Source organism: Arachis stenosperma, chromosome 3 (genome assembly GCF_014773155.1).
Source record: "Arachis stenosperma cultivar V10309 chromosome 3, arast.V10309.gnm1.PFL2, whole genome shotgun sequence".
NCBI lineage: Eukaryota > Viridiplantae > Streptophyta > Magnoliopsida > Fabales > Fabaceae > Arachis > Arachis stenosperma.
This window is the reverse complement of record NC_080379.1, coordinates 156351934-156424022: the sequence shown is the minus strand read 5'-3', so window position 1 is coordinate 156424022 and position 72089 is coordinate 156351934. Positions and strand designations below refer to the sequence as shown.

The following is a 72089-nucleotide window of genomic DNA, read 5'->3' as shown; positions in this document are numbered from 1 at the left end:
TTTCTCTACTATTTTTACAGGGTATTCATATGTACCAAGACAAATTTATCCAGTATCTTTCCCGTTTTTAAGGCTGCGGTTTAAAAGGAGACCGAGATTAATTGACAGAAACTAAGAAATTAAAGTCCCAATATTATATTTGGTGTAAAACCTACATGATTGAATTATATTATAATATTTTGTTTAGTCTAAAATAAATATAAAGATAAATTAAAAATATTTATTAAAATATATTTAGTTATTAAAAAAATTTTTGTTAAAGTTTTAATTTGTCTCTAAAAATTTCAGTATTTTATGTTTTTGTTTTCAAAGTTTTTTGGTAAATGTAATGGAATTCAACTAACGGCACTGAATTCTATTTTTAAACGGTATATCATGATTGAAATCCAAAACACTCGTTTAAACCGTCCATCTAATTATGCTAGTAACGACTTTCATTTGCATTTTGCATTATCTAGTAGCTGACTAGCTCCATATGAAGAGCATGCATAAAATTGATCAATATGTCTTCGGTACATTTCGATATTTGAAAAAATAAAAAATAAAACCACATTTGTAATGAAAAAAACAAACCGTAGTGTTTTACCACACACAAACACAAACTGACGGACAAACTTACCATAGCCACCGATGTGACATGAATGGCCACTGAATGCAACTTAGTAACATATTTATGTGAAGATTTACGAAACCTGTTGTGTATCAAAATACCCTCTACCTGTGGTTTTTCTTTACTGTCTTATTTACAAACTAAGATCAGCCCCCTTCGGCTTATAATATGAGGAAGGCACTTACTAGATAAATGTTGAAAACTATCTATGATTTCTCCGTGTTCCGTATAATTATATGTTTGTGCACTTAGCAAAGAATGGTTCAGATGACTGTTCATCATTCAGTTCGAGCGAACTGAATTCTACAACTTCCTCTTATAAGCCATGAGCTGTGGGAGAGAAGAATAGCAATGTAACAGTGGTAAGAATAAAATGTTGGAATAAAAAGGTTTATTACCCATGGAACATAGTCACTTTAGAGAATTTACCAGATAACCACGGATGAGGTTACAACTTTTCAGTTCAGCCAACGTTTCTTGTTCTCCTAGAGCACGTACCTTATCTTTTTTTGGATCAACTGTTCTTTCACCTCTTATAATATTGACTTGCGGCTCTCCCGGCTCTTCTACCAAGCATAACTCAACATCATCTGGCTGCTGTGCAGTCTTAACTGCAACATACTGCAGAAAAAAACAGTGAGTGACGATATGTGATACAAAACATTTGAGTATCACTTGATCTGAAAAAAGATATAACCTTGCTCAGTGAACTGACTGACAATGTAGGCTTGCACTGAAGGTATGGCTCCTGCAAATTTGGTCCTCTTTGTTTATCCATAGAGACAACCACAAGAAAGATATCCGACTGAAACAATATAGGCCAAATGTCGGATCTTATCATATAGTTGCAGTATCAAGTGCCCACACAAAGAATGATTATAAGAAGGAAAAGAAAAATAATTATAAAACATGAACTTAGCAGCCTTAACATGAATCTGAATCTGAGCCCTGGTTTAAAAGCTGTCAGAGTGAAACCTCAAACAGGTGACCATGTGACCATGAAGCTAAGCATATAGTCTGGTACTAGAAACAATCAATACTAAAAGAATAAATTACCCTGTCATCATTTTCTTCAGAGCTGTGAAGACGATCAACCAACTTGGAGATGCGACTGTTTTTGGAATTTTTCCCATTGGCAGAATTCTTGCCATTTCCTCGGGTGTGACTCCGCTGTCCATTCTTCCCCCAGGCAAGTGTACTACCAGATGAAGTTATGACATCTCTATCCCCTTCAGGAGTATTTTCCTCTCCGGCTACATCCGCGTCAGTAGAGGCAGAATGCTGAGGAAACTGTGTTTCTCCGCCTCTTTTGCATCTTTTTGGTCTGTTTTCAGTCTGCTCATCACAGGAAGATGAGCCCTTCCCCCCTTCATTATCATTCACACCCTCATTGTCATCGGATACTTCTTGTTCACCTGCATTTCTGAAGCGTTTTCTTCTCCTCATATTTGAGGTTCGATAGTTACCTTGTGACCTCCTTACGAAAGCCACTGCTGCTGATTTAGCATTCCGTTTCTTACCCAATGCTTCTGTCTGTCGTCTAAGAGTCTGAGCAATGGAAGCTTGAATCTTCTTAAAAAAGATAAACACTTGAATTATTAATAATACAAGCTGGTGTAAAAAAAAATAAAAAATAAAAACTTGCAAACAAAACATAACACAGATGAGCAACTTTAATTTCTTGATCTTGCTAACAAACTCGACAATGCCAAAGCACAACTGCTGCTAGAATAAAAAAATGTACAGTTGCCATAAAATTTATAAACATCCATATTTTAAGAAAAGGCGAGTCAAATCCCACCTGTTTATTGTGAGTCACCTCGTCTTCGTGTAATGCCAATTCCTAGTACATAACCTTGTTAGTGAGTTATTCTTTCAGAGACATTTTTCAATCATAGATACAGTATGTCGACATTACCTCCTCCTCATACTTATCAATATCTGGATAGAGAGCAGCAATCAAGGCATCATAATTTGGATCATCCCTGAGTGAGCGTCGGCTAGCACAATGTGTACGGCAAGCGGGGCATTCATTGTTACTGTAGCAAATTCAATCCAGACATACTCAAAAGATGAAATATAAAACTTTTGCTGCAAAATCAACGTAGACCATTCCATATATGTGTGTTGTGTGTGTATGGGTGTGAAATAATAAAGTAATGGTGGCAGTTTGAGGACTAACCCAAGACGCATAGATTTGTCTATGCACTCTCTGCAAAAGCGATGCAGGCATTCCATTACAGTTCTTGTTTTCCGAATGATGCCTACACATAAAATAAAAATCAATAATCAAATTCAAAAAGTTTAGGATTCTGCATCCAGGATATCTTGTTAAAAGTTAAAACTCAGTCTTAAAGCAAATTGTGCATGCAAAAGTATAAAAAGGCAAAATCTATCATTTTTCTAAATAAAAGAACCTTTTCATTTTGGTAAATGAATTAAAGATGTAGTTAATCCAATATTACTACATGAATAACTTATTTAAGCACATACTATAAAATTATGAATAAGTCAAATATCTAATGTCCATACATCATTATTTGCAGAATACATACGTATGTCCACTGTAAGCACATTTTTAACGTCTCATACAATTCCGTCGTGCTGGATAACTGTCCTAGTTAAAGATCCAATTGAATGCAACAAACTTTCTACAGATGTAATGAATAAAATCACAACTATAATGGAACAAATATCTATCCCAACTTCCTAAGATAATCTAACGGTTAATTGTCCAATTATATTATGTACTAAGCATAAGCCCTCCTTCTGATTTATCCTTTCTTTATCTCCTGTCAGTTCATCTACATTAGCATCTGAGCTCGGTGTTACCACATTAAAACTTAAAGCATCAAAATGTTGAAGGAAAACCGAGGAAACAGAACAATTACCTCTTTCCATTGCTGGAATTATAACAAATATCTTGCCAAGTAAGCATGCTAGACTAATTGATGCCTTACATTACCAAAAAACTATCCGGCGAAGAAGGTTCATACCGACATCCAATTCTAGAAGAACATCAATCATATATAATTACGCAGTCTAGCATCTGTTAAAAATTACAAACCTAGGCAGATGGGGCACTGAACTTCCTTGCGTACATCTGCCAATTTTATAACCACATATCTGTAAATAAAAGCCAATACAGAGGTATTAGTATGTCTCTTTTTTTTCAATGATAGAAGAATATTATTACGAGATAGGAGGATAAGATTCCCTCCATACAAAAACAAAACACAAATAAAAGATCAATGAAATGTCGTTTTCCGATATCTCAACATGAAGAAGAATCGTTCTTACAGACCAAAATCTCATGTCTTTACTCTAGGAAGGATCATTTGTATGATAACAGGAAACACAAGTAGTTAGCTTCATCTTAATTCTTGTCAGTTAGAAGGGCATGTTATCTGATGCATGCATGCAAGCGTTTCACACCATTGGCTTAGCAAAGTAGCATGACCATGAAAATATCATTACATTCTGATTTCAAATGAGTAAGATAGAAATCCTAGGTGCCAATGAAAACTAGGATTCAGTTTTTAATTGCAGAAGACTCTACATAGATTTAAGTATTGCCTCTCATGGCACCATGATACAGTCACATACAACCAAACCAAGAATAATTGAAACGTTCAAATTATTCTTGTCTAATCTGAAATCTAATACTCGAACGATCTATCTCTACTACCAAACTCAATCGAACTTTAACCACGTAAACAAGTGGGAAAATGTAACAACAATTCGAAACAGAATAAACACACATAAAATCATATTAAAAGTCACCAAAGTAATCAAACGATTCAACGTCGAACTTGGGAGCAACCAAACCATCCAACGCCAGAGAAGCAAGACCGAAAAGCATCACTAACAAATCAGCTAAACTATGGTAGCACACTCAGAGAGACGAGACACGGGAACCGTAAAACAAAGGCAACAGAGAATCAAATCCACATTGAAAATTCAAGCTGCAGCAAAATCGATCGAGAAAACAGAAAAAGCAAACGAAAAGAAAGCAATGAAAGACAAATCGATAAGTAAAGCGACGGAATAAATGAGAAACAAAAAAATCAGCTCAACATACTCCTCCTTGTCGCCGTTGCTCAAAGAGTTGCTTCGATCGGATTCTAGAGATGAAAACAAGGAAGCAGAAGAGACAAAAGAAAATGATAAGCAACAGCACGAGTTATGCAAATCCGGATGAGAATGAATTTAGGGAATCGAAGCGCAAAAATCGAGATGAAAACGACACGTACCGACTTCATCTTCTTGCTTCTCGACGCTGTTGGCGCGCAGAGCATCCTCGTGCTCCTCCAGAGACCCATGCAACCGCTTCTGTGCTGGCATTGTTTACTGTTGCGACCACAGCCTATCGACGAATGAAAGACCGTAACGCTTCGCCGCCGGAGGAAGCTGCTGCGGCAGCGGTGGGAAACGGAGAAAAGAGACGGAGACAAAGTGTGACTTCAACGCCTTGACCAGAGAGAGAAAGAGAGAGGGTGGTGGGGGCAGAGGGTGAAGGATGAAGCTCGTGATTTGTGTCATTCAGAAGTAGCGTTATATAGTTGACACTGGCAACGGAGTATTGGAGTAACTTCCAATAAGAGTTAGCCACGTAGGTGTGTAGGGTAATATCTTATTTGACAAAATTGGGAGATGGACGTAAAAGATCGTGGTGTTATCCTGGTCCATTTGTTGTTATTATGAGCCATGATGCAGCTGATCATTACTCTCTATTTTTTACTTTTTAAGATTATTTGGTTGGGCAGGCCTTGGGGCTTGGTGTATGAAATTTCATCCCGGGTGAACCTTATTCCTCCAGGAATAAATTTCTTCCCGGCGAATACTAATGCGGCATGAAAAAAAAAAATTGTTATTTAAAGTATCAAAAATGAAAATAAAATATTTTAAATTCTAATTTTTAAATTTTAAATTTGAATTGTTAATATAAAATATAATAAATAGTGACAAACGAAGATATGGACACGCTAAAACAAATAAATAGAACAATTACAAACGACGAGACAATTGAGTAGAGAGAGAGAGAGAAAAATAGGTACACAGTATAACTGAGGGAGGCAATTGAGCCATGCGAGGAGCGACGACGGATAACACACAAGCAGCCACGACCAACAATAATTAAAGTAGAAAAATGTATAGATTAATGTTCTGAAAACCGGACCGGACCAGCCGGTTCAACCGGGTTAACCAGAAACCGGTCACCTAACCAGTCTGGTCCACCAATAGAACTGTCCTGTAAAAAATCGGTTAAAAAACCGGCCGAATCGGTAGTTAACCGGCGAACCGGACGAACCGGCCCGGTTTCTGTAGGTACCGGTTTTCTCTCCTAATATGAAACGGCACCGTTTTGCTTTTAAAAAAAAAGTTAAGAAGTAAAAACGCGTGATGACTGATGAATTGATGAGCCAGCTCTAATCTGCTAATCCAAGAAGCCTGCCACCAAGCCTAGCCTCCAGCCCTCCACCACCGCCTTGTGCCTCTATTGCCGCCGCGCCGTCCGTCGCACCGACCCCTGTTCGCTCTCAGACTCACCGGCACGCTGTTTCTTCCTCGAGCGTCCGTCGTCTTCCTCTTCCCCTGGAGCTGCTGCATGCCTGTATACGAAAGAGGAAGGACAACCAACCTGAATCGAAACCAACGCCGGAGCTAGGGCCACTCACCGTCGCGGGTCACTCACCATCGCGGGCCATTCACCGTCGTGGGTAAGTTCTGTTCTTCAGACTTCAGTTCTTCTGTTCTGTCTTTTTTTTATTTTTTTTATTTTTTTATATGATTAATCAAATATTGAATAAATTTGTTATATGTTGAATTTGAGAATAAATTTGATGTATGTTGAATTTGAGAATTCTGCTCTGCTCTGTTTAATTTTTTTATCTTTTCAATTCCATGAACTATGAGTTGATATTGAATTCTGCTCTGTTCTTCAATTTTTTTTATCTTTTCACTCTTCAATTCTGCTCTGCTCTGTTCTTGAATTGTATGAACTATGAACTATGAATTGATATTTGGTCTGGATTCTGGGTTGGTGGCACTCTGAATTTAGATGGAACACTCACAAAATGATCAATCACAGTTTCCCTAATAATCACAATCAGTTTCCAGTTTGCTCTGTTTGCTGGTTTTACTATTAATAATTGAGTTGCTAATTTAGGATTTGTCATTCTGAGTTACTGATTTTGTTAATTTGTGCTTATTTTGTTAAATTTTCTGGAAAGAATTTGTTGTTGATCCTCAGATATTGTGTTACTGATTTTGTGAATTTGTTATTTTATTCTGAGTTGCCAATGTTTATGAAATTGGAGTTGATTATAATGATCCTCAGATTCTGAATTGCTCTTCTGTTGAATTTGGAGTCTGATTTCTGGACAGAACTTTTGTTGTTGTTGCATTTTTTCTTGTTGATTGTAACCATTATGAGTTGCTGTTTTTGATTTTTTATTTTATTTTTGTTGATTATAATTATTCTGAGTTGTTTGTTAGAATGATTTTGGAATAATTTGATATTTTTTGGATTAAGTCTGAGTGGTTGTTAATTATGATTTGTGATGAAGAGTTTCTTTATTTTGGTTTTACAAAGCATGAAACCCAGAACTGGTAAAAAATTATAGGATGAATATATATGTTTAAAATTATATATAATCTTTTAATAATTTTATTTAATATTTAATTAAACCGGTTGAACCCCAGTCGAACCACTGAACCAGTGAACCAGTAACTTTACCGGTTCATTGACCGGTCCGATTCTCGCAACCTTGGTATAGATAGACAATGAACATACTAAATAATGTGAATAATAAATATATTGGATGTTCATTTTATTAGGTATGTGGATGATTATTCTAATATTAAGATTTAGATAGATAATTTAGAGGTGTAGTATATTTTAATTTAATTGGTGGTTGTTCATGTTGTTCAAGAAAGTTATTGGTTACCTAGCATTATCTTTAAAGTAGTAGCGGCAGAAAAACATTAACTTAATGAAAAATATGTGAGTTAAGTTTTAAAGTGGTCCCTAAAATTACACTTAAGTCTTGAAATCGTTTCTGAACTTAATAGTTACCCAATTTCAATCTTAAAGTTGTACACCGGAACCCATAGTCGTCCTTCTAGCAATTTCTGTCCACCTGACTCCATCGAAAAGCTGATCTGGATGCCTCTGTGACACACTGACAAAGAAACGGCTAGCTGACGCGAAAGAGTAAACTTTTTTTATTCAATTTGGTCCCTAAAGTGAATTTATAAATCCTAATCCCCAGTTTTGAACATCACTATCTGCAAGGCTACTCTCTTCTCCTCTCTTTGCTCTTCTCCATCTTCAAAAGCACACGGTTATGGCTAGCGCAAGCAACGCTTCTGAGAGCTCGAACAACCCACGATCTTTTAGAAACATTACGAGAAGAATGACTAGAAAAAAAATTCGTGTTTGCCAGAATGGTGTGGGTGCGGGTCGAGACCAGTGTTGCAATGCTCAGCGACGAATTCTAACCCATGGAGACCATTCGTCAATTGCCCAAACGACAATGTAAGTGGTTGTTGTTGTTTGCTATATTTCTGGTATGAACTTGGCTGATTCAGTTTCTTGGGTATAGACTGTAGGTAACAGGCTGTGTGGGTTGTTTCTGTGAGTAGATAAAATCTGGAAGAAGATGTGATAACATGTGATGGCAGAACAAACTCTTCAATTGATAATGAAAAATGGAAGATAAAAATTGCTTGAAAATTTGGGAGATTAGAATCTGAAGTTAGGGTTCTAAAAATGGGTAGGATTTTGGTGTTTGTATTTATACTGCTGATTATAGGAGCTATTCTTTTGTTAAAGCTAGATAGATAATATGGCCAATTGTATCTGACAAAAAACAAATGACATGTTATATGCATATATTGTTCTTGTACCTATACCTATCTTTTTGTTTGAAACAAATGCAAATTAAAGTAAACGATATCATTGTGCTTGCATATTTTGAAAATTGGAGAAATAATATGAAATAGTAATTTATTCATTTATATTATAATACTTGTCCATAATATAATGAAACACTGCCAAAATATTGTTCACCTATAAACATTGTTCATCCATTATCTCAAAGTTTTCATCATAATTAAGGTCTTATAAAGCCATAAATCCATAGTATCCTAATTAAGATAGCATTGAAAGTATATAATCCAAATAAAATATATGGACAAAAACACTAATTGTTCCGTATACATAACAATCTAAGTCTTCATTTCTTGGTTCTGGGTGGTCTAAATCCAGTGTTAGGCATAAACTTCATAAAATTTGCAAACCTTGTAGCAGTCCCCTATGTTGCACCTTGGATAGGATTAGGTGGAAGATCTTTTGCTGGTTGAGTGCTAGCTGTAACATCCTACCACATAGAGTCTTATGCTTAAGTCATAAAACAGAGGTAGGCAGGTATTATGACTTCTAAAATATATATATATATATATATATATATATATATATATATATATATATATATATATATATATATATATATAAAGGGTTTATATCTAGAAGCCTTGGAACAAAAGTTAAATAAAAGCGTTATACAGAAAAGCGCATCATTCACGAGAGCGATAAACGTAAACTAAGAGAGATAAGAGTAAAGTAAAACATAGATATATAAAAGAAGAGTTCCAAAATAAAGATAACAAAGCTTCTGACTCGGCTCGCGAAGTTAAGACCGGCCAGAGCATATATACATACATACATACATACATACATATATACATGTGAAACCCAAAATACCCAAAATACTATTTATAGAACCTGTTTCTCCAAGTCAACCTCTAAGAGGGACAAAACATATATATATATATATATATATATATATATATATATATATATATATATATATATATATATATATGCATATAAAACCAAAATGAAACCCCAAACGGGTAGAGTTCTTCGCTTGCAGAAAGCTTCCAGTATGCCTCAGCGAGGTGCCTCACGTCCTGCATTTAAAAACCATAAAATATATATGGGATGAGAATCGGAGGTTCTCAACATGGTGACGGAGCCCACATAACTAACATATAATATCTCGGGAAAGCCATAGGCGATCTTAAAACTTCCAACAGTCAAATTTAAAGCTTAGAGTTAAAATTTAAAACCATAATATAAGGTAAGTTGTCTAAGGTTCTTAATCCCAACTCAATTCTAACTTAATTCTAACTTATTCCTTCAGTTTCTCGCCTTCCTCCAATCCTCCAAAACTCCGGTGCAGAGACAAACAATACAGACAAAGTAAACACAAGTAGAATACAGATACAGCAGGTAACCAATATAGCAGATAAGCATAGATATTCAAATAAGCAAATCCAAGTAGTGCAAAACCAAACAAGACACATAAATGCATATAATGCATGCCTTTCCTACTGGCCGTGAGTTCACGTGTCAGTTACTTTGCAGAACCCGACACATCCAGTAGCTAACCCGGATATGATCCTCTTGAAAACTGGTGGACGGTACACCACCACGACCCCCACCCGGCGGGCAGTACACCACCACGAACCCCACCATTGCGAGCGATACACCACCATGAACCTAGCAAGATCTTCAATTGGAAAACAACACACACATGGGTGGTAAACAACCACGATTCTCATAGACATTTCGACATTGGGTAAGCCGTAAACCACCACAATCCTTGCCAGGTCAAAGCTCAAAAATCAATTTCATTTTTAAATTCATTATAAATTATCCACACATTCATTCTCAATCCATTTCATGTCCATATCACAAATCATCATCAATTATCTTATACCTCATAAACTTAGAAATCAACACATACAAATTCATATACTCATCATCAATATATCAACAATTCATAACCATCATTCTCATCAATCATTATCGCAAGTTCAAAACCAACTCAATATTTCACCAAAACTTTTAACGTTAACAAGTTCACAACATTCAACCTATCCTACGGTCAACTAACGTAAGTTTTCACGTTACATTATATTTTAATTACGAGAAACCGAAACCATACCTTGGCCGATTTCTTCCTAAGCCACAAGGCACCGTAAGCCCTCAATACACAAGCTCCAAACCTTCACCAAGTGAGTTTCCAGCTCTGAATACCCGAGTTCAAACCTCCAACATCATCATTATTGTTCTAATTCACATTTACACAACCTAATTTCACACAATTGCATACACAACCACTAATTTTACTACCCAGTCTCATATAATTAAAGGATTCACAAGGGTTGTGAGTTTCTTACCATTACCCACGAGCAATTGGACAAAATCTGATAATTTTCTATTGCCAGAGTACACCTAAATCATCAAAATTATTCAATTCTTCAATACTATAAACCCTAAGTTTAGAACTGAGATGAGAAGATCTATGTGAGAAAACTAAAGTTTCTTACCAAATTTTTTAGGTAAAGGATTTAGAGACGAACGCGTAGCCGTTGACAGATCGTCAATCGGAACTCCAAATCGAAAGTTATAGGGATTTGAATGAGAGGTTAGGGTTATGGAGTTTTCTTCCTTCTCCTCATGCAACCAGCAACGTGTTTCACTGCTTGGGGAAGGAGAAGAGATAATGCTCTTCATATAATGTTGGTTGGGTTGGGCCCTTGGACTCGTTCTCAGCCCGATTCACTCGGTTCGGTCTGTTTGGTCCAATTTTGGGCCAAACTTTTTAAAATTAGTGTCAAAATTCATATTTTAATTAATTCTATCTCATTAAACTATAAAATTAATTTTTTTAATTTTTTTAGATTAATAATTAATTTATTAGCTAATTATTCACTAATTACTCGGGTTTACACTAGCTGGTGGGGTGGTAGTAGGTGGTGTGCTTGTTGATGGATTGCTACTTCTTGAAGTGGATTTTGTGGATTTGGACAACTTCCTTTTGGGAGGGAGTTTTGGTGGCCTAATATGAGTGGGTGAAACCTATCAGCGGAACATGTAAAGTAATTAGTAAAATTGATAAGAATATGTATTTAATAAAATCAATGTCATTTAATATTGTGAACCTGTTGAGAGTCATCAGTTTTTGACAAAGGTAATTGACTGAGTTCAAGCTAGATTTTAGTCTAAGGTTGTGGGACAAGGTGGCTTCACCACCGTTTTTCGGTCCAACTGGAGCAGAATTTTTGGGCTGACCTTCACCTACCATTAGCAGCAATAACCTCAGCAACAGCTTCTGCAGCAGCAACCTCCTCTTCATCAGCAGCCCTCTTTGCACAATTTCTCTTGGTGTGTCCTAATTCACCATAATAACGAAAGCAACCTTTTTTATAAATTCTTTTTAGTTTGGTCCTCTACTTCTTACTCCCACTTGGCTCCTCATCTGCATCCTTTTTTTTCTTAAGTGGCCCTGGTTTCTTCCTAAACTTTGGTGCTTATGGTCTGTTATATAGTAAATTTTTTCATAGTGTTTGACTTGGAATTGGATTGATATGGAAGGAATATATGCATTATATGCTTCCATAGTCAACCACTTGTAACAAAATTCATCCGATCTTTTACCAGTCCTTGCCAATGCAGCACAAGCATGCACACATGGCATCCCTAAACAGAATTAACACAACAGCAAAGATAACAATAATAAGCCAACTATAATCTCAATTCCCACTTATGGATAACAATAATGAGATAACAATAAACATATAAAAAAATATTACCACTCAATTGCCAGAAATCACATGTGCAGAGCCTCTTTCCCAAGTTCACAACTATGTTAGTTGGCCAGCCATGAACTTCAAATTTTTCGTAGTTTGTGTCACCAGACCACATAGGGACCCAATTTTTTTATTCCTTCCTTATCTTTTCTAATCTGCTGTGCTGTATTGGAGGTAGAATTTTAATGTTCGAATTAAGATTGACTTTATTCCTCGCTATAGACCTCATTGCATATATCATGACTTCTTCCAATAGTATGATAATAAGCTTAGCTCTAGCTTCTTTGATCCTAGAGTTGAAGACTTCACAAGCATTATTGTAAATGTTGTCTATTTTAGGAGAATTATTGAAGAAAGCCCGACTCCAAGAGTCTCTAAGCTACTTGTTCAAATAATACCAAGCATCCTTATTAACCTTCTTAATTTTTTTGATAATTTTAAGAAATCCATCCTGGCTTGTACACCTTGCACAATCCTACAGTAGCACTCTAAGCTGGAGATCCTTCCATTGCTTATTGAAGTTCTTTCATAAATTCTAAATACAGAATCTGTGATTGACATCTGGAAAAACTTTCTTAACTGCATGGATGAGGCCTTGATTCAACATACACAATAGTTGTAAGACTTGTTATTAGGCATCAGAATAGTCTCTAAAATTGCATAAGTGACATCTAACAGGTCCCTAAACTTTCATAAGTGACATCTAAGTGGTCCCTTTTTAACCATTTAAACTTATCGAATTAGTCATCGTCTATATCATCGGCACATTGTAAAACATGTATAAACAACAATCCAATATATATATATAGAAGTCCAACAACTATGAAAATGAATAGTTAACACTTATTTGTCAAATAACAGTAATTAAAAAAATAGAAGCCAAATAATAGACTATTTACACTTACACATACACAGATACTTTGATAGTACAAAATAACTTAAAATTACACAGCAAAGATGTTACAAGTCAGTTGCTTCTTTCTTCCAACTTTCACACAATATACTAATTACACACCAGTTATATAACAATTAATAAAGACAATCAATGAGCCAGGTACTAGCTATAAACAACAAACTTAACTTAATTACATAATTTTTGCACATCTGATATAAAGCACAGCTTGTTTTGCTTGTAATCCATCAAGTCTTGATAAAGTAATTTCAAGAACCACCTCCAGTTGTCAGTGTTTTCAGCAGGTACAATTGCATAAGCAATCACATATATGTGGTTGTTTGCATCTTGGCCAATAGTAGACAGGATTTGACCACCATGCTGGGTCTTCAGAAAAGCTCTATTCAAGCCTATAAGAGGTCTGCAACTAGCCAAAAATCTTCTTTTACACACATCCAAACAAATGTACATCTTCTCAAAGATTGGATTATCATCAGGGTTGGGCTAAGGTATGACACCAACTATCACAGTAGAGCCTGGATTACTCTTCAGTAGTGTCAACCCATAATCCTTTACCATCTCGTATTGGGAAGTAGCATCACCATACACAATAGCTCTAGCATCTCCTAAAGCCCTAGTCAATGAAGACTTGTTCAGATCCAAATGACACTTTGTCTTAAAATATTGTGCAACCTCAGAGTGTTTTAGATTAGGATATTTTCTTATCTTCTTCACCAATTTGTAGGCTAGCCACTTCCTATTAGCTAGTCTATTTTTAGTCTCTCTTGCACAGGTGTGGTCATCCATGAACGTCTTGATCTGCCAGCAATTGTTCTCAGTATTATTAGAAGCATACACCAGCCAACCATAGCTTTCATCCTTACACATAGCTCTCATTCTTACATTATCATTCTTATTAAACTGAATCCTCCTACCCTCCTGAATACAATATTCACGCACAGCCTCTTTGAACTCAATCTTTGTAGTGAATGTCATTCCAACCTCAAGTGTAAGCTCTCCAAACCTTCCTCCTTCTCTGAATACAAAGACCTCATCTGAATCAACCTTCTCCAACTCATCCTCAGAGTTCGAAGGAGTCTTCATTTCTTTCAAGTGCCATGAGTCTCCACCATCAGATTCATGATAAGCTTCATCTTGGGAATCATGATATGGTGCCATTGATCCAAACTCAAGAATTGGTCCAAAAATAGTTCATCATCCTTAGACCCTGAGTCTGCACACACAGGACCATCATCCTCAACCATAACAGCTTTTTTTATTTAGTAAGTTTTTTATCTGTTCTAGTTCTTAATTTAATATTAGTCTTCTTTTCTGATGATCTCTTCACAGCCACGTCTTCTTCCTCACTAGGCACCTCATCACCACCGGCCAATATGGCTCATCCTTTATACTATCATCATTGTCATGGCTATTTGAGGAATCATCTGAGATAGACAAAGCCACAAAGACTGTTTGGGGCTATTTTCCTTAGCAATCGATCTTCCAATAGCTCTAATAACAGTTGCTCTTGTTAAAGGCCTCCTTGCATATGGTGCTGCACTTTTTAGATTCTTAGAGCTTCTCTTTGGTATATAAGATTTCTTGATTTCTTTTAGTTTGGACCATGGTTTAGGAATTGCAATGGGTTGGGCTTAGTTTTACTGGGTTGGGCCATTATTTTTTTGTGGTGGCTTGGGCTTAGATCCAAGAGCTGCAGTGGGTTGGGCCAATATTTTTTTTTGGTAAATTTGGTTTACCAACAGAAATTAAAGTAGGTGGGATCTTTTGTTTTGGTCCTAAAGACAATTTCAGTAGGCTTTCTTGTGGAGACTGTTTTTTGGGTAGAAATAGTAGTGTCACTTGGTTCAGAAGTTGGAGTACATGGTGTTGTGGTGGAAATTGATTCGGTTGTGACATTGGTGGTGGGGTTTGGGGTGGGAATAAAGTTTTGTATCACCATCAACTCCTTGCCTTTAGATGATATTGGTTTGCTTTTTCATTATACAAAGGTTCAGAGACTCCATGTTCATAGTACACAATGGTCTATTAGGCACCAACCACCAAGATTGAGTCACCTTGTTATACCCAATGTTCTTGTGGTAGTCTCGAATTAAAAAGATATCCAATGTGTCTATAGTAACTCCCAGCAACTCAAAAATCTCTCCACCATTGTAAGACATACTTCCATCATGCTCTGTGATAAATGACCCTCCATGGTGAAATATGATGATAATTAAAGGATCATCCATCTGTAATTTAAAAAAATTTGAATGATCAGACTCATTATCTTTAACCACATTACCAAATTAGAAACTCCACAACTAAAACATAAAACCATGTTCTCAACTATAAATGCAGTAAATCCTAAATCATAAAAAATAAGTTTTCACCTTAACAAACAATTGCTACTCAGTCCATAATTTTATTGGCCTAACCACTAAGAAACCTAGTTATGAGCAAATCCTAGCAAATAGCACAAAATACAAGCATGCATAGCCATACATTACACTCAAAGAAAATCTATTCAACTACTAAAAATATAAATCAACAATAATATAAAAAATAGAGCTCTCTTATTATCATATATTTTTTCCTTTTTTTCCTTACCTATTTCAGAGAAATCAGCCTTTAGAACTCTTTGTCTGATGAAGATGATGAAATCGATCCTCTAGTGCCTCAATTTTTGACGGAAATCACTACGATTATAGCAATCACACAAATGCCATTGATGAGTGTAGGGGAGAAGAAAATAGCTCTGTTTGTGTTGTGTTTTGAGAGGAGGAGGCAATACGTTAGTTTAACATTGAAAGAGTGAGGTTTTGAGAGAGAAACGACATCGTTTTCTTCCATTTATGCGCCACAATACTACGTCATTTCCTCTTTGCCAGCATGTCATAGATGTGTCCAAATCAGCTTTCTAGTGGAGCCAGGTGGACAGAAATTGTTAGAAGGACGACTGTGGGTCCTGACGTACAACTTCAGGGATGAAATTGGATAACTATTAAGTTCAGGGACCACTTTGAGACTTAACTCAAAATATGTTGAATGAAATAGAGTTCTTTCTTTGAGAGTTATCTCTATTGAGATATATTCTCTACAATAAGGAGGAGTAGGAGGAGGAGGTTCTGAAATTCCTGAAGGAAATAAAAATAATAGTGGGCGATAAGAGGTGGAATAAAGGGATAAAGACCTACATGTTTTATTATTTTTTAGGGATCTATTTGTTTACGAACTTTTGTCCAACGGTCCAAACCAGTGTCGTTACATACACCTGGAGAGTCTGGTTTCTATATCAACCCACTCCGTTATGTTTTTACCTGACAATTGAACAAATAAATCTCTTTATCACATGCTTAAAAAAGTGAAGGACGAATTTATATTTTTTTTAATTCTAAGAGACAAATTCATCTCAGCAAAAAAAAAGTCAGAGGCTTATTATCCTTTATTTTAAAAGTTATTTTTCTTGAATAAATTATTTTTTCAGTTTTGCTAGGTAGACAATGACTTTTGTGAACAATGGGCTACAAAATTGGCCCAATAAAATAAAAAAATATTCCACCCCTAAATTATCCTATCCCACCAAAACCCTAATTTTTACTTTCCAAATTTTAACCATCTCCTCCCTGAGAAAAGTAATCCTACCAACGCCGTCCCCTACCCAAAACAGTCACCATTTCGTTGCTTCTCTACCCATCGTCGGCGAGGTCCGCTTCTCGCTGCTGAACTCAAGGGGAACGTCGATGCTGCACTAACCATCTTCACCGTTGTCAATCTCTCTCCCGTCAAACACCAGCGTTGCAGCGAAGCTTCTCCCTCTGTCGCTGGTTCGGCCAAAAACCCCCCGAACAGTGTAGCTCTCATCCTCTCCGCATAGCAAGGTCGTTGCACAGCCTCCTAGTGCCATTGCTGGTTGAATTCGAATCCCCTTCTCGCTGCTGAGCTCGTGGTCGTAACCCTTGTTGTGCCCACCATCCCCGCTGTCGTCGATCTCCTCCTCACCGCACAGCAAGGTCCCTGTACAGCTTCCAAGTGCAGTTGCTGGTCACTACAAAATTCCCCAAACGGCGTACCTCCCCCCCTAATCACTGTCTCTAAAGGTTAATTGATTATAGGGCTTTATTTGGTTGAGTTACTTTCTTGTTCTGCTTCTTTACACCATTAAATAAATTTGAATTGTTGGACTGAATTGAACAGAATGTGGCTGTTGTTGGTTTCCTTGGTTTCGGTATGTTAAACTACCAAATTTTTTAATTTGGGTTTAGTTGGTATAATTTTAGGTACGCTGTACAAATGTTCAAATGTGACGTTAGTTAAGTTAGTTGACCATATTGAATTTTTATTTGAAAATACAACGGATGATTATTTTACTATGTATACGGATGGTTGGGTTTCATTCAATTGATTGCTATTTGTTTCAGTTATCTAATTGGTTTTTTTGCGTGATATACTACATGGATGGTTAAGTTCTAAAATTCAAATGATATTTTTACTGGTATGATGTATGATGTTTGTTTTTGTTACTATGTTACTGATTGAAAACCATTTTGCTTGATTCAATATCAAGAGTCTGGGATAATTAAGTTACTAGTTGAAACTTATTTCAGTGATGCTAAAATGAATCTAATTATATTTGTTACCTGTTTTGGCTTGACTTTTTTTGTTTCAAAAAATAAATAAAAATAAAAAGCACAGCTTGTCTTTTATATGTTATTTGGATATGATTATTTCATGCTCTTTCCATGTACTTAAATTTTGTTGAACTATTTGATGCTTGGTTAACCATGTATACAGATGGTTGATTTTGTTTATCATGAGTTCTTGTTTTAAATAGGTTAACTATTTTATTGAATTGAACTTACTAGTTTGCTTTATGTATGTCGTTGCTTTATTTGCTGAATTGCTTGGTTTGCATTGCGCATGCTTGGTAGGTTTATCTTGAATAGAAATTGATTTTGATTCAAACCATTTAAGTTGAATGCAACGGTTTATGTTGTGATTTAAGCACTATTCAAGATGTATGGTTTAGCATGTCCTCGGATGATTGCTATATTAATAAAAAGGTATGTTTGTTTAAGTAATAACAGTGATCTCTGGCTTAATTGCCTATACAGCTAGGGAGTTAAGTAAACAAATATGTTAATATCAGTTTAACCTCATTTGATTTTATGAAGCCTTGCAATAGTAATTTATTTGATGCTTCTAACTTGTCACCTGCTACCAAATTTATCGTACAGGATATGCTCAAGTCAATTAGATGGGAGTTGATGCTAGACATCGTGGTGGGTCCTAAAAGTTCTTTAGTTGATTAGGTATGAATGGTATTAGAAGATAAAGATGTACCTCTACGCCGCAATCATCTAAAAAACAAGTGTAAGGAGGTCAAAACATTGTTCATAGCACCAAGCACAAGAACCCTGGTACAGAGGGCTGAAGGGTTACCCATGAAGAGGACTAACAAAGGAAGGAAAAAAATAGACAGATAAATTTGAATAGTACAATTTACTTTGCCACATTTTATTTTATTAAATATAGAGATTTTTCTTTTGTAAGACACAGGGTGGTGTTTTGCTAGTCACAATTATGTATATGCTCTGTTCTTTTTGTAAAATTTTGTCATTCTATTGCAAATCCTGATAAGTTTGAGATAGTCTCAAGTCTAACAAACAACCATCCACGTAGCATGTAAAATAACCATCCGGATACTTAGAGAATTGAACATCCCGCATTTGTTAAATGTGTATACATAAATCGAATCCAATAAAATAACCATCCAATTATTAATTAAAATAACCATATGCACACCTAGTGAATTGAGCATTTAGTATATTTTACATGTGATTACTTAAATAATATCCATATATGAATAAAAATAACCATATGCCAACATAGTAAAATAAACATCTGGAATATTCGTCATTGACCACAGCTTATAACACTTTTGGGTTAAACTTCTCCTTAATCACATATTCATGATACTAGCGGCATATATTTTATAATTGAAAAAAATTTACACTTTGTGATAAATTTACATTATGGAATATGACATAATTAAGTAGGATTTAGCGACGTAATAACATGTCTGTTATAACTTAATAACTTATATATAACTGCAATAACTCCAAGCATACTTGAATTTAGTGAATCGTAAACTAAATCCAATCCAACAATATGACCAAGTTCTGTCTCATTAGTTTTTAACTCACTCATGTCCGTCACTCCCACGACCTACAATCGAACACAAACAAAAAAAGCAACCTAAAGGAATTAAGTGAGATGTGGTACTATGATATAAATATCAGCAATATAAACCACCAAGATACGGCCAACAAAAACCAAACAAACATAAAACATGACAAAATGAATCGTATAGAAGAATCAAACAACAAAAAACCATCCTAAAATATTTATTATTAAATCTCCTAAACGTTACCTTCAAATCAAAATATTTAACCAATTTCACACGTATAACAGTTTTTTATTCAAACAAAAAAAATTATTGTTACTGTGTAACTTTCATCAAAATTGTTATTATTCTCAATTTATATTAACCACCAATGTTACAAAAAATCAATAAGCTAAGACAAATAAATTCTACATCAATTTAAAATGTAAATTAAGATCTCAACACAACAAATAATGAAGCATAAAAAATTGACTTGACTTAGTAGTGGTAAAAGCTAATAATTTACTAAAATATAATAGAATAATCCATTTGCACCAATAATAACCGTCCCATCCATTTGAAACTAAACATCCGCATCCAATATAAACATTTTCCTCCTTACCTGGTTGGACTATTGTCTAGTACAGCGCACTTGCTATTAGAAAGAATTGAGTTGTCAATGATTAATGATGATGGTGTAGTATCAATTATTTCATCCATAGTGGCAACTAACAACGATTACGTGAGGCTTCGGTGGTATCGACAAAAGCCAGCGTTGACGTCGGCACGATCCGCATGGGGGATTACAATGCTCAGGTGATACTGCGATAGTGCGGGATGCAGCGAAAAAGGGAGAAGCACATAACCGAGTCTGTTGGAAACCGCCTCGACTACAGATACACAGCAGCACGAAGTGATGCTTCGATGGTGTCGGCGGGGGCCTGCAGCGGTGTCGGAACGGTCGGCGGGAGTGCAACAGCACTAGTGATGTTGCGGCGGTACAGGGTGTAGCAACAAGGGGATAGCCACATATGTGGATTTGTTTGAATCCGCCTAGTCTATGGGGTGCAGCGACAGCAGCACGAGGTGCTGCTTTAGTGGTGTCGGCATGAGTCGGCGACGGCGTCGTCACGGTCGGTGGGTGGGGTTGGAACGGTGCAGGTGAGGCTGCGGCGGTGAGAGATGGACCAGATATTAGGAGGTTATGATAGTATTAGGGATAACCATAACTAGTGTGAATGGGTTTAATTGTTAATCCTAATTTTTAAAATTTTTAAATTTAAAATTAAATAATTAATTAATAATTTGATTTTTAATTATAATTATGCCTTCTTTTTTTCATCTATTGTTCATATTAGTCATTGTTTTCTTATACTTTTTCTTATTTTCTTTGTTATATTTAATTGAAAATCATTGTGGAATTTTGTAGTATATAAATCTATTTTTGTGTAAAAGATGATAGTTGTTACTTTTGTAGGATTAAATATGTCAATCAAATGTAAAGACTCGCGTGACATACAGATTGGGGCATTGGAGTATGGACAGGCATAGACTCAAGAAGAAGATAGGGGCACTTGCCCTCACAAACATCTTGAAAAAAATTAAAACTATAAATAGATATTGAGTTTTATAAAAAAAATTATAATTATCTTGCTAAATTTAATTTTTGGTATAGAAACTGCTCTTATAAGAATACTCCTTCCGACTTATATGTCGGCTTTGCGTTAACCCTGGTGTGCCTGACAGCTCGAGCCAAACTGGGAATATCCTCGTGAACCCGGACTTGAGCATGGTACCTGTAAAAGGGACTCCGACGTCCAAGTCAATAAAGAATTACTTAAAGAGAAGCGAATATATAAACGATGAATTATTTGTATGGTAGAGTATGGTTGTTGGAATGACTTTTTGTTCTGGCTGCCATCGTCTATCTCATGCCTGATTTATAGCCTAGTTAGTATTGAATGGGTCATTGATTTAAGCCGAGATTTTCGTGACCGATCTCATGGCGAGATTGTGGGTAGTGTTCTGTTAGGATTGAGCCGTTTTTCACAATGAGTCATGCCAAGGTATAAGTCGGTTTCTTCTGAGATAGTAGGGGTACAGTACATGGCCCCCAAGCTTGACTTGAAAAACGTAGTTTAGCAAGTTGAGCTTTTCTTTGTGGATTTATACCTCGATATTTTAAGGGGAAATACTATAGCCCCCAAGCTCAACGCGTGTTTCAAGCTTGGGTTTTGAATTAAAAAAATGGTTCTTAATGATAATTTTACCTTGTTAATTGGGCCGCAATAAATTTTGTTTGGCTAAGTGGGATATGGATCATTTTGTATTGGGTGTGCCATTATTTTTTATTTTCAACTTCCCACTAAAGTAGTGGGTTGTAATTAAACCTTACCATTTCCTTTTTGGAAAAACACAAAGCACGACTTCAGTTGAAAATTGCATAAGTGTGTAAAGAGACATGTCTTCCAAAGGTTTGTCTTTCCACCTTCTTACTGTTGTCTCTGTTTTGTTTACTTCTGAAAAATGACTAGAGAAAAGGAAAAAGAAAAGGTTAAAGGTGTCGAAATGAACAAAGAGAACCCTTACCACTGGGTTCATGTCGATGTGAAAACGTCGTCATACTGTGATGCCGAGTCACTTCGTGAGTTAGAAACTCTGAAGCTTGTTAGGGAAGGGTCTGGGGTTCACATTGTGCTGCTTCCCTGTATTAGCAAGGAGAGGGTTTGCAAAAGAAGAGGGGATTAGGGATACTTTTATATGTATGTTCCTTGCCTGGCTAAGTTGCATGTAAAATTTCCCTTTTTAGATTTCGAATATAAGGTTTTGACCCAGCTAAACTATGCACCATCGTAGTTACACCCTAATTCCTGGGCATTTCTGCGTGCATTTGAATGTTTGATGAATTTCTTGGAGTTTCCTTCTTCTCTTAATGTTTTCTTTTCTATGTTTCAATCAAAAGGGGTGCGGAAAGGACTTTGGGTTTTTCTCAGTAGTTTTCCCGAGCGCTCTATTTTCCTTTTGTATAAGTCTTCGTTTAAAAACTTTAAATCTATGTTCGTAAAGGTTCGCTCTTTAGAGTCCGAGTATCCATTCTATTTAGATAATGAACTGATAGAGAAATACCCTCTGTACTGGTATTCGGAGTCGATGCAAATCCTTGAAGCCAGTGAGAGGAGTGAGGAGGAAGACCTCTTTTTAAATTTTTTAATTGAAAATTTTACTACTGGGGAATGTTTGTCCATTCCTGATTTATTGAGATACGAGGAAGAAAATGACAAAGAAGGGCTCGAGTTATATATAGGTAACTACGGTTTCGTTTACTTTAATTTTGATTGCTTGAGGTTATTGATTTTCCATTTGCATCTGTTGTAGGTGGGAGGGTTCTGAATTTGAGCTCGGCTCGGTTTTAGGCATATTTGAAAAAGAAGGGTGAGAAAGGGGGTAGAGTTTCCGAGGTTGTGAAGGAGGCTGGTGGGGATGCTGCTTATTCCTCTGCTCAACCTCCCCCCTCTCCGAAAAGGAGGAGGATTGAGTCAGAAAAATCCTTGGAGGTGCTATCCGAAGGTAATCACGGTACTATTGTTAAGTCTGTTTTTGAAAGGCAAAGAAAACTACACGATTTTATATCTGAGGCGAATCCTCACTCTGTATAGAGCGATCAGTTTCCAATTTCTGAGCTTGCTGATCGCATGTCTCAATATCCTGGAGACATGAGCCCCACTCGTCGGACTGGAGATCATGGGATGGGAAAATTTATTCAGGTTGGTTTTATATCTACTGTTTTTCTTAATTATTCGTTTCTCTAAGATTTCTTCATTGTGTTTTTTCTTTTCTTCTACAGATTTTCGCGTCTCGCCTGTTGTGTGTTGGACGTGCTACTGAGCTGTTAGGCTCAAAGCAGAAGGTGGCAGTTGATAAGGTAGTGGGTCTCGAACGTTTACTGAGAGAAAGGGAGGAGGTTGTCACTGATATGACTTCTAAAATGAAGGAGAAAAAAGATGAAGTTTCTCATCTTCAAGAACAGATCCGGTTGCTGCAAGCCGAGATTAAGGATAATGACAAAACCAAGGGCGAGATAACCTCTCATCTTCATGAGCTTGAAAAGGAGAAGATGGACATGTTCATAGCGGGTTTTGATCGTGCCATCAGTCAAATCACATTGTTTTCTCCGAACTTTGATGTGGGAAAACTCGACGTGACTAAGGTAGTTATTAATGGAGAGCTTGTGGACGACGAAGCTGGTGAGGAACATGCCGAGAATATTACCCCCCCTCTTGAAAAATATTTGTTTATCTAAATTTTAGTTGTATTTATTTTGGAACTGTTTTTCCCTCCGATTTGTTCGGAGTGTTTTGAACTTTGCTTTATCCGACGTTTTAGTGTCGGGTTTAACTCTATGTTTTGTTAATTGCCTATGGGCAACTATTGATTCCAACTTTTGCTTTTGTTGGTTAGATACTAATGATTGATAATTTTTGGATAATCGGATAGAGATGTAGAGTTAGATATTCAAAAAAAGAAAACTTTCTTCGTTTGGATACCAGGAATTGTCGATGTTTGGATACCGATCTTTTGACTCAACTCCATTTTTGAACATTTGGCTTTGGTATTGATCATGGCTTTCATCTTGATATGAATATTATTTCCAACTTTTGTTTCGTTGGTTTGATATTACTGTGTGAGTGATCAAATAGATAATGATAGTTAGATTTAGTTGTATGGAAAAACGGTTTTTTCCTTTGGGATGTGAAGTGGTCGGCCTCATTAAAACCTATTCAAGTAAGACCCTCCTTATGGATAAAACCTCGCGATCAGGAAAAAGTGTACATAGCCACTCCAATTTTACAACAGAGATTCAACTGTAATACATCTTTAAAGATGAAATATTCCAAGTGTTAAGGAGTGTCGTTCCTTCCAACGTTTCAAGGGAATATGCCTCTTTTCTAAAGACTTTGGAAACCCGGAAGGGGCCTTCTCAATTAGTAGCGAGCTTTCCATGTCCTGGTAGTTTCTGAACTTGCTCGATTTGTCTCAGTACTAAGTCTCCTTCCTTTAAGGTTCTCAGCCGTACCTTTTTGTTGTAATGTTTTTGCATTTCTGCCTGCATAGCCTTTTACCTTAATTCAATTAGACTTTGTTCTTCACTTATTAGGTCAAGCTTGGTCGACTTGGCTTCTGTGATGCTCCATTCGTCAAAATGCTCTGTCCGAGTAGACCCTTGGCCAATTTCAATGGGGTTCATACAGTCTGCACCATAAACTAGTCAGAATGGGCTTTCTTTTGTTGAGGACTATGGTGTCGTGTTATAACTCCACAGTACTTCTGGTATAAGCTCTGTCCATCGTCCTTTAGCATCCGTTAGCTTCTTTTTTAAGGCCTGCAAAATAATCTTATTAGCCGCATCTGTGAGCCCGTTGGTTTGTAGGTGTTTGACGGAGGAAAAATGATGTTTGATATGCAAGTCAGTTAAGTATGAATCAACTTTCTTATATGTGAATTGCCTGCCATTATCGGATACGATTTCTCTAGGTAAATCGAATCTACATATAATTGATTTCCAAATGAAATTTTGTACCTTTTCTGCTGTTATTTTTGCAAGAGGCTGCGCTTCTATCCATTTTATGAAGTAGTCTATGGCTACCAGAAGAAACTTTACCTGTCCCGCCGAGACCGGGAATGGTCCGAGTATGTCCATTCTCCATTTGTGGAATGGCCAGCTGACGTCTGAAGTGTGTAACAGTTCGGCTGGGTTGTGGATGAGCGGCGCGCACCTTTGACATGCATCACACTTTTTTACTTTACTTCTGCAATCCTCTCTTAACGTCAGCCAGTAATATCCTGCTCGGAGGATTTTTGTGGCCAGACTTCGACTTCCGGTATGGTGTCCTCATACTCCCTCGTGTACCTCTTCCATGGTATTTTCTGCTTTTGCTCGGCTAAGGCATCTTAGTAATGGTCTAGAAACTCCTCGTCTGTATAGGTATGCTCCCAGCATGGTATAAATGTTAGCTTTATATCTGAATGACTTTGGGCTTTCATCTTCTGGTATTTCTCCAGTTCTTAGGTAGCGAATGAATGGACTTCGACAATCTTCTTCCTGTGACATACTTAGAATAGTTTTGATATCTAAAATTAGTTCTGTTAGTGTGAGATGGTTTAACTTGTCTGATTGATCGGTTACTCTGTACGTGGCTAATTTAGATAAAATATCGGCTCTATAATTTTGTTCCCTAGGTATATGTGATATTTCAAAATTTTGAAAAAAAGTAATCATGGCTTTGACCGAGTTTAAATATTTTTCCAAGAGGGGATCTCGTACCTAAAAGTGACCGCTTACCTGTTGTACTACGAGGAGGGAATCCTAGTGTACCTTTAGGCTGAAGACTCCTACTTCCTTGGCTAGTCTTAGTCCTGCTATGAGAGCTTCATATTCGGCTTGGTTGTTGGTCGTTTTGAAAAGAAATTTGATTGATTGCTCGGCTTGAACTCTAGCATCGTCTTTCAGAAGGATTCCTGTACTACATTCGTTTTCATTTAACACTCCATCTATGTATAGCTCCCATGTTTTGGGTGTTTCATCTTTGTTTGTGAACTCTGAGACGAAGTCGGCCAACGCCTGGGCTCTAGGTAATCTTTGGGATTGGTATGAAATATCGAATTCAGAGAGCTCTATTGTCATGACAATATTTGGCGTAAGGGGTGACCTGTCCGAACTATAATTGGATGTGTCTGGAAATAATGTCGTATGTGCCGAGTAGTGATGACCAGGCCAAAGGCTAGTTTTTCTATCATCGGGTATCTCGTCTCGGCATTTTGCAAGACCTTGCTAACGAAGTACACTGGGTGTTACTCTTTTCCTGTTTCTGTCATAAGCACGAAACTGATGGAGTTAGTTGAAATTGAAAGAAATACAAAAAGTGGTTTACCTTGCTCCAGCTTTTTGAGTATAAGTGGTGATCCAAGAATATGTTTGAATTCGGCGAAAGCCTTTTCACATTCTTCTGTCCAGACGAACTTGTCAGCCTTTTTAATGGTATTGAAGAAATGATACGATCTGGCAGCTGCTGGTGGTAAGAATCGGGACAGGGAGGCTAGGCGACATGTGAGGCGTTGTACTTCTTTGACTATTCTTGGTGACTGCATGTTTATAACGGCCTGACACTGGTCGAGGTTGGCTTCTATTCCCCTGTTTGTAAGCATAAACCCAAGAAATTTTTCTTTCTGTACTCCGAATGAGAATTTTTCTTTGTTTAGCCTCATATTGTATTTTCGGAGTTGTTGGAAAATCTCCTGAAGATCAGCTTCATGCTGTTTATCTGAACTTGACTTGACGACCATGTCGTCGACATATATCTCAATGTTTCGCCCAACTTGGATTTTGAAGACTTTGTCCATCAGTCTTTGATGAGTTGTCCCTGCATTTTTTAGTCCAAAACGCATTACCTTATAACAAAAATTACCTTGGTCAGTTACAAATGCTGTCTCATCTTCGTCATGTGGGTGCATTTGTATTTGATTATAGCCGGAATAGGCATCCATGAAGCTTAGCACTTGATATCCGGAGGTGTCGTCTACTAGCCTGTCAATGTTCGGCAGTGGGTAGGAATCCTACGGGTAGGCTTTGTTTGAATCTGTAAAATCTACGCACATTCGCCATTTTCCCGAGATTTTCTTGACCATTACCACGTTTGCTAGCCATGACGAAAAGCGTATTTCTCGGATGAATCCTGCGTCAAGTAGTTTTTGTGTTTCTGCCGCTGCTGCATTTTTTCTCTCTGTGCCCAGATTTCGTTTCTTTTGTCTTATAGGTCGAGCGTTGGGGTTGACTTCCAGCTTGTGAGATATAAAGTTTGAATCGATCCCTGGCATGTCACCAGGGGTTAGGGGTGGAAACAGGCCAGGCCAGGTGATACACGAAAACTTGTCTCTTAAAAAATTTCCACCGGCAAGTGCACCGAATTGTCGTCAAGTAAAAACTCACAATAGAGTGAGGTCGAATCCCACAGGGATTGATTGGTTGATCAACTTTAATTGGAGGGGTATTCTAGTTGAACTAAGCAGATTTGAAGTTGGAAGTGCAGGAAATTAAATGGCGGAAAAAGCAAATTGCATGGAATGTAAATGATTGAAAGTAAATAACAGGAAATTAAAGTGCAGAAGCTTAAAGTATAGGAAAGTAAATGGGAATGGGGTGATTAAGCATGAAAATAAACAACAGAAAATAAAGAGAATGGGTAGATCAGAGATGGAGAGTTCATTGGGCTTAGGAGATGTTGCATTCTCCGGATCAAGTTCATTCTCATATCTTCCTCAATCAATGCATTCATTGATCTCCTTGGCAATCTTAGGTGATTAGATCCCAATTCCTTGGCAATCCAATCTCTCTAAGCTTGAACAATTGCCCAATTTCTTGATTTAATTACTCATGGAAATAGATGAAGTATGGTCACTGATTATACCACATGTATTTCCAAATCAAAGTGTTGGTAGGATTATATGTCACCATATCCATCCAAACCCTAATCCGGCCCAGCATGAGAAAGCATTTCTAACATGATCTCCTCATTCCTTTTCCAAGGTTCAAAGGAGATCCAATTATAAATAGCTTCTTTTTCAAGACAACTACCCAATTGGATGAAGATCGAAAGCTTTCTAGTAAGATCAAGAGAAAAGAAAGAAGAAGAAGAATGAAAATTATTATTGACCCATTGAATTACAACAAAGCTCTCTAACCCAATGAAGTGGGGTTTACATGGTCATTGCTCTTAAATAGAAACCAATTTCCACGAAACTAAAGTGCATAAAAATAAAGATTAAGATGGAGAATTCAAAGCAGAAAATCAAAATTTAGAATTTATAAAAGAGAATTACAAACTAAGATTAACTACTGCTAATGAAGAAAAGTGGTTGAGGGGAGGGGTCCAAAGACCCACTCCCCTTGGAGTGTGCCAATTCACAGAAATTCGAATTGGTCTTCACTCTCTCCCACTCCTTCAATTCTTCCTTTCTTTTGTCCCTCTTACTTCATGAAAACTAATGCCTATTTATAGGCCTACAAACTGAAATGAAAAGTACACTTGAATGAAAAATTTCTAATCTAGATGCTTCTTGTGCCTTGGATTGAGTGATGTTGATGGGCTTTGCTTGCTTGAGAGGTGAATGCATGCTTTTGGGTTATATTGGCTTTTATCGGGCCTTGTTCAGTGTCACAAACATTAAGAAAAACGTTCCCAAGCCCTGCTGCTGCATTTGACCCGATGTTGGCATGCAAACGTTACCTTCAACGTTTTTCCCGGTCACGCGTACACGTGGGCGACGTGTACGCGTGACCCCACAATGTTGCCATTTAACACTACCATTGGAGACAACATTGCTGCGCCAACATTCTTCTCACGCGTGCGCGCCGGTGACGCGCACGCGTGGATTGTCATTTTTCACTACTCACGCGTACGCGTGGGTGACGCGTACGCATGGTCTTTGATTTCTGCATGCATTTTGTCGCGCACGTTGAAGTGCAACGTTGCACCACCAACTTTGGCTCCAACGCTGCACCAGTAGTTTGAGGCATAGTTGGAGGTCCAACTATGACTCCAACTATGGCTCCAACTATAGCTCCAACTATGGACCTTTTTCTTGGCACGTTTGAGGTCCAACTTTCACCAACTTTGACACCAACATTGGTTTCATCTTTCTTCATACCAACGTTGGATCATTATCAATATTTCCTCCAACATTGGGTCTTTGATAATTGCACACCAACGTTGGTTTACCTCCTTGCTTTCCTCTGCTTCTATTTTACCTATCATCATGCAAATAAGTGTATCAACGTAATATACAAGATGATCTTTATATACTAAGTGTGCTAATAATACTCAAAATTAAATCTTCACTTAGTGGGATCTATTTTATCATATTTTTCTTGTATATTAGGTAAAATTCACCTATGCTTGAGATCTTTCCTAATGTAGAGATTTTTCATGCTTTTACTCATTTATTAACAAAATTTGTATGAAAACTAAAATAAAATCTACTAAAATAACTACCAAAATAGGCAATGATGCCCCCAACATCACCAGGCCAGGCTTTGCTCTTAACAGGCTTGGCCTGTCATGTGATCAATTGGCTTGAGCCTGGCCTGTAGCCTGCTATAGATTTTTTTTAAAGTACTAAACTTGGCCTGTTATTCAGCCTGGCCTGTGGTGAAGTCTGTTAAAAGACCTGATATTTTTTTTTACAAAAATAAAAAAATTATTTTAAAAAAATTATTTTTTAATAAACATATTTACATTTAATATATCATATTTAATATTTATAAAAATTTTAAATTTTAAAGTATTTAAAATATACAAAACTATTTATAATTAAATATAATAAATTTAAAATATCTCATAATTTTGTTAATAATAAAAAATTATTTATATATGCAATTATGTATTAACAGGCCCAGGCAGGCCTGACAGGCCAATAAGGCTAATTAGTGAGTCTAGGCCTGGCCTATTAACATAATAAGGCTTTTATAAAAGCTTGAACCTGTGCCTATTTTATAACAGGTCAGGCCAAGCCAGGCCAAACACAGGTCAGGCTACAGGTCCTGGCAGGCCGCTTGGCCTTTTTCCATCCCTAGCAGGGGGTCCATGCAAACAAGTCAGCATTGGCCTTTAATATGCCTACCAGATTTTATTTGTTGTTGCGAAAAAAGCTGAACCGATGTTAGTAAACTGATTTTCTGGTCCGACTTGTACCTTTTCCAGGTCGTCCGTGGGAGCGGGACGACTATTGTTGTCTCTTGGATCCATCTCGGCCAGAGTGGGGATGCTTTACGAGTTGTATACAGAATAGATTCTCGAAATGATCTCCTTCGGGATGGTCTTTAATCCTGCATTGTAACATTGTCTGGCTTCTTTATGGTCAGCGTGCACTGTTGCCACTATATTATCCTGCACAGGAAACTTGATACACAGGTAAATTGTGGAGACAATAGTTCCGAAAGAATTTAGGGACAGACATCCCAAAATAACATTATAAGGGCTTACATAGTCGGCTGCTAAAAATTGAATATCTAATGTTTTTGAGTTCGAGGATTCCCTTAGCGTTGTTCTTAACCATACATAACCTGATACAAGGACCCTTTCGCCGGAGAACCCTACCGATTCTCCAGTTGATGGCTGTAATGTTTTGTCGCTTAGTTGCATCTTTTTGAATGTTGAGTAGAATAGGACGTCAACACTGCTTCTTGGGTCGAGCAGGACCTTCTTAATGGTTAGCTCTCCTACTCATACTGTGATCACTACTGGATCATCTAAGTTCGAAGACTGAGACTTAAAGTCGTCAGCGTCGAAGCTGATGTGGGTGGACAGAGCCGAAGTTGATGGGTCTTGGTGAGATCCTTCCATTGTCATCATAGATCGGTAGCTCCGCTTCCTAGCCATATTGGTAGCTCTTTCTCTAGCAAAGCCACCTGAATGTAATTGATAACTCCCTTGGAGGTCGGAGTTTCGACTGGTCCACGCCATGTTCCTTTTTCTTTTTGGTCTGAGCTGTAGCTTAGTCTTTCCGCATCCCTGGTTGGTTCTTTCTGGCTTTTGGTAGTGACATATTTATCCAAAAGACCCCACCTTGCTAGTCTCTCCAGCAAGTCTCTAGCTACCACACACTTATCAGTGGTATGGCCAAACTTTTGGTGAAATGCACAATGTTTGTTTCTGTCAACATACTTCTGATCCTGGTATGTCCCTGCTTTGCTCGGTGGCTTTATCAACTTGCTATGTAGTATCTCCTTAATAATATCCTCCCTCTTGGTATTGAACCTGGTATATGAATCAAATTTTGGGGTTAGTTTAAAAGGTTTTTTAGAGTCCTTATTTTGGGACCTGTAGGGTTTGTCTTCTTCCTTCCAGGATGGTGGCTTTTCACTCCTTCGAGCTTCACGCAACTCCTCTATTTCGATTTGACCAGTTGCTTTATCTTGAAACTCCTCCAATGTCTTGGGTTTCGCGACAGCTATAGCTTCCTGAAATTTTCCAAGCCAGAGACCACTCTTGATGGCATGCAGCTGCACTTCTGGATTGAGGTCGGGGATCTCCATGGCTGCTTCTGTGAAGCGTGTCATGTAATCCTTCAGGCTCTCGTGCTGCCCTTGCTTGATTGCGCTGAGGTAGTCTGAATCTCGCACATAGATTTTGGAGGCTGCAAAATGATTTATGAATAACTTGGCAAATTCGTCAAAGCTGGATATGAAACCTGCAGGTAAGTTAGAAAACCATAACAAGGCAGCCCCATCTAAGAAGGTGGGAAAAGACCGGCACAAGATGGGATCGGAGTGACTGTTAAGAAACATCATGGATTTGAATTTTGTAACGTGAACTTTAGGATCTTCGATCCCCTTGTACGGTGTTAGAGTCATTGAAAGTGTAAAATTTTTTGGCATTTTTAAATTCATTATTTCTTCAGAAAAGGGGCCAATCCACCGTCTCTTAGTTTTGAGAGGTATATCTCTTGTCTTTGTATTTGGCTCCGTGTGCTGTTCTCCATGGGGATCGGTGTTGACTTTCTTATGGTCGTTTCTATCCCCATCTTTGTTCTGGACAGCCGCTAACAAGTCGGCCATCCGCTGGTTGTCCGCTAGCAGAGCAGCATTAGCGGCTAGGAGCTCGACATTTGTTGGGTTTGCTTGAGGAGTGACAGAGTGATCCGTCATGTCTTGATTTCTGCGGAGGAAAATAAAAGAACAGCCGAAGATAGTAGCGTCAGGTTAGATAAAACTACGAAAGAGGCGGGGCCCACGGTGGGCGCCAAATGTTCTTACAATGATACTCCTTCCGAGCTATATGTCGGCTTTGCATCAACCCTGGTGTGCCTGACAGCTCGAGCTGAACAGGAAATATCCTCGTGAATCCGGACCCGAGCGTGGTATCTGCGAAAGGGACTCCGACGCCTAAGTCAGTAAATAATTAGTTAAAGAAAAGCGAGTATATAAACAATGAATTGTTTGTATGGTAGAGTATGGTTGTTTGAATGACTTTTTGTTCTGGCTGCCATCGTTGGTCTCATGCCCGATTTATAGCATAGTTAGTATTGAATGGGTCATTGGTTTTAGCCAAGATTTTTGTGACTGATCTTGCGGCAAGATTGTGGGTAGTGTTCTGTTAGGATTGAGCCGTTTTTCATAATGAGTCGTGTCGATGTATAAGTCGGTTTCTTCCGAGATAGTAGGAGTACAGTATAGAAACTAAAAATAAATAAATCAATCATTTCAATAAAAATAATAAATAGTTATAATTAATTGTAGTAATTAAATGATAATCAAAATTTATTAATGAACTAATTTTTTTATTGATAATCACTCACAAAAATTCCAAGAACAGAAAAGTGAGGAAGAAAAAAAAACGAGATCAGCGACGACGTAATAAAAAAAATAAAAACAACGACAATCAAATATAATCAAAACAAGACACATTAAAGCAATAATAAAAAGAAGTAAAATGAAAACAATAACGACACATAAAAGAAAAAGAAGAACACCACCATAACCACAACAAAGACTAGACGAAGAAGAAGAAAAACACAAATACCGTATTTGAAATCAGAAAAAATGCTAGGACAAAAAAATATATAGAGTAAAAATAATAAATTCAAACTCAACAAATAATTATATTATATATACACTAAAATTAATTACTAAATTAATTATTTATATATAATATATATTAAAATTAATTTTTGTGCATATATAATATATAAAATAATATTTATATTTATATATAAATATATAATTAATTTTTGTGTACACATAATATATTTAATACAATTTATATTCTCCTCATCTCAAATTAATTAAATATTCTTAAATGTTAACGTTGTATTTTTTATTAGATAAATAAATCTTAATTTTTTATTTATTATATTTTATATTAATAATTTAAATTTATTTTATAAAACAAATAAAATAACTTTTTTAAAATTAACTGATAAAAAAGTTAATTACTTAACATTGTTCTCTAACAAAAATAGTGAGAACATCAATAATTGTGAGTGGTTCTCAAAGTGGGGACTAATGCTCAGGGAGAAGAGAGGCATTCATCAAGCTCTGTGGTCGGCGTCCAAACCTTAACGTCTCACCGACGACCGCCGCGCCGCCCCTCCTTAACGCCTTACACACTGTGGCAGTCAGTCGAGGATTCCGACAATCAAGACGATGGATTGCATACACTAATTGACTACACGGCATGATAGTTCGTACATGTAGCTCACAAATCCACATCAGGTTAGAGAGAAATGGAGGAGATTTCAACTTCAACTTCAGCTTCAGCTTCAGCATCAGGGTACAAGGAATATGTGGCAGGTTTGATCGCTGGCGTTGCCACTGTTGCCATTGGCCATCCATTTGACACCGTCAAGGTTTCTTTTTATTGTTTATTTATTTTGTGTGCGTGTGGTGCCCGGTTTCAATTTGAATGCATAATCAATATCGAAAGATTTTCAATTCATCAACTGTTTGTGGTAATTACAGTAGAATGTGCGTGTGTTTTTTGGTGGTTTTTTTCTGTTGTTGGGGGGGGGGGGGGGGGGTTTCTCATTTTCAACCATCCATTATTAAGCAAGCTGCAGGCACCTAATGTTGGGTAGGTGTTAAATAGTTTAAGAATGTGTTCATCGTTGATAATGCCGCATTTTTAACTGACAATTTCTGAAATTTGCTTAACAATAGTTACTGATCTTGCTATCTAGGGATGATATTGTATTTGAATACTTTACTTATTTGCTCGGTTATCTTATCAGTGCGTTACTGCTTTACAATTAACCTTTTTCAAATTATCTGAGAATGTATAAGTTGAATGATAGCAAGCAATGAAGAAAATAGTGACAATTTTGAAAACTGTTTGTTTTGGAGGGTTTAATTAATCTAAGAGGTGCTTCCATGGAAGAAAATGATAAGGATTTTCCTTTCTCCTTGGTGCATGCATTGTTGTTGTACTGCTTTCCTGTGTCAACCTCTTTGCATTTCTATTGGTCAGTGAGCAACATGCATGTATCTTCAAATAAAGTCATGTACCCGACAAGAGGTTAATAAATCCTCGTACTAGGAATAATAAAGCTCTTTAAATGGGGTTATGATGAAACGGTTTGTCCCTTTTTTTCTTGGGTCCAGATTGTGGTATACTTGTAATAATCAGAAAAAGAGGCAACGTTGAACTTTTTTTATATGATTAAAATCAACGGGAATAAAATTACAGTATGACTTGGAGTTGAAAAGGGAGTGGAACAACATGTATGGTTATTAGACCAGCAATTGCCCATTTTTCAGCTACAGAACATAACCTGCATATCCAGAAATTTAGGTGACGTAATATTTTATGACAGTAGTCTCTCTGTTGATCACAATCCTTACAATTGTAAATTTAATTATAGTAATTAGATCGTTATTAAGACTTATGTCAAACACAAGCATTTGTTTTAAGTCTCTCTTGCTTGTTTGTTGGTGATTTCAGCATGAAGTTTATTGTGTTTTAGTAGAGTTTTAATTATTCTCTTTTCTCTTTTTTGAAACTATAGCATATTTATGAACTTTTTTCTCTTCCATTTATTAGGTGAAACTGCAAAAGCACAACACAGGACAACATGTGGTTCGCTATAGAAGTGGATTGCATTGCACCACTAGGATACTGAAGACTGAAGGCGTATGGCTCTAGAACTTTAACTTTCAGAGGAAAAATTAATGGGTTATACATTCCATCTCATGTCTAAATAAGGGTGACAAAGTAACATATAACTGCCAACCTAATTAAGGCTAGTTAATGTTTTGATCATTATTGTAATGATTTTGTTGTGCCTCAACCTTATTAACACCCCTTAACCTACTAAGGCAGAACCAATTATGTCCAATTGTCATGTTTTCTATTCTTTCATGTTTTGGTGCTTTCCTCTTGAGATTTTTTTTTTCTCCCAGCAGATTGCACCTTTGAATTTCGATTGATGAGATAGATTAGTACAATAATTACCCTAAACTTTTAAATTTTTTCACCTCCAACGTGTTTCTTTTTACTATTAGTTCTGCCTCCAAGATTTTAGAAGCAAGAGAGTGAAGGTTTTAGGAATTGGTTATATCCTATAAACATATTTTGCCACTGGAGTTGAGAAGTAAAGACATGGGTGATAGGTGAGGCATGACTAAATGTAGTCTTATCTCATCATAATCAATATTGATGGTATTATCCATTCGCAGATGTGTCAAAGACTAGCTTACCCCAAAGAATGATTTTACATCTCTAACAAAGTCCTTTACCCAAGAGTCTGTTAGCTTCAGACAAGGTCAATGGCTAGGGCCATTTTTCCTAGTGGTGAAATTCATTTTAATTATAAAAATGAGAATGGAAATGTTTGATCTCCTAACTTCTTATCATGTAGACTCTAAAGGCAAATTGCTAAGTGCTTTGGCTGCTATGCGTCTGCTCATGAATAATTTTATGTTTCTAACAATATGAACAGCAGTGATGTATGCATGATTTTTCTTTTTTTTTTCAAATAGATATTTTGAGGGGATTGATTTTTTGAGATTTCAAAATGTAATTTAGCAATAAGTATGTTTCAGATCAAAGGACTATATAGAGGAGCAACATCATCTTTTCTCGGGATGGCTTTTGAAAGTTCACTTCTTTTTGGCATATATTCCCAGACAAAATTGGCCCTTCAGGTGGGCATGAAAGTTACTTAAATGTGGTTTATTTAGATTTGTCCTTGCACTGATCAGAAAATGCTGTAATGTGACAGAGTATTACAATAACTTTAATGGTTTGGTGGATTTATTTGTCTTGTATATCTTAGTTTGCTCTGGTTTCTGTTCAATGATCTAGGGAGGTGTTCAAAGTGGTGAACCGCAGCCTCAGGTGATAATACCATCTGCAGCTTATGGTGGTGCCATCATCAGTTTTGTGTTATGTCCGACGGAGCTGGTAAAGGTAAAATGACAAGAAAGTTTATTTCCTGCAGTGTCATTGGTGGTAGCTCTATAATCTCTAACCATGCCATGATGCCAATACAAATTTGAACTTGTACAGTGTAGGATGCAGATTCAAGGGACTGACTCTTTGGTTCCGAAGTCCAGTAGATACAGTAGTCCTCTTGATTGTGCCCTTAAAACCGTGAAAAGTGAAGGGGTGAGAAATTCTAAAACATTGTGCTATGTCATATTTAATGATTAATGTGTTATAGCTGATGCAATACCTTTCAGGTGACAGGAATTTTTCGTGGAGGCTTTACAACATTGCTTAGAGAATCAATAGGGAATGCTGTCTTTTTCAGCACATATGAATACGTACGCTATCACCTGCATTCACATGCCAAAGCTGTTCGTTCCAATTACAATAACCTGGTTGATATTGGAATTGGGATTATTACCGGAGGTCTTGGTGGTGTGTCTGTAAGCATCATGATAACTAATCATACTCTTTTTCTGATGCTGCAACTAAATATATGCTATTAACTCTATTAGTCTCTTTTAATTAAGGTTTCTCTATATTGTTATGCTAGTTTTGGTTGGCGGTTCTGCCCCTTGATGTGGCAAAGACTTTAATTCAGACAAACCCGGAAAAAAACTGTTCACGAAATCCTTTTCAGGTGCTGAGTTCGGTAAGAGTTCTTAAAACCTTTCTACGTTTGTTTCCTTAATAGCTAATCTTTCTTTATACCAAATATAGAGATTCAATATGGGTTTTCTTTTTTTTGGAAGGTTTACAGGAGCGGTGGATTGAAGGGGTGTTATACAGGTCTGGGACCTACAGTAACCCGAGCATTTCCTGCTAATGCAGCAGCAATTGTGACCTGGGAGCTAGCAATGAAAATGTTAGGCATTAGGCACGACTGAGGTTGGTTCCTTTCAAGTGTTAATGTGTGAAAAAATAATCATGACTTTTCATTATTAGACTCATCAATTGGTCTTTTTCTATTGTACCATTTTGGTAGATTCTACATGGCACAAGTTCCACAAGAGGCTTCAGCTCCAATATGCATTCATGAATACGCGCTGGGTGAAGAACAAGTTTAGTTTACCGTACTTTCCTCTGGAAGATTTACATTTTTCAAAATTCTTTTATTTAGAGTTAGTGACTTGGTTAAAGAAATTATCAAGGGGCGTTGTTTGACTTGTTTCTAGCTGCCCTTACCTGTTTTCATTTCTCCAGTTTTATGGGAGGAATGTCTATATAATTGGAACGAAATTGTATTTTTCATTCATTACAAGATAATTGCATGGCCATGCAATGGTGCAAGTATGCAAGTTAACATTTTGCAAATGAAAAGCAGCATTTACGATTCACAAATGATATTTGCATAACTTTTTGTGTACGTTTCTTTTGTGTATATATATATTTTTTATGGTATAAAAACTTATTTATTTTTAAAATTATAAAATATATAAGAGACTAAGAGAGATAACATTTCTCTTTACGACCTTGTCACGTACCATATTTTCAGCTTGTGACACCTTGTATGACCCTTCTCCTAACTTGTTATACTTCGGTATCTTGCAAAGAAATTTTGGCTTTCAAAAAATTTAAGAAATAAACTTGGGATTTTCCATAATTGAGGAACATTCTAGTAATTATCTTTTTGGGTGAACAAAGAGGAGGTTGTCTCTGGGCTGTTGGGCCGGGATTGATTTCAAACTTGATATGGGCGTAGCCCACAAAAAGAGTATGTGTATGATCAAATCAGATGGTGGAGCGCAGCTAGGCCTTGGATCAATGGCAGGATCACCTGCCTAGCTGAGAACTGCACCCGGGTTTGAATCTTCAGTGAGGAATATAGAACCTATGTTATTAGTAGTGTACTAATGTAGTGTGTGTGAGTGTGTAGTGTGTGTAGTATACTCATGTAGTGTGTGTGAGTGTGTAGTGCATGGGGCTAACATCTAGGATTGAAGTTGTTCAATCCATTTGACCCAAAAAGTGTGTTGAGTGTGTAGTGTGTGTAGTATACTTATGTAGTGTGTGTGAGTGTGTAGTGCATGGGGCTAACGCCTAGGATTAAAGTTGTTCAATCTATTTGACCCAAAAAAAAAAAAAATCAGATGGTGGAGCAAGTTGCTGGTGCTTAACTACAGCTCTCTGGCGCTGGTATTCTGTGTTATTGGCATTGACGCAATAGTTTTTGGTACCTTTGGTCAGTCTGCCTTGTGTTCAATACTTCAATCATCGTTATCGTAATAGAAATATAAAAATAAACAAATATGGTTGGTCTTTTTGTGAATGCAATTTACAATAAGGATGAGAGATAAGAAGCGGAAGATCCAAGGGCATGCAGTAGTACGTAACACGTGGAGATGGCATAAAGGGCAGGACTTGTTAAATCAATGCATCAACTCTTTTCCTTTCAATAATGCAGCAGATAGAGACACATTGCACACACTCGTTGAGTATGGAATTCCGGCCCCCACCACACACCACATCTTCTCTTCTCACCTTCCTCTCACCCAAAAGAACTGTCACGTCATCCAAGTGATATTGCATGACCCAGTTAAAAGTAGCGAGTAAACTTCCACTCCTTTCTAAATTCTTACCACTTGATTAATAAGTGTTTTTTTTTTAGTATATATTTTTTTAATTTTTTTTATTAACAACCAATAATATTTTTAAAAATCATAACAAAATATTTATTTTGTAAAAAATTATCAAATTTTAAAAATAATATATTTTATTTTTTTAGTTATGCTTACAAAAATTGTATTAAAATTTAATCTCTAATGTATTTTTTGACAAATACATATTTAATATTAGATTTTTTGTTAGATTATCTAACATTAAATATGTATTTCTCAAAAAATACATTAGAAATTAAATTTTGATGCAATTTTTTGTAAGCAAGATTAGAAAAATGAGATATTATTATCCTATCTTTAAAATTCGGTGATTTTTCGTTAAATATATTTTTTTTAATGATTTTTTGTTAACATCCAATAATACTTCTAAAAAATCACAAAAAATATATACTTAACAAAAAAAGCCACCAAATTTTAAGAATAACAATATTTCATATTTCTAATTATTCTTGTAAAAAATCGTATCAAAATTCAATCTCTAAGATATTTTTTAAAAAGACATATTTACTGTTGAACATTTTTGTTGCATTTTTAAATTATTTAAATATATTTTTGTCGATAGTAAAATTTAGTGTATTTTTGTCGGCATTTGAATAATTTAAAGACGTTTTTGGTGGTTAACCCGATTAATAATGTAAACTTATTCATTATAATAATAATATAGGTGGCAAAATTGGTTGAACTGGCCGAATCTATCCGTGGAATTCGCCAAAAAAAGTAGACCGAATTAAGATTTAGAATTTGCTAAATAAAAAAAACTATCAAACTCGCCCGTGGGACGAGCCAGCCATCAACCTAAAAAATTATTTTATTTTTTATTAAATAAAATAATAATTAATATTATAAAAATTAATAATTATATAATTTTTATTTTTATTTTTTTAATTATTAATTTTATTTATTGTATTTTATATTTTTATATATATATTCAAATTATATAATTTATTTTTTAAAATAAAAATTATTTTATTGATGAACTAGCATTTTAAACCTATTTTAATAGGGATGGTAATACCACCCGAATCTATGGGTATCCATCCCGCCCTTATCCGTTCGGAGCAGGTAATTACCCGCCCAGTACCGAAACGGATTTTTAGCGGGACGAGTTTTTGGGGCGGGGCGGGGTCGGATTTAGATAATACCCGCTCCTATCCGCCCCGCTATATATATAATATATAATTTTAATATATAATACGTATAATATATGTAAAATAATCAGTAAATAATTAATAATATTGTATCATATTTTAAATTTTTACTTTAATTTATATTATGTATGTGATAATGGTTATATAAATTTTGAAATTTAATTTTATTTATTAAATTTTAATAATTATGGGACGAGTAGGGAAGGGGCGAGTACCCGCAGGGACGGATTAGAATTCAACCTTTAACTAGTCGTAAGTAGAAGTGAGACGGATTCTATACAAGTTATTATACAACAGAACAGGATTGGAGAGAACAAAAACTCGTCCCTACCTGCCCCATTACCACTCCTATACTTTAAGGACGGAAAGATCCATTTCATTTTTGAAGCAGAACGGACTACCCGCTTTGCCACTCTCTGTGTGGTTTAGGGTCTTTTAAAGAAAAAAATTAATATTATTAGGTTAAAAATGTAAATGTAAGGAAATAATAAAATTTTAGTCAATATATATCTAGCTAACATAAATTTTCAATGAATCATTTTTTATTTTAATTACATAAGTTTAGGTTTTTAAACATATAACTTTTTGTTAATTATTAACTAATTTTTATTATTAGTCACAAAAAAAAAACTAATTTTTATTATCTCCTAATCAATACCACGAGCTAGTTAAAAAAGTTGTACCTCATGGTTAATTCATTCAGTAACTGACAATTTTAGCCGGATGCGAAAAGTTGTACCCATTTGACGACAAGATACTCATTATTGGTTCTTTGCTATGTATTTACTTGTTTGGTTTTATTTTATTTTATGTCTTCAATATCATTGGATAATGGTAGGGAACCATCTTTTATGTCTTCAATCCTTTCCTTTTTTTTAACTTTTCCCAGAAATTGACAAGGGTTGCTAAGAAAGTCAATAACATAAATTAAAATAAAATAAAATTCAATTAAAAGAATTATGATATCCTTGGTCAAGGAAGGTATTCACTTCGAAATTTGCTTCTCTGCATTATGAATTATTACGATTAATAATAACATTATTAAAAGTTTAAAGTTTAAACCAGATTATTTTACAGCATTTGGTAAGAGATTTCTTAAACTGAAAAAAGAAAGACTATGTTGACCGTTGATTAGTTTCATTACTTATTTCAAGATGATTGCGATACAGTCTCATCTCATCAATCGACGAATTTAAATCTCACAAAGACGATTAAAAATATAAAAATATTGTATACACATAAAAACATAATAAATTAATTATGTATTTATATAAAAATATATATTGAGATAAATCATATTTTTAAATTAATTGAAATCTAATATTATCATATTGTCCTGTTTTAATATTCATTTTAAAATTATCTCTATATAAATCGATGTAAATTAAATTGATTTGCTAGGAAAAATCAAAAAATGGTTTTAAGTTAAATTGATTTAGTATATTCAACTAAATTGTTCTAACATAAATTAATTTAGTAGAAAAATAATTTTTTTTATAGTAATTTAGTTTATTTTAAATCGATTTATTATGATAAAAATAATGGATAAAAATCAACACAACTTAATTTAATTTATTAGGAAGATTAACATCTATATAAATCAATGTATGTTAAAATAATTTACCTCGAGGAGATATTATAAAATTTATTTTTACTCATTTTGATTTAGCATTCTAACTTCTACCCTCTACTTTTTTTGAGAGAATTCGACGAGAATCAAGGCAATTCAACGAAAATCCAAAAAATTTTCGACGAGTGAAGTATTAGCGATGAAAAATAGGAATGAAAAAGATCGTTTTTACTGATGGATGGTGTTGCTCATGTTGTTGGACCTATACATGAATAGATTAGTATTTCAAATTCGTAGTTTTATCATATTAGAATAAAAATTAATTGTTAACGTATTAGTTTTAAAATGATTGTGATATTATTGGTGACATAGATAAGGCTAGATAGAGTAGAATTTGTGGTCTATGTTATACAAAACTATTGATCGGAATGAATTTGCTATAAATAAGGATGAATTTGTCTTATATTAGTTTAGAGTTATTATAGATAATGTATACTTTGAATTGGAATTTGTAGTTAAATTAGTATTTATCGAATTAGATTATTTTTAAATTTAATGGTTGAATGAAACAAATTTTTATGATTTAAATGCTTGTTGTAATTAGTTACGCATGACATATACATTGTGGAATAATTATTGTCTGACGTAGCCAACTTGTTGTATTAAGACCATTAATAGGTAGCAGGGTATGCATTTTCACGACTGCGCCATTCCCTATTTAGAAGCTGCGGGATTGTACCACCTAACTAGATTCAACGACCATTAATTTAAACTTGATGATCCCCTTATTAGTCCATTCATTCAGCGGTGGTGTCTTGAGATGCATAATTTCATATGTTGTTCGGTAAATGCATTATTACACTACAAGATGTGATCTACCAGCTCCAGCTTTGGAATGATAGTGATTATGTTAGTGAGTGTCTCACAGATTTTGAACAGCATATTTCTGGTGGGAAACCAACATAAGTTTGGTTCTAGTAGCTTTCTGGAAAACTTCTTCCTGCTGAGTATATTGACAAGTTCACTGTCATATACACGTAGTTTTATGAGAGATTTGTGGTGCTCCTTCCCAATGCGAGTGAGGATACCATTAGAGTGTATGTTTGAGCATACGTCATGATGTTGCTATCCTCTTAACTGTTTGGAGATAAATATGAGGCACGAGCATACATTAAGTGATTGCTTTATGTAGTCAGACTTGAGAATCTAGGGAGATACAGTTGGGATCAGCAATACTTTCATGGTTGTATCGATACATGTGTTGAGTAGCGAACCGACATGTTGTATAGCTTGCTGATCCACTGCAACTACTCCAATTGTGAATATTTTGATGGTTTTCCACGCTGAGGCCACATGGCTATGATACATTGATGTGGCCCCTTGCATATAGGTAATAATTTCATTAATGTTATTTTTAATTATTTGTATATATCAATATTTATCCAATATTTGAAATTTTATATATGTAATTGTAGGTGGGCGGGATATAGAGGGATCCTAAAGTCATCCGAAAAAAGTTGAGGCTTGATTTGCTTCAAAATACTTATGTGAGTCTTAAACTTTATTGTATTGTATTATTTAGGTGAGATATTAAAATTTTATATAAGTTTTTGTGATTATATTAAACTTATATATGTTTGTGTTATTTTTTATATAATTTGTATTAATGCCTTATGCCACACCTCAGGTGGCGACGGTTGTGTATCCAGAGATACTAGAACACAAACTTCAAATGTTGGGATGACCTTATGTGGCCGCTTCTTGAAAAGATTAGGGATGATAATAAGACCATCGTATGGTGGCCAAAAATCCTCTAAAATTATAGGGTTAAATTCCATCGCGTAGACATTAAAGACTGTGCTCCTGCGATAGACATCGTCAACATATGTAGCCTGATTTAGAGCACAAGTGTGCCCAATGAGTCATGGCATGATGACATGAATAATGAAGCATTTGAAAGTACCCACAAACACAAGTACACTCCCTCAATGACACTCTGTAAGACTCAAGTGAAAAATTGTCTATCAAAATTATCTTAGCCACTGTGAATTCATTATTAGACCTATTGTATAAGGTCAAAGTGATGAATTTAGAAGCCTTTCTGTTAGTCTCTATTGCTTTGATTAGATGTTGGTGAAACTAGTTACTCGTCTTAACTATGCCTTAGCATCTCTCCCTCTACACATAAATAGCTAATCCAACCTACAATGTGTTAACTTGACCAATGAGGTGAACGAAGGATTCCTTGTCCCTTTCAAAATGAAGTTAAGACACTTTGAGATGTTTATGGTCATATGTCCAAATCTCCTCCACTATCCCGGTGTTGGATCCACTAGTCATATTCGATTATGTTGGCCCAATCACACATCACTGGGTCTTCAGTCTACAAAATATCAAACTAATAGTCAAACTCTATCTCAATCACGATAAGCAATATTTCGCCATACTTACCATATAGATGAGTCCCAACAATACTCATGAGTGGCTTGCAGTGTCTAAAAATTTCAATACATAGCGGGAATGTCTAAAAAAGATGGTGAAAATACGTTATATTGACTCATTAACTTGGCCGCCAACTCTAAAAAGAGACGTCTTCAGAATCGTAACACTGCCTGACATAATCACCTACACATCTAATGCCCACCTTGGTAACTTGTTATACGACTCCTTCCAATCTCCATAAATATATGCTACTACCTTTTATTTTGCCAATCAAACCTTCCTATATATAACTTGATTTGAAGTCATAACTACTCTCTGATGCATTTTATAGCACCTTTATCGAGACAATAGCATCTGCCCTAACCATCGAAAAAGATGAACGAATATATCATACGGTGGTCTGTCTGTGATCGCTTGACACATATGTTGCCAAGCATGTGTGAGGTCTATTATACCTCATAACCTCCCAAGTACTTTTTCTTTGCCAATGGATAATCCAAATCAACCAATTGTAGCATTTTTTGAATTCTTTGCACTTTTTATGGTACGTGATGTGATATGACTCTAACAAACGATACTCAACCCCACGACGAATCCTATAATTCTTCACACTTAACATAGCTTCCTCTTTGCTAGAGAATGATTGACCAAGATGAAACTCATTTAGATTTGACACATCTTGCGGATCCACGCACCCTAAACCAGACTCTATGTCTAGAAATTCTTGTTGTGGTATTGCCTCCAAGTTCAGTGTTGAAAAGTGAGATGGGTATTGCTGTATTCTGAAACTTGACGGACCTTCTTGCCTTGCTGGAATGCCATTTAAGTCCTCATCACCTATCATGGTAAGCTCCTCGTCCTCATCATGATCCTACATAGCATCTTCTCTATGATATGCTTTTACGATATCAACAACAACGGGGTGGTATTAGGAGTAGCTATTATCGCAATTGCAAGCTCAGCAAACATACAATTGTTTTCGATATCATGACCATCATTATTATCGTGGTTTAAGTCAACAGCTAAGGATGATGATTCCACTAACACTACATCCGGTGCAACCACAGACCTTGAAAGTACAAGCTCCACCCAAAGTAATAGATTAAGAATTTGGGATTGATCCTCCAGAACTTCCAATGACATCAACAAGCTTTACATACAACTTAGGACCCCACCATAGAAAAGTTTATGCGACAGTAAAACAACACTCGAAAGTCATCATCATTCCCTATCATGAAAGAATTATGTTTTACAAAATCTTTACGAATTATAATAGAAATCACGTAATACAAAATTTTCACTCGCTTTACTGCACACACCCCAAGCGTATGTATAATGATATTTTGCAATTCTGCAAAATCGATAAATGGATGAACAAAGACATTTAATGGGTCTTTGCTACTGAACTTAATTCCCTATTGAGATTTTTTCTTATTTTTCCTATTTTTTCCTTATAATGAATTAGTACTAAGAATCTCTCATCGGCCATTTTGAAATCACACACATATTATACATAATACAATTTCACTTATTTATAAGATGAGTGGTGCTTGTAAATCGTTTTAAGTAAAAATGATTTATGCAGAAACGATGATTCATAGTAAATCGATTTAAGTAAAATTGAATTATAAATGTGTGAATTTTTTAGTAAATCGATTTAAGACAAACTAGATTACTAGGTTTTTTTGATAAATTATTGTTTTAAGTTATATCGATTTACAAAAAAATATTTTAAAGACAAAAATCAAACAGGGCAATCTAGTAATATCAAAAGCCAATTAATTTAAAAGTGTGATTTATTTTATATAGATAAAAATTTTCTTTATATATAACTAATTTAGTGACCGATATTTTATATCCACATAATATAGTTGTTAAAATAAATAGGTCTAATTTAAATTTAAAGGTGAATTTATATCGCGAAAGAGATCTAATAAAACAAAAAAGTAAACTAAACTGTAATATTACATATAATAATTGATCAAAAAAATTCTACACACATTAAAGTTACGATTTTTCTAATAAGGAACTAATTTTTTTTATAAACAATAATCACTTAATAAAATAATAAATGACCAAATGTTAAGGGTTTAAATTATAATAAGAAGAAAAAGAAAAACTTGACGAATTGTTAGTTGAAAATAATTAATTCTCAGTATTTTTTCCTACTTATGTAAACCAAGCTCAGTCCTAATAAAAGTTAACTACTTCCTCCTTTCCTATAAGATAGAGATTGCACAACTTTTATATAATAACTATATGGGCAATTGGGAATACCTTCAATAATATAAAACTTTTAGGAGTTTGAGTTTAATTTTTTATTTCTGTTATAAAGGCCATTTTAATGAGTGATTAAGTTCTTGCGGTAGAAAAAATAAAAAATAAAAAGAGGCATGCTTTAATTCTAACAGGATTAGAAGTGTTAAAGCTTAAATATGCTTAAACTTTTCTTGGTAATTACTTCCGAAAAATGTTTGATGAGAACTATTGTTTAGAGCCCATAAAGACTAAAGAGGGATAACTTACTTTTTTAAGATTTATTTAATGTACTTGTTTCTTTTTTAATTTTTGTATTATTTAACTTAATTATTATTAAAATAAATGAATAACTTTAGATATAATAAATATATAATTATAAATATTATATATATTAAAGTATAGATATTAAGTTAAATAAAATAATTTTATACTATTATTTTTCTAGCATTACTTTTACTTGTACTCTCAGAAAAGTTAAAGAATAAATTACTATCTATTATATATTATCATATAATAATAAATATAAATATACATATATTTAACATATAAATATATTTTTTACATATTTTACAGTATATTTAATGTGTTCTAAAATTTATTATAATTTAATTATATATTAAATTAGTTAAATACGTAATTATTTTATATTGAAAATAGCCAAAATATACTATCTCCATTATATAATAACACATAAAAGAAAAATTAACCTCTAGCTTCTGTAAAGATACGGAACCAATGGTCACTTTTATTTTTCAAGAAAAAGAAGCTTTAATTATTTCAGGATTTGTTTATTTTGACAATGATTTGAGAGAAAGCCGCCATGAATGGAAATTTTAATTTACACAAATATACGACATGCCTTGAAAATAGCTGAGTTGGATGGTTGAGAACCACTAAATATGGTAACAACATTTTGTAAGCAAAAGGAATCAGTGCCGAGCTGATCCACTTATTACTTGGCTATCGTTATTATTAATTTTGGAAAGGAAAAAATAAATTATTGTCCAAGAAAAGTCCAAGAAGGGAAAAGAAAAAGAGCCACGAGCAAGGGTTTGAATGTTTGATAGATTTTAAGTCTTCGCTAGGTCTTCTTGAGATATAGCTGTACACAGTACATACCTAGCTATGGGCAAGTCACGTAGCCAACTACTACTCCTTTTATTTTATAACTTTTTTTTTTTTGTATGAAGTATGATTAATGAATGTATCCCTAATTAATATACCAAAATTTACTTTTTTATTTTACACTAAAAAATTCTCTACATGATTGTTTATTCTCCGTGTCCATTTTTGGGTACAAAAGGAGTTACTTTTCACTGTTTATCCTCTGGTTGACCACCAAAAAATGGAGACCTAGCTAGACCCTTATTATGTGGTCCTCACTCCTCACCCATTCTCTCATCCTATTTACCCCTTCTTTTCTTGTTTAATTTCCTTCATTTATTTATTTTTATTTTATTCTATTTATATCAACGTTTTCATTTATATATATAGTCATAGCTACTTGGCCCCTTGTTGACTCATAGTTACTCACCATAGACCTCCTCCTTCTGGATCTTTCTCTTTCTTTCAGTTGGTTCCTATGGACACTAGCAGGGCTGAAGGGAAGAGAACCTTGCTGAGGTACAAAGAGGAGGAGGAGGAGGACGACGACGAGGAGACTGAGGAGGAAGAGGAAGAAGACACGGGGGGTTATGGAGAAGAATATGGTGGTGGTGGGAGGAGGAAGAGGGCAATGACAGATCTCATGAGCAGCAAGAGAGGCTTCAAAGGTGGAGGAGGCTCGTCAATGCCACCGTCATGTCAGGTGGACGGCTGTGACTCTGATCTGAGCAAGGGAAAGCAGTATCATCGAAGACATAAGGTTTGTGAGAACCATGCCAAGGCTCCTTCCGTACACATTTCAGGACAACAACAAAGGTTTTGCCAACAATGCAGCAGGTTCACTTCACCAAAACCCTAATCCATATCTTTATTCCAAATATCCTTTATTCTCTGACTCTCATATATATATTTTTATATGTATGTGTGTGTGCTTTTTCTGTTGTGTTATATATGGCTGAGGGGAAGAGATCTATTCTCATATTTTGGTTTTCTTGTGTTTTGCTTTGTTGTGAAGGCTTAGAGGGAAAGAAGACCCTCTCTTTGTTCAGTAAGGTTTTGTCAATTGGTTAAAGTGAAATACTCAGACATACATTCATCTTAGTTAGTAGTTTCTATTATCTTGAGTCTTGCGCCCAAGCCTCAATGCTAGTTTATTTTGTTTAATTCTTTCTTACTCTATATGGTTAGTTAATTAGTTCTTTCTCACCAGCTACTTTGGGATTTTCACTTCTAATCGAATAAATTTTAATTATTAATCAGGGACAAGTTTCTATTTACTGATATAAATTAAACTATTTCACCAATTGTGAGTTGTGACTTAATAATTTTGTTAAAAGATTTTACAGCAGCCAAAATCAGAGACTTTTAACATTACCACTATTGCTTAGATTTGGCCATTATTGTTTATTATTGCATCTTTTGAATGACTTATATTATATGAAACTTTAACTATATAAGTTCCTATCATTTCCACAGTTAACATTATTTTTCTAAGATATAAAATACAGGTAAGTTGCATCAGGCAAGATAAGGCCTTACCTATCCAGAAAAAATAAAGATATACTATGATCTAAATAGCACACCCATGTTATTCATCCATTATTAGATTTAGAATAATATGTTCAATTGGAAGATATATGCATCTAGATCACATAATCATTTAGGGTGTAAGAGAGAAGCATGATCTTATAGTACATTTTTCTCCACTAAAAAATAAGATTTAAGATAAATTCTCATGAAAACTAACTTAACATCTTATTATTTAATATTCAAAGATTTCATGAGCTTTCGGAGTTTGATGACTCAAAACGAAGCTGTAGGAGACGCTTGGCGGGGCATAATGAGAGGCGTCGCAAAAATGCAACTGAGTACCATGGAGAATGAAGTGTACTCTTTGGAGAATGAAGTGTACTCTTTCACTGAATGAGGCAAGCATATGATGATTATAATAAAAATTGCCATGAATCCTTCCTAATTAATCTAATTATTGATTTTATCTGTGTTTCTCTGAACTTTGGAAGCTCTCTATCTTCTGTCAAAATTATTGCCAGGGTTATTCTAGTCTATGATAACATTTCCGAACGAGGATTTGAAGTTCTTTGATGTTGTCTATTATTTTAGTATTATTTATTAGCACTGAATTCTCTCGAGGAAATTAATCAAGTCAAATAATATTATCATTGAGTTGTCTATCACATCATTAATTAATCAAATAAAATAAATATAACTGTAAAAATGAATTAAAAGGATATATATTTAACAATAAAATAAAAAATAATAAACTTCATTTATTTTTATTTAAGAATTTTAACATACAATAGAATACATCCTAATTATTCCTATTACATGGCCAATTATACATACATGTGTTTGCATAATTAAAATTTTGTTGAGAATTCTGCTTGATATTTTCTTTGCTTCATAATATGATCACTTCACTTCATTCTATGTAATTAGCAAGTTAATATAAAGGTTTCAAATGAATCATGTGCTACTAAAATGGTTTACTTATACGGAAAAAAAATAAAATAAATGAGTTAATATAATTTAATTTTGACTAAAGTATTATTTTAATTTCTAATGTTTTAGTTAAATTCTAATTTAATTTTTTAAATATTTTATTTCTGTTTCAACTGTTTTATTTTTAATGTGATCTTATCCTCGAATTTGACACTAATAGTGAACGAAATGAATGACGTGAATGATATTAACGTACTAGTCTTCTATGTATTACAAAAATAACAAAAATCTTTTAGTAAAATTTTTTTACTTCAATTTCCTTTTTGTACAACGGTTCAAAATCAAAAGAATTATTTATATACTAAAATCAGTCAAATTTAACTTTAGGAAATTGCTTAAAATTTTTTTAGTTTTTAAGACTGAAATATAACGTTTGAAACATTAAAAACTAAATTAAAATCGACTCAAATGTCAGGACTAAAATAATACTTTATTCTTTAACGTTTAAACTAATAAAATTTAAAGTATAATAGTAATAATTGAATGGTGAATAGTAAAAATTACTTTCTCTAATGTATCAATTGAGGTTAAAAACTTTATTATTGTTGATTCCTATGTACACAAAAAAAAATCTTAGACTCAAACTATTAAGATTAAGAATTATTTAATAATAAGTAATTTAGGAGTGTACATAAACTTTGAAATTCAAACTCACTTATGTAAACAAAAAAAGCCACAACTTTTCTAGTTCACTAATACTAAAGATTTATATATGAGATAATACATTTCTATGCTAATAACTCACTAAGAGAGTATAAAATAATTTATCTATAATAATTATATAATATGAAATGACGAATTGTTCAAATAAAAATATTATAAAATTAGTAAAATAATCAATTTCGATTTATAACATTATCTTTTAAATTAGTAATTCATCTTGAATATTCCACAAATATAATTAATGTCACCTAAATCAAAACAAGAAACTTTTAGGAGTTATGTTCCTAAATATAGTTAATTGTCAAAATCCAAAAGGTACTTAATACTCTAACAAGTAGTAATAAGTAACCGTCATAGTAAATTAAGCATGACCATAATACATCCAATCCACCTTACAAGTTTCACCATCATTATATTGAATGGTTGATTAATTTCAGTGTCGATTATCTTTGCCTAATTGCACAAATAGTGTCCACATTACTATTCTAGTAATAACAACTATATAGCTCCACCTAAATTGAAGTTACTATATATATACGGCCTTGGTTTTATTAGTTTTCCTTAATGTGTTTGTCCCCAGTAGTTGTACTAGCAAAAGTGAATATTGTGTTTGTTTTATTAGAAAGACAAAGATATGCGACCACTCATCATTACTCATAGTTACTAACATGAAACTGTTAATATGGAGGCGCAACTTTGAACTCTTTGAAAGATAGATTATGCATTTTTGCTGTGTTGGCAAATCAAATAGACCACTTGATGCAGGACCTTTTTTTCTTGCCGTTGCTTTATCATCAACAGTAGAAATTAATCAACACAGAATATGTTCGTGAACAAAGTTAAGACCAGAGTAGAACCCCTACCTAATGGAATAAATACCGATCAACTCATGTATGTCACTCACATCGCATGTGATGTAACGACTTTGAATAATCCAACATGGTTTCCTTATGCTTGTCTCTTTCTTTTTCACCATTTCCTACAAATGTCCTTTTTATTCCAATTTCCACAGATTTGATATCTAAATTAAAAGCTCACAGAATCATTACCTCTAGGAGTAGTGAGTCTTTTTCTAACATATGCCTGTCTCGGTAAAGCAAAAGATAATGCAATGAAAAATAAAAATCTCAACTATATCAAAATAAGATAATTAATTTTTAAATATTTTTTATTAGTATAATTCAACAAAAATAGGTGGTTTGGTGATATAATGGACTGACCAGAAAAGAAGCAGCCATGTGTCACAAAATCCAAAAGAGAAAAAAATAGTTGCTTTTCGCAACTTATGAAAAACTTGGGCCAATATTCTTAAAATTAACCTGTATAGCCTATTTTAAAGAAATTTGAATTTGTTAAAATGATATACAAATTATTTAGCCTCAAATAGATCCCTCAAGGGAGATTTTAATTTATTAGTCTCTATAAAAAATGTTTAAAACCATTTTTATTAATTTTATTAAAGAAATAAAGTAAATTCAGCTATTTTTTAATGTAATTTTAAAATATCTTGATTTACCTTTATCTTTAACATACTTTCTATATATATATATATATAACTTCTCAAAAAAAGTGTCATCTTTTCTCTTTTATTAATTTTATTTTTTTGGTTGTCCATGGTATCTTCTAACCCTACAGGTTACTAGCGGATTTAAACTCCATTTAAAGGTCTGTCGTTGGCTAATGGATCGAATCCCCAACACTTGTTTAAGCAGACGAGTGAACTGAGCACTCGACCAACCCAAGTTGGTTTATTAGTTTTGTTTTTTATTAAAGAAAACTACTGGCTGCTAAGTTTTTGACAAGATAAAGAGTAAGAACCTACAATGAATAACATTAGGCCCATTCAAATCCAAACAACGGATGGATATAGCAAAATAGTTCAAAATTGGCCCAATTATACGAACGTGAACCAACCTAATATAGTTTTTGGACGGGCAGCCGATTGATTTTATTTTAAAAATTAAGTAGTTACCTTTTTGGGTCAATAACGTTAAGCTATATTAAAATGCCAATGCAGAGAGAAACCCAAGAAGAAAATCACAACGCAGGCCAGGTAGTTGGCCAATAAGTTTACTGGAAAAATAATGTTATATTTTAGATTATGAGTGCCTAGAAAAAAGTATTAATTAGAAATTTCCCTCTGACCTCAGAAAAAACAAAGCCCATAATATGCTTCTTCATTCTAAAAAATGATTTAAAAAAAAGGGGAGAATGTAGCTTCTTTTCTTAATTCCTTACTGTATTGAATCCTTAATTTTGATATAAAAAAAACTCAAACAAATATGAAATATTTTAAAAATATTCATTTATATATTTCATGTCAGATGAATTATAAAATAATTTATGAGCAAATATCCTATGATCATTGCATTTTTTTACAGATAACTATTATTCTAATAGTAAAGATACATTAAAAATTTTATCGAGTAATAGAACTCAATTATAAATGTTTAAACAGTATGAATTAATTAGGAATTTGATAGAGTTATACAGACTAATAAAGTAATTAAATATTTTAAAAAAAAAATAGTCGGGCATGTATGAGGGTGACCACTTTAGAGGAATACTAATTATATTGGTTAGCCAAAATGATTGACGCGGCTCAGTTAGTGGCTTTCATAGATATAGAATATATTAACCAAACTAAATTGTAAGGCTAGCTGCATATAAATAATTAATTTAACGAATACAGTTACAGCTTACTATATAGGACTGAATTATTATTGGTCCGACATTCTCTTATTTCTTTGAAGCTAAGCATAGCCGCCAACCTCTTCCAACATTGCCTATTTTTATTGGTATCCAAATGTCACGTTGCTGTTTGCCCCCATAATTTAAAAATTGGCTACCTGCTACTATATACACATCAAGTTGGAAAATTCTATATATTGAGGTGTTGTTAGGAATTTGGATAGGGCTACCTATGTTTCCTAATAAAAATGGACATTGGCAAAACAAGATCCCCACTATCATTGTCGTTATGATATATAAATAATATAATGTGACAAATTAATATTAATTATGTACCTATTAAAAACAGAGATTGGTGGCCTGGCTTGGTGGTTGATTGAGAAGTCAATCCCTAATGCACGAGAAACCGGCAAATTATATCACAAGGTAACTATCATGGGATAGACATGTCTATATATATATATATTCGTTTGGTCAAGAAATCGAAATATATATAGCTGACAAAAGAAGACCCATATAGTTTTCAAACTAGCACAGTTTAAACACAGGGTAAATAAATCTACCTAAACACTTGGAAGATTTAAGATTTAATTATGATGTTTTCTTTTTTATTATTCACAAGTCGATAACTGACCTATATAGATTTGAGTTTTATTTAAAGATTTGTTATTGGTCTATAGATTGTTATATGTCCAAGACAAGATTCAATTATCCGATACTTTTTTAAGCGGACGAATAAGTTAGTCACTCGATTAACTTAGTTAATTATTTGATGTTTATCCTTAGAGAAATACCAGTCTTTAGTCAACCTTTAAAGTTATTTAATTATTTTTTAATTAAAATATATTTCTATTTTGTAGATACATGTATTGGTAATTAAGATTAATTTAAAATTTAAATCCTAAAATTTCTCTAACTTCATAACCATTTTAGAGTTAATTATTATTTTCTTCTTTTACGTTTTTATTATCACCAACAACTAGATATCAAAAAACCAACATTCATCACGCCACCCTTAGCGAATCCAGTTAACTTAAAACTTGTAGTCCTTTTTTCGGAGCTCTTCTACTCCTCAAGCTTTTCTAGCGTAAGAGGAAACAGTCTTGTGAGGTTGACGGAGTAAAACTGTAAAAGTCTCTTCAAGTCAATTCAAAGATAAAGATGTTCCATTTCTCCTAATATATATACCACGTTAAATTTATATTTTATTATTATTATTATTCTTTGCCCTATGTGATTATCTATTTTGTATGTTTCTTTAATTACTTTATCCTAGTATGATACTCAATATTTTTAATTATGTTTAAAAATAAATATAATAATCTATTTTATTTAATTGGAACTAGGTTGATCGTATTTTATTCTAATAATATTAGAGTTGGTACAAATAAAGTAATTCATACTTAATTAATTTGATTAAAGATGCACACAAAATTAAAAGTTTAAATAAGAAGATGTAGATGCATGGTATATTTATAATTTTTTTCAATTATAACACATCTAAAAATATGATGTTATATATAAATTATTTTTAAAATATATCCAAAATCATAAATTATAGCATTTAAATATAAATGCTAAAAATACAATCAATCTTTTGATATTTGATTTGGTAAAATGCATCTAATATTTATTATTTTATTATTAGTTGATTTTTTCGTTACTTTTTTTTTGAAGTAAAGAGAGCTCAGCACAATAGAGTGGAGCAATAAAAGTAGCTAGAAGCAACATCAAAAGTAAAAAAACCACAACTCCTAGTTATCTTCGGCATGGCCATCAACAACTAAAGGGCTCCCCACCAATCCATTCCTCCGGATACGAAAACGATCTGTTGATAATTCCCACCACACTTGAGGCTTGATTTCGGAAAAGCCTGTCATTCCTTTCCAGTCAGACTGTCCAAATAACAGCAAAGAATCCAATAAACTACCTTTTCCTGTCCACCTTTCTTGGCGATGTGTTCGTCCAGCTTTCAAAGTGGTACTTTAGTGTACCTGGAAAGCTCCACCGCCGTCCAAAGGCAAGCAGCCAAGCACACCACACCTGCCAAGTGATATCACAATCAAGAAACAAATGAAAATCAGTTTCCACAGATTTACAGCATAGCACACACAAATTGTCATTCGGATTAATAACCCGTAGTCTACACAATCTATCCTTGGTATTCACCCTACTGACCAACACAAACTAAGAAAAAAGCTCAATCCTTGGAGGGACAAACCCTTTCCAAACCGCACTAGTAAAGCTATAGCTAGTGATTTCTTCCGAAAGAGTTTCCGCCTGCACAACTCGCATAAAGGACGTAGTTGAATAAACGCCTGTTTTATCAAATTTTCATACCACTCTATCCGCTCTCTCAGCTGTGGGCTTTACTGATTGTAATATCTCATGAAGTTGGTTTACTAAATCTAGTTCTCATTGGAACAACTCTCTCCTCCATTGAAAACTCCAAATCCACTCCAACCCATCCCAAAACCCACACTCGCCTATAACAGATCTATGAAGGTTTGAAACCGAGAAGAGCCTAGGGAACAAGTCTTTCAACACCCCATTAGGTAGCCAGCTATCCTCCCAGAAGCGGATTGTTCTACCATCCCCGAGGTCCATAGCCATCCCTCCGATCATCTTTTGCCTCACCTGCGGCTCACTTATTTATAGCTGACAGATATCCTTCCAAGGACCCCCTGTTGTGGGTACAGGCTGGGCTCCCAGCATCACAGCACTATCCATCTTGTTACAGAAGCAAACCACTTTCTTCCATAAAGGACAGTCTTCTTTAGAAAACCTCCACCACCACTTAAAAAGCAATGTTGTATTTCGAATCACTGCATCGCCAACTCCTAAACCACCTGCCTTCTTGGGAGCCATTACCACCTCCCATTTCACAAGCGGTATCCCGTACCTCCCATCTTCCGTACTCCACAAGAACTGTCGTTGGAGGGAAATCAACTTCTCTGCCACAGTCTTTGGCAACTTATATAGACTGAGATAGTAAACAGGTAGGCTATTAAGGACAGACTTAATGAGGACCAGCTTACCTGCTTTGTTAAGGGACTTTGCTTTCCACAAACTCAATTTTTCTTCCACCTTATCAATTACCGGTTACCATGTCTTTACCAGTCTCAGATTTGCTCCTAGTGGAATGCCCAGATATCTGACTGGAAGCGACGCCTCCTTACAACCCAACAGAAGACACATGCGACGGACCCATAGCCTATCACAATTGACCGGGATAAAGCTGGACTTCTCAAAATTAATGCTCAACCCGGACATCAGTTCAAAGCATCGAAGCAGACGTTTATAATTCCTGATGGTCCCCTCTTCAGTCGGGTATAAAAGAATAGTATCATCTGCAAACTGCAAGTGGGACAATTCAATGTTATCCCTTCCAACCAGTAGCGGAGAGATACGTCCGTTTCTCACCGCCTCTCCAATCATCCGATGAAGTACATCAACAACTAACACAAACAGAAAGGGAGATAGTGGGTCGCCTTGCCGCAAATCCTGTTCCATTTTGAACGGCTTCGAAGGTGATCCATTGACAAGTATCGACATAGATGCAGAGCATACACACTCCTTGACCCACCCTCTCCACCTCTGGCCGAATCCCATTTTTTGCAGAACAATATCTACAAAGCTCCACCTGACCCTATCATAAGCCTTTTGGAAATCAAGCTTTATTATGGCTGAGCTCTTTTTCCGTGACTTCAACCAGTGCACTGTTTCACAGGCGATTAAAGCCCTGTCATGTATTTTCCTGCCCTTTACGAAGGCGCTCTGTGTCTCCCTTACCAAACCCGGCATTACTTTCCGCATCCTCCGGACCAACACCTTAGATATGACCTTATAGACACAACCCACCAAACTAATCGGCCGAAGATCCTTAATTTCTCTAGCGCTAGTAAATTTCGGTGCCAGTGCCACCCAATAATTTCTCTAGCGCTAGTAAATTTCGGTGCCAGTGCCACCCAAGTGACATTCAACTCACTAGGTAGCGTAGCTGACTGGAAGAACCCTATCACCGCTCCGGTAAACTCCCTTCCTAGTTCTCCCCAACACTTCTTTATAAAATTCATATTATACCCATCACTGCCTGGTGCCTTTGTTGACTCACAATCCCAAACGGCATCCTTTATTTCTTCAAAGGTTGGCATCACCTCTAACGCTGTTGCCTCCTCCTCATGAATCTGCTTTACCAGTCCATCCCTAAACTCAATATTCGGCATTGTCTCTTGGTGGTACAGCCTCTTATAGAAGTCACGTATAGCAATCTTGATCCTGGCTTGATTCCTTACCAACCTCCCACTTATCATCAAGGCATCAATCCGATTGGATCTTCTTCGGGCCGAGGCTAAATTGTGGAAATAACGGGTGTTTTTATCCATCTCCTTTGCATGTCGAGATCGTGACATTTGCTTCCAATGTAACTCCTTTCTGATATACCATTTTCTACAGAAGCTCACGAGCGCCTTTCTCCTAGCTTCAACCGTCCCATCAGCCGCTTCGGTACTTACCCTGTCATCTACTTTCTTTATTTCATCCTCAAGCTGTGTAATTCTTGTGTCCATGTCCCCAAAGTTCTTTCTATGCCATCTGCTCAGTGGGGTTGTCAAAGCCTTTAACTTATCTATGAATTGTACCTCACCTAATCTCCTCCATTCTTCCTTTACCATCCTCAAAAACCCATCGTGAGTAAACCAAGAGTCTAGACTCCGAAAAGGTCTTGGCCCCCCTCTAAGCCGAGTGACCTCCACAATCATTGGACAATGGTCTGATAACCCTATTGGGCCTCTTCTCAGCCTTGTTTCAGGAAACTCTTCTAACCATTTCAAACTAACCAGAATCCTATCAATGCGGCTGCAAGATTGTCCCCTGAACCAGGTGAACAAGCGATCAGTGAGTGCCAAGTCCACTAGCTCCATATCCTGAATCCATGTTCTAAACTCTGCTGCAGACACCGTCAAAGAAGTAGCTCCCTTCCTCTCTTCCATATGAGTTACCTTGTTAAAATCCCCCATGTAACAAAACGGGACTTGACATAGCCCATATAAGAAGCTCAGCTCTTCCCACAAACCATGATTCCCTTCCCTATCATGCAGACCATAAACTAAGCAGAAAGCACAAGAAAAATTATTTTTGAGTAAGACACCCTCCACACACAACCATCTATCTCCTTTATAGCAGTTGTTCATCTGAAAACTGTTTCATCCCACATCAAACACAGACCACCTGAAGCACCAACCGACCCCATAAACTCCCATTTAACTGCCGTATTTCCCCACAGTTGCACTATTCCAAAGTTATTCATGACCTCTTTTTTGTCTCTATCAATCCTAACATATGCAAGTTAAATTTTCTCCTAAAATTCTTTACCATGCTCATTTTTCCAACTCCCACCAACCCCCTAATATTCCATGAGCTAAAGATCATTTTAAAGTATTTATACACACTTTTTTTCAATTTTTCGGTCGACTTCTCTGTGCTTTCTCCTTCTGCTTCGCTAGTTTTTTCTTCTGCGCGATTACCTCATTCTGTGCTTGTAAAATTGCCATAATGTCATCTTCCTCATCACATTGCACTGCCCTAGATTCCACTGCAAGTTTCCATGCTTCTCGGTTTTCTTGCATTTCAGCTGCCCATATGTTCTCAGTCGTTTCCGATTCAGCTTCACTTCCCCCATCACAAGTGGTATTGCACTGGCCCTTTGAGGCTTCCTCCGTACCACCGATATGAAGCTCCGATGGAATACCAACCAGAGCTGGAGAGCCACCTGTGCCACTGCCCTCGACCAGACCCTCATCTTCCGGACCACTACACTGCTCACCCAGGTCACCTTCTTTCCATTGCAGCTCCACAGATGGGTCTCCCAACCTTGTTTCATCTCCATCCAGCTGACCGCACTACACTCCTTTATGTCTCTTATCAACATGTCCATCACATGCCACCGCATGTTCCGTTACTCTGCCGCCAGAGAGCTTCGTCTCCAGCCCACCGCTCACCGACGGTGTCGCCCGCGTCACAGATCCACCATAGTCTTCTCCCCGTTCCTCCTCCCCAGTGAGTTTCCTTCCCACCACAGACCTACCATGTTCCCTACCCGCGGCACAAGGCCATGAATCAGGCGGTCCCTATCACGCTCCACTAGTCCCAGCCTGGGTCGCCAACCGAACCAGCCATCCCTCCCCGACCGCCGCTTGGCTCGTCATCGCCACAGCACCCAACCCCAACGCGGTGGACTCCGGGAGGTCGCCACCTGAGATAGGAAGGTGTGCCTCATTCGCTGGGTTAAGGTCACCGGAGGCCGCCCTTCCCCTTCTGCCGCCTTGTTTCCCCTCTTTGGCGCCGCATCGCAGAGCCACATCAACCTTACCCCTTAGTCGCGTCGAAGGAGGACACTACACCGGGTTGCCTCCGACCCGCTCCAGCTCAGGCCCAAGTAACACCAGCCCGGCTCCAGTTCCAGCAACAGGCATGGCGTGTGTGCCTTGGTGGGTTAGGCCCAATCCTCCTTCAGATTCCTTAGTCAACTCTAATTGGGCCTTGGAACTATATCCCATGTCTCTGGCCTTTCTAGCCCCCAAACCTACCCTAACCCTACTTGTAATCTCCCCTTCACCCACCTGATCTTCATCATAATCCCAAGATAAGGTTCTTTCTGACGTAACTGCTGCATGGTCAGCCCTTCCCTCTTTGGGAGCAAAATCCGTATCCATTGCCGTTGATGTTTTTGAATTCAAAAAATAGTTACTCTATTCGTTCAATATCTCAGGGGGTAATTACTTCTATGCCCTCCGGCCTTTCTCCCATTCTATTTGTCAGGGCCACCATCTCAGCCGCCGTGTCCCAACCTTCCCGCTGCATGGGAATTCTATGACCACCGGCGTTACTCGCACCCATTCCCTCATGCCCTTCCACAACAACTTGCGTCACGCCAGCCGCCCATCCTTGCAAACCGCTTTCCATCTCCTTGACACACACATCGAAGCCATCCGACCCTACAGATAAGCGAATCCTCTCCTGAATAGCATCAAACCAATATGTATCTACCAGTACCCGCCCAACCCAGAATGACGTGACTGCGTTTGGTTCGTCCTCACAAGCGACCACCTTGCCCCACTGGCCACCAATCTCCCGGAATGTATCCTCCGTCCAAACATGTAACGAGACTCCATGACACTCAAGCCACACTCTTCTTATATCAAACTGTTCCTGTTCATTCCAGTGACACACACTCTGAAAAAACTGCAGAAGGCTATCCTCGTATAGCCCCAACACCTCTTCCGCACTCTCGGCGGTATCAAAAATCAACAAGGTCTTGTACTTCCCAACGTCACAAATTTTGACAACGCGAGGCCAAGCTTTCGGGCTAATTCGTGCAACACCCGGAAGTCAATTTCTCTCGTGGTATTCCCAATAACACTCTTCTGCAACCAGTGCATATTAGCCGTAGTCACAGGGACCTCCAGACCCTTCACTCCCACTGACGTCAGCTCCTTCCCCGAAACCGTGCTCGGAGCTGAAGTGATTCCACCTGCACATTTGCTATCGTTGGCATGAACTCCCGCCTGATGGTTCCCGATTCCTCGACCAGCCACTACCGCAGTGGCATCTCTCCGTGCATCGGCAATAGCCATAGTCCTCCCTCCCGTAGCATTCTCTCTTCTGTATTTAGCCTCTCCTAAAAACATCTCCTTCCCTCGTACCCTCATGCGGTTCATTTCTGCAATTGCTTTCAATGCTCCCCCCTTCGTAGTATATCGTATGAATGCGAAAAGGTAGATCCTTCCCTTTCTCAGCTTCCTTGAAAGATAGATATCGTTAATCCTTTCCGTCCAAGAAAATAGTCCAAATAATTTCTTCTTCAAAATGTTCTCTGGCAAACTGTCCACAAAGATGCTGAAGGAATCCCGTTTCAAATGAACATACTCCTCCCGATTCCAAATCTAGGGATCCTTCCGGTGTTTTCCTAGCCCTATCTTGCTCTCTCTCTCCTTTCTCCCATTTTTAATAACATGTAAGCAACTATACTTCTTATTCTTGTTAATAGTGATTGGAATCAAGAACTCAAAAATTAATCAATGAACATTATGAGAGTCATTTTTTTCGTTACTTATTTAAACATTAATATTTTCAAGTTTATTAAAATCAATAATTAAGTTAAATTTTTTAGATCTTATGAATAAAAATATATCTAACATGTATTATCGTAGTATTAGATGAAATTTTTATTATTTATTTGAGCATTAGTATTTATTCATTTTAATTTTTTTTACTGCTGTTATTATTTGGTGTTTTAGCTAATGTTTAAAATTAGTTTATTTCGTAAGTTTATTACACATACAAACTAATACAATCGTACTCAAGATATTTTTAGAACACATCCAAAAATCTATCAAATAAGTATAAAATTCCACAATAAAATGCTATCTCATTTCATTATTACTTGACATAATAATTTAGAGATAAATATAGTTTTATTGTATTAAAACTAACTGCTGATTTTCCTTTCTTTAGACCAGCTGAAGTACGCTTTTTAATTGGCATTATAATTCTAGACTGCACATTGTTCATATCATAAGGTTAAACACAAAGTTTTGACCGAAAACACTTATAGAATTGAGGAAACAGCATAAATACATCACGAATCATAGTGATCCACGCTAATTACTTCATCAACACATCCAAAACTCATATACTTATGATAAGATTACAAATTCAAATTTATAAGATTACGCATCTAAAATTTATACCTATTACATATCCAAAATTGATAATATTACACATCCAAAATTATACGTTTACACAACCCAAATCACCAAATAACTTATAGCTAAAGAAAATATGACTTGCATATTCAAAATTAGTAATCACTAGAACTCTCGGTGATCATCAAAGTATATATTTGAAAGAATAATGCCTCAATGATTGAGCATTTGATTACTGCTATTCTATTTTAAAACTACTCAAATTTTATAAGAAGAAAATGATTAGCTGTATAGTAGGTAAATCAATAAATAATGGATAATAAGTTGATTAATTGTCTTTTAGCTAAAGATTGAAATTTTGAATGAAAAATTCTCAACAAAAAAATTACCAATAAAAATAAATAAATTCTCAACACAAGTATTATTGTGTGAAATCACCAAGTTGCAGTAAAACTCACAATATTTCTGTGCAGACAACTAAAAATCACATAAATACATCCAAATTCAGTAAAAATTATAAACACGTTTAAAATACAGAAATTGCACATACAAAAATAATTTAACTTTATAATATATATAAAAACCTCTTCAAGCCATTTTATTTAATTTTTAATTTAAAAAATAAAAAATTTACAAAATAATAAATCACGTTCAAATTAATTCATGTATTTAGGATTTTTAAAATCACATTCATAAGCCACTCAGTTATTAATTGAATACAGGTATATTCATAAATATTTCTACTTATTAAATATTTCATTATGCTCAAATCTTTTCAATTTTTTATACCTTTTAAACATATCTACTTATTAATTTAAACTTTAACATAATTTCCGGCCTAATTGTGCAGTAATAATTACATTGATGTAATGCAAAGCACTAAGTATAAACTGACCAAAAAATAGCCATTACTACAAGCCAACCAAAAACAAAAGAATCGATCCAAAAATGTAAACATTTTTAAAATATAAAAATTACACATGTAAAAATAATTTAACATTGTAATATATATAAAAAAATTTTTAAGCCATTTTATTTGATTTCTATTTAAAAAAATTAATAATGTCAAAGACTCATCTAAATCTTAAATAAATTTTTAGCGTGGACGAATAACAACGTTAATGCGAATAAACGGCGACGGGAATGAGGACGACGGCAAGAAAGATGAGCTTAAAAGAAGAGAAATGCGGTGTTGTGGATGAACGCCGAGGAGGAGGAAGGCAGCATCGAGGATGAGCGTCGAAGAAGAAGGTGGCGCAGATGAATAGCGGTGGAGGATGACTTTTCTGGATTTTCAATGTGCGCCATTGAGTTTTTGATGTGTGCCTCTGGTTTTTGGATGAGGGGCAAATGTGACTTTTTTGCTTCTATGAGAGTTTTGTATGAGTTTAGTTAATAACTAGATGATTTAAGATTTATTTTAGAATTTTAAAATCAAAATTTTGAATTTTGAATAATTTGATTTTTAGATGTGTATTTAAATTATAATATATTAATAATTAAATATATTAAATCTGAAATAGAAATTTAAAATTTAAATTTTAAATTTTAATTTTATTTAATTTATATTTTAAATGTGTATTTAATTTTAAAAAGACACTAAATCTATTCATAATTTTTAGATGTATTTATTTTATTTTTTTTAAATTATTATAATAAAAAACTAAATATTGTATATTTTAAAAGATACTTAGTTGAACTATTATCCTTATTACTAGGCACCAAATTTGATAGTCACAGAACATTTAGACCATTAAATGGTCCCAAAACAAATCATATTGTTTTAGTTTTTTAATAATTGTTAAATAGTCTTTATTTAATTTTAATTATAAATTAATCCCATATATTTTAATTAATTATAAAAACTATTTTTTATTTTATAAATTATTATTTTATCATTTATATATTATGTTTATTAACAATCAAAAACAAAACCGATAACGAATTAGATATTCGATTGATCATAATAACTTTTTGGCAATCGTAATTGAATAAAAATTTATCTTTTGATCCGTTACATCCCTCGAGCGTTGTGAAATCGTGTTTCCGAGAGAATCAATTGATTGGATTAACAAAACAATCGATTGAACTTCAGGTTTCCCATAATTTAATCGATTGGATTGAGCTTCAGGTTATCACAAAACAATTTATTGAAATTGTAAGGCAGTATGGTTTTCGCAAAAATCAATCCATTGGTCATATTACCCAATCAATTGGTAATATAAACAATCGATTGAAGGTTTCAAAACAACTTGAGGTCTCACAATTCAATCGATTGGTTGTGTTGCCCAATCGATTGAAGTCTTCAAAACAATATGGATTTACCCAATTCAATCGATTGGTTGTGTTACCCAATCGATTGAATTATGCACTATGCCGTTATCATTTTTCTTATCGTTTTTTATAAATTATCTTATTATTTATCTATTTTATCTTTAAAATTCTATTTTCAATTTTTTAGTTTTTATTTTGATTTAGATACTCTAATTTTATCTTTTCTTTAATATTAAGATTATAAATTGGTGAATAATCTATCAACAATTACTCAATCCTACAATTAGAACCATTTATCAATCTGATTGATTATCAATTTTTTCATTATTTTTGTTCATTGTTTATCCATCTACTTAATATCCAATTTTTCTTCGTTGTTTATCCATCTCTTTAATATTCAATATTTGTTCATCATTAATTGATAATCACAATTGGCGATAGAGATCCAATCAATTTTTCACTGTAGTGATTAAAAAATAATCCATTGTTTTGATTACAAAATCGATATTAGTAAATATAATCTCTAATTTTGCAATTCTTTGTTTCGATTCTTTATTTATGAAATCGATTGTGTAATGAAAAAATATTTTTTATCTTTTAGTAATGGATTTTTTTTCTGAAATAAAAAATATTATTTTTTAAAACCCAATTTTTTAATTTTAATTTTTCAAATATGAATTTTTTTTATACAGAGCAAGGCGAACTTTACTTCAAATTCTTAAAAAAATGGTTAACTCAAATTATTAAGTTTCACAATAGACAGTGGCAACCGTTATCATCGTCTCCAGAGCATATTAGAGTACACGTGAATAAGTCTTATTTTAATTGAAAAAATAATGGTTTTTTTAATTTATAGTGAAAAAAATTCTTGTTAAATATGATTTATTTTCGTGTATCTATGTATTTTTCAAATTATTTTGATGATTTCAATTAATTGAATAAAAAAATCTCACATGCTGTGCAAAATTCAATCGATTGTGTATCAATTCCAATCGATTGAAGTTTAAGAAACCTGAATTTCAATCGATTGGTTTGTGTATTCAATCGATTGAATTTTTAACAAACACGATTTTTCTAATCCAATATATATGTAATGGATCAATAATAAAATGATGACCGATTAAGATTGCAAAATATTTATTACGATGATTAGAAGATCTAATTTGTTATTGTTTTAGTTTTTTATTATTAATAAACATAATCGATGAATGATAAAATAATAATTTACAAAAAATAGATTTTATAATTAAATAATTTATAAAAATTAATTTATAATTAAAATTAAATAAGAACTATTTAACCGTTATTAAAAAATTTTAAAAATATATTTTGTTATAAGATATTTAACGGTGCAAATGTTCTGGAGCAATCAAATTCGGTGCCTTATTACTACTTGTAATGTTTTTTTTGTATGATTCATTGTTTTTTTTTTTAATGATTCACTATTAAAACAGGATAAGTTATGGTCGTACCGTAACAATTTAACAAAACAGGATAAGACAAATTTTTGTTCCAAATACACTAGGGATGAAAAATATTATGCATAAGTTAATTAGAAAAGTAATTTTTAAGTTAATGTAAATTATTGATATTGAAAAAAATAGTTAAAAGTGTAAATAAGAGAAAATTGCTTTTGGTTCGCAGCAACAGTGTATATTACTACATACAAACGAAGGAAATATATAAGGCATGATGAGCAGAGAGTTATGGAGGCCTTATCACTAATAAAGTAATAATTCATAGGTTTTATTCATACATCCAGCTATGACAATCCCTACGATATCCGCAAATATGACCTGTAAGTATGCTAGAAAGCTTTATTTGATTATTTCCTATCACAATTGACAATACCATTCTTTTCTAGTTTACATTTTCTTGTGTATATATGTATAATGATAAAAAAAATAAATAACTATTTTAATAAAGATATTAAAATATTTTTTTATGATGATTTTAATTTAAAAAATATAATTTATTTATTTTGTTCTATTTTAAATAAAAATAATATTTTTTAATATATAAAAAATAAATTTTAAAATTTATTATTTAATAATTAAAATAAAATATTTATATATGATGATAATTATAAATTTTTTATAAAAATATAAAAAAATTCTTAAAGTGGAAGAATCCCAAACCAAATTGATTTCTACCGCTTAGTTCTGAGACTTACCTATTGGGGGAAGGAAGAAAATAGTCTATACAGTCAAAGAGTACAAAAAATAAATTTATTTTAAAAGATAATTTGATATTAAATTAAAAAATACTAAAATATTGGCCGGCATATATAGAGGAATATTATTTAAACATTAAAAAGTTAATATTTATAGGATTTATGATTTTTACAAAAAAAATTAAGTGTATGATTTATAAACATAAACTAACAGCATGTTTAAATTAATTAAGTGTATGTGGAAACATTGTTTAGATGAGACACTTGATATAATAGTGTGTCCCCAACATTCTGTAGGGCCCACAGGAATGAAGATGCATGAAACTTCCATAAGCAACAGTCCAAGGCACAAGGGAGAGGTAGATTCTTCTATGAAAGACCGTGTATGACCGGTTTCTTACTGGAATTTTCTATGCTTTCTGATCTCCTCCTGCTTATTATGGTCTCACCCCACTGCTCACTATTTCCTTCACATTTCTCTCCACTATCATCAAGTGGTCCATTTTTATATTATTATTGTCCTCTAATAGTCTAATACAAACATTAATATTTTTATAATCAATTTGCTTCAAAAATTAATTGTTATTATAATCAGAACCTAGCTAGTAGCTTCGGGCAATAATATTTCAAACCTTCTCATGCATGTTATTATGATGGCGATCTAATAAAATTAATATATTTATATAAAAGCATGTCGTAAGAATATTCTGAAGAAACATCTCCTTGAAGTGGGAAAATCATGGATGCAGCGGTTAATTGGTGAATTATTGATGCGCAATACAAAGTGGATAGCATCAATATATTCTCTATTATTGCAGCTAGGATTAGATTAATTAAGACTTTTACTTTAATTTAAATTAATATATATACTGTATGTCATTGATTATGCGCAATAATAATGAACAATGCATATAATTAGTCCTGGTGAATTGGTGCCAAAGTCTTCCTATATATGGAGTATTTTTTATTTACTTGCATCGCAACCGTACTAGAACTATTATTCCTTTATAGTTAATTAATTATTTTAAAATGGTTAATTGTCAAAGTGTTGAACTACATGCATGGTGGTTGAGAGAGGACCATCCATTTCCGTTAATTACCATCAAACATACATCCAAGTTGGCATGTGTGGTTTTAATAGATATTTTGGATTATTATAATAAACTAGATTTAGACCAACGCGCAGAATTTGAATGGATATCTAAATTAAAAAGAAATGTTAAACTTATTTTTGATAATGTTATTTGTTACATAGGTTTTTTTTTTATTGTATTTGGTATGAATTTGTATAGTAATATTTTTAGATACAATGCAAATGAGGGTATAATATTTCAATAACTGAAAATAACATTTAGTTTTTTAATTTTAATTTTCATGAATTACAACACCATATATTTTTAATATTATTATTATAATTAAATAATATTCAAAAATATAAAATATTTAAATGGTAAAAATAATATATCTAACAAAGATAATATATGACCAATGAATATAATTAGACAAAATAAAACAAAAATTATAAAAATATACATTTTAGTATTTTTGAAAATTCGTTCTAATACATAATGAGTTAATTGTTTAACAAAACGAGGAAAAAAACTTTAATTATAAAAATAATTGTGCAAATATTAGCAAGAATGAAGAGAAGTTAGAATAAGAGGTATGAGATTATGTGAAAAAGATAAAAAAAAAATATGAAGTAGATGTTAATTTACTATATAGTAAATATGAGTAGAAGTGAGCATAAAGATAAAAGAATGAATATTTGGTGATTATGATTTGAAAATGAGTGTGAGAGAAAAATATTGTGTATAATTAATAATAGTAATGAGTGAGATCGAGTTAGTGATTGTAATGAGTGAAAAAAAGAATGCAATTGTAATTGCTTTTAGAAATATTATAGATAGAAATCAAATTTGGATAGTAATATAAGAAAAAGATAGACATTTATAGAGTAATATTTATGTGACAAAATTATAAAATGGTAGAATGTTAAGTTGTTAACTTTTTTATTGTGTGACAATATTGATATTAGTTTTTATATAGATAAAGACTTAATACAGTTATATTTATATAAAATTAATAATTAAAATTATATTATTAAATACTAATTTAATTAAATTTATTAAATTATCTAATAACTTTTAAATATTAATTTTATATGAACATAACTATATATAAATTTTAATTTTTTATATAATATAAATAGATGTGTATCGGTGCATATATAAGTACAACAGGTACACGCATGATGTCTGAATCTACATATATATATATGGAATATTATTAGGCTACGGAAAAATCCATTCACATTCATCTTTGGACTATCATCAATTTTAATCCTTTTAGCATAAAAAAATACATGCATAGTGATAACTGAGAAAACAACAAGCAAGAGTGATTTGATGAGCAGCGTATAAGAAGCATCCAACTGTTGTAATATCACAGAGAAATACGAGACATAACAAATAAAGCAAAGGAAGCAGACAAGGAGGACATCAAAGTCTTTCCACATGAAAAATCTCTCAAAGCAAACAAATTAAATAAGTGGTGGTCACAAATAAAAACAATTGAGACATTATTGAGTTTAAATTAAATTGAATATATTTAACTATTGGTAATATCATACTCTAAAAAATGAAGTAACATTTCTTTTTCTATTTATGTTTGCATAGGGACATTAAAATGGATTGAATTATGGTTACTAATTATGCTAAAGGAGGAAATGGAGAGTGGAGAGTGGAGAGTGGGATCATGTATGTGTGGTCACGTTTTGGTGTGTAGAGTTGGCATGGATTTGATGGTTTGGTCCCCATAATATACATAGCTTCATTCTCTCTCCCTTTAACGTGCGCGTTGGGTTTCTTTCATGTCTGGTGGTGATGCCTAAGGTGGGCCCCACCTCCACCTTCAACCTCTAACGTTGACCAATCTCGCGTGCTTCTTTATTTTCTTCTACTTACCCACATATTTGTACTAATAATCATAATCACACTACCACCACTCATCACCTTTTACAACAACTGATCAATGATGCTGATTGTTCTACATCAAACCTAATCAATTGTTTTATCTTCTATTGCACCCATCTTTATCTTTTTCACAATATATGTTAACCATAGAGTATTAGGTGGGTTAAATTATTTTTCCAATTTTCCTTCACATGAAAATAGTACTACTTAATCATGGCCCATATAGTGTGACTCAGTAGAAGAATTATTGAAGAGATATAGTATATAGTAGTGGTAGTCAGTAGTCACCAATTAAAATCCACTTCCTATCATCGTGTTTGTACTGCATAAACATTTATCTTCTAGTGCTGTACTTATTGTAGCTAGAAACATATTACATTTTTTATAGATAACTAAAAATTTGTCACCTATCATAAGTGAATGTTTAGCTTTCATATTTTTTTAAATACAATGAACAATCCTAATAGTACACATATTAAGTAATAAAAAAAATTAAATAAAACGAAGGGTGTATAGTGTATAGTGTGTTAGGAAATAGCAAGATCTAAGATGGAGTTGAAGTGGGAAAGAATAATGATGTTGGTAGGGAAGAAGAGAAGATCCCTTGGGGGACTACAAAATCCTCTTGTTCCCTTTATCTCTGCTTTTATTTGCTTTTTTCTTTCTTTTTTAATTTTTGGCCTTGCGAGCTGAGTTGCTCACCACATGGTTATGCATGGTTCCTCCCTTGATCACTACTTTCTGACAAATCTCACATTCCATTAACGGTTTACTGTCAACTAGTCTCAACCATTTCAAAAGCAAATTAAGATAGAATAAAAAAGGGGCAAGATCAAGAGAGAATAAAGAGCAACAATGCAAGAGGATATATATAGGTATATAGCTAGAGGCTCTTAACTGCAAAGCGTGGTCTATTTATGTTCGAGTGTTGTGACATAAATATCTAGCATAGTGTAGTGGCTTTTTGTCCCTTTCAATTCTTTGCAACTTTTTCGTTTAGTCCCTAATGCAAATACATATATATGCAGGTCTCTCCTTTTATATATAAATCCCGGCAGAGAACATAAAGCATCTTATATATGCTTGTGTAGTACTATAACTCTAGCTACTCTCTGCCTTATCTGTAACTATAAATAGTTCATACAATGCCATCAATATGTCTCTTGCTTACTTTTCTTCGGGATAAGATTTGATATTTTACATGTCTTCACCAAACAAGGAGAAATTTGTGACATTAAACTTAAATTTGTTCCCGTCTTGAGTTACTATATGCTATACTAATTAATTAATCATTTAAGCAAATTGTAAGTGGGATTTTCTCTAATTAATAATGCTTTGGACATTGAGCCCTTAGGGATTCCCTCTACATATGTTTGTAGTCATCTGATTCTCTCTCCCTCTACATATATTGGCTATTCTATATAGTCTATACTGAGGTGTAAACTCAGGTGCAGTCGACTTTACGTGAAATTGATAGTTGAGAGTTGTTATATAAAAATTTAGTCAAATTAATCAAATCATTTAACGACTTTCAACTATCAACTTTACGTGAAATTGACTGTACTTGAGTTTCCACCTTAAACCGACTATACACATACATAATTATAAAAGTACTCGTTATTAAATATAAATTTTATAATAAACGTTAGAGAGAGAGAGAGTAGGGGTTGAGGCACTCGAGATTCATCCTGATATTTGTGCTTTTACCTGTATGTCCTGTAGTTGGATTTCGAATGTCCTTTATTTTCCAATATTCCATTGCATTAAATTAATGATAGAAGGTTTATCTTAGACCAAACTCATGAGCACGTGAAACTAGGCACAATTGAGGGTAGAGACTAGAGAGAGATAATAAATTATTATTATTATTATTCGGTGATTAAATAATAGCAATGAATTATGTACATAGATACATGTGATGATGATGAATTTCTGTTATGGTGTATAAGCATAGGCATATTGAAATCCAGCAAGGTATAGGTAGCAAGCTAGTCCCCATATTTGTTTGAAGTAACGATTCAGATTCCAAAATGTTGGTTAATATCATGCCTCCATCAACGACTAACGAATGGACACAGGTCTTTCTCTCTCTCTCTCACTCACTCACTCAATTATTTGACAAATACATGACCACCCCAATTTTGTTGTTTTCCTTTTGGAAGAGAATATCGCCCACTGTCTTGTTATTTTTACCCACCTTCTTTCTTCATTATTGTTTAATTAATTTCTCTCATGTAGACTCAAATCATAGATGATCAAAATCACAACACCAAAGCTGAAGCTCCACCACCACCATCATCATCATCTGCTAGGGTTATGGAAAAACAAGGTCAAGAACATGTTCAGCAGCAGCAGCAGCAACAAGCTCTCAAGTGCCCTCGCTGCGATTCATCCAACACCAAATTCTGCTACTACAACAACTACAGCTTATCGCAGCCCAGACACTTCTGCAAAGCCTGCAAGCGATACTGGACAAGAGGTGGAACCCTCCGCAACGTCCCCGTCGGCGGTGGCTGCAGAAAAAACACCAAGCGTCTCAAGCGCCAATCATCTTCTTCCGTCGATGCCACTCCTTCTCCTTCTTCTTCTTCCACTCATCCTCCAGCTTCTAATATCAACCCTTTGTTTTATGGGGTGCCTAG

At 34.6% G+C, this 72089-nt stretch overlaps 7 protein-coding genes across 9 annotated transcripts in view; 3 read left to right on the top strand and 4 right to left on the bottom strand.

The window, feature by feature from the left end:
- Window positions 1-112, bottom strand: part of LOC130970472 (uncharacterized) — a 1553-nt gene extending 1441 nt beyond the window's left edge. The window contains exon 1 of the mRNA XM_057896566.1: window positions 1-112. This exon is cut by the window's left edge and continues 1441 nt beyond it. The gene's annotated coding sequence lies outside the window, so the exon portion shown is untranslated.
- A 379-nt stretch (window positions 113-491) lies between these two features.
- LOC130970471 (putative E3 ubiquitin-protein ligase RING1a) lies at window positions 492-5123 on the bottom strand. Of its 2 annotated transcripts, none has more exons than XM_057896563.1 (10): window positions 4864-5123; window positions 4692-4734; window positions 3678-3736; window positions 2793-2874; window positions 2529-2649; window positions 2412-2453; window positions 1667-2182; window positions 1308-1415; window positions 1040-1231; window positions 492-940 (listed from the first exon to the last, which is right to left on the bottom strand). In XM_057896563.1, the coding sequence occupies exons 1-10, from the start codon at window positions 4952-4954 to the stop codon at window positions 914-916; spliced, it is 1281 nt and encodes a 426-aa protein (XP_057752546.1). In that variant the 5' UTR covers window positions 4955-5123; the 3' UTR covers window positions 492-913. The 2 variants fall into 2 exon arrangements, with proteins under 2 accessions (XP_057752546.1, XP_057752548.1); XM_057896565.1 differs by having other exon boundaries at window positions 493-940; window positions 1667-2179.
- A 25607-nt stretch (window positions 5124-30730) lies between these two features.
- LOC130966992 (uncharacterized) lies at window positions 30731-32029 on the bottom strand. The gene has a single exon (XM_057891815.1). The coding sequence runs from the start codon at window positions 32027-32029 to the stop codon at window positions 30731-30733; it is 1299 nt and encodes a 432-aa protein (XP_057747798.1).
- Window positions 32030-33361: 1332 nt separating this feature from the next.
- Window positions 33362-37637, top strand: LOC130967889 (mitochondrial arginine transporter BAC1). Its single transcript, XM_057892929.1, has 9 exons — window positions 33362-33729; window positions 34920-35009; window positions 35921-36022; window positions 36183-36287; window positions 36387-36485; window positions 36560-36748; window positions 36859-36957; window positions 37058-37193; window positions 37291-37637. The coding sequence occupies exons 1-8, from the start codon at window positions 33607-33609 to the stop codon at window positions 37190-37192; spliced, it is 942 nt and encodes a 313-aa protein (XP_057748912.1). The 5' UTR covers window positions 33362-33606; the 3' UTR covers window position 37193; window positions 37291-37637.
- A 10158-nt stretch (window positions 37638-47795) lies between these two features.
- Window positions 47796-49593, top strand: LOC130969787 (squamosa promoter-binding-like protein 3). Of its 2 annotated transcripts, none has more exons than XM_057895676.1 (2): window positions 47796-48283; window positions 48462-49593. In XM_057895676.1, exons 1-2 carry the CDS (start codon window positions 47925-47927, stop codon window positions 48496-48498), a joined length of 396 nt encoding a protein of 131 aa, XP_057751659.1. In that variant the 5' UTR covers window positions 47796-47924; the 3' UTR covers window positions 48499-49593. The 2 variants fall into 2 exon arrangements, with proteins under 2 accessions (XP_057751659.1, XP_057751658.1); XM_057895675.1 differs by having other exon boundaries at window positions 47805-48283; window positions 49222-49593.
- A 7530-nt stretch (window positions 49594-57123) lies between these two features.
- Window positions 57124-58311, bottom strand: LOC130966991 (uncharacterized). The gene has a single exon (XM_057891814.1). It carries the CDS (start codon window positions 58309-58311, stop codon window positions 57124-57126), a length of 1188 nt encoding a protein of 395 aa, XP_057747797.1.
- A 12647-nt stretch (window positions 58312-70958) lies between these two features.
- The window catches only part of LOC130969268 (dof zinc finger protein DOF1.4-like), a 2567-nt gene continuing 1436 nt past the window's right edge, over window positions 70959-72089 (top strand). The window contains exons 1-2 of the mRNA XM_057894925.1: window positions 70959-71525; window positions 71686-72089. The exon at window positions 71686-72089 is cut by the window's right edge and continues 1436 nt beyond it. Of these exons, the coding sequence (XP_057750908.1) occupies window positions 71478-71525; window positions 71686-72089 (452 nt within the window). The 5' untranslated portion in view covers window positions 70959-71477. The remainder of the gene's footprint in view (window positions 71526-71685) is intronic.

Bases quoted from the DNA above. Each gene is read 5' to 3' on its own strand.
- LOC130966992 (XM_057891815.1), bottom strand. From the start codon at position 32,029: ATGACGGATCACTCTGTCACTCCTCAAGCAAACCCAACAAATGTCGAG.
- LOC130969787 (XM_057895675.1), top strand. From the start codon at position 47,925: ATGGACACTAGCAGGGCTGAAGGGAAGAGAACCTTGCTGAGGTACAAA. The intron at 48,284-49,221 runs GTTCACTTCACC...TAATATTCAAAG, and splicing joins TTTTGCCAACAATGCAGCAG to ATTTCATGAGCTTTCGGAGT.
- LOC130966991 (XM_057891814.1), bottom strand. From the start codon at position 58,311: ATGGAAGAGAGGAAGGGAGCTACTTCTTTGACGGTGTCTGCAGCAGAG.
- LOC130967889 (XM_057892929.1), top strand. From the start codon at position 33,607: ATGGAGGAGATTTCAACTTCAACTTCAGCTTCAGCTTCAGCATCAGGG. The intron at 33,730-34,919 runs GTTTCTTTTTAT...TCCATTTATTAG, and splicing joins ATCCATTTGACACCGTCAAG to GTGAAACTGCAAAAGCACAA. The intron at 36,749-36,858 runs GTAAGCATCATG...TTGTTATGCTAG, and splicing joins GAGGTCTTGGTGGTGTGTCT to TTTTGGTTGGCGGTTCTGCC.
- LOC130970471 (XM_057896563.1), bottom strand. From the start codon at position 4,954: ATGCCAGCACAGAAGCGGTTGCATGGGTCTCTGGAGGAGCACGAGGAT. The intron at 2,875-3,677 runs GTTTGTAATTTT...TTTTATGTGTAG, and splicing joins TCAGTGCCCCATCTGCCTAG to GCATCATTCGGAAAACAAGA. The intron at 1,416-1,666 runs GTAATTTATTCT...ATATTGTTTCAG, and splicing joins CTGAAGAAAATGATGACAGG to TCGGATATCTTTCTTGTGGT.